Here is a 72,089-nt window from a genome sequence, read left to right as displayed (position 1 = left end):
GAACACAAGTGAGATGAATGGAGGGAAACTGGTGGATACACTGTCTTGTATGACTTCTTCACTGGAGTTTAACTGCACTTCTCATGACACCAAATATTAAGAAGGCAATATATTTAAATTTTGCAAAAACCAATATGTAAAAGAAGGAAAGATCTTATTCTTTCTGCCACTGGACCGGGGCCCGAGGAGGTCCCTCCACAGAGGAGAATGGGACCGTGACTCTGCCTGAGCACGTTTCTGACTTGCTAAAAAGGCTTCCAGGATGTGTCAAAAGCCATGATTTATTTAAGGACAGAAAAGGCGTCCACACCCAAAAGCAGGGCAGGTGCCCCTCAGCTCTTAGGAGAGAGGATTTCATCCAGGGTTGACATTTCTGATCCCCTATAGAATTTTCCTGGGGAGAAATGTGCGGGTTCCCAGACAAGTTTCTTTGAAAATCAAATCCCAAGACAACCATTTCATATTTGGGGTTCACAGTGTTTCTTCCTGGTTAAGCCATATAGCCATAAATCCTTCGTGGGCCCATTAGGTGGGTGTTTGAATATGGTGACATTTAAATTGATGATATTTTTGTTCTAGTTTGTCTGTTACAAGCAAACACTGGAGGTTTTGTTCATCTCACTAAAGGGACGAGCATGACTGGGTTCTGCTAGAGACCCAGGTCTCCATCTACTGGGGGTCTCCTTTCCGCTCTCTCTGAAAGCCAACCTATCTCATTTCTCCACAATCTACCCACTCATGTTGGGTTTTTAAAAAGAAAAAAAGAACAGTCAAATACACACTTAGCCATTTTCTTACCTCTTTAACTTCAGAAGCTCATTTAGGGAAATATTTGTGGAATGAGGTTTTTGATGTCTTAGTTTGACTCCCCTTCTATGTACGTGAAAAAGGCCTAAATAAATTTGTCCTGCTACCCAGCCCGTCAACCTTTTTTTGGGGGGTGGAAGGGTTACCAGGGTTTGAGTTCAGGGGCACTCAACCTCTGAGCCCCATCCCCAGCCCTCTTTTGTATTTTATTTAGAGACAGTCTCACCGAGTTGCTTAGCACCCCGCAGTTGCTGAGGCTGGCTTTGAACTCATGAACCTCCTGTCTCAGCCCCCCAAGCTGCTGGGATTACAGATGTCCACCACTATGCCTGGCCCACCTTCTTATTAGTGAAATCACAGATTTTTCAAAAAGTTAACCATTGAACTGTAGACTTAAAAATGTTTAAAATGACAATTTTATATTATGTAGACTTTACCACAATAAAAAATTAAAGGATGATAGGAGCAGAAATTTTAAAATGCTAAGTGACCAGAAGCTAAAAAATATTAATTTTTTTCCCTACATGGATATTATAATTACCAATATCTTAGTAATTTCCTTATTCACCTTGCATCTGGAAAAGATATTCTTTTTATTTATTGTTATTATTTTTTTGCACTACTAGGGATTGCACTCAAGGGTGCTCTACCACCGAGCCACACTCTTGGCCCTTTTTATTTTAATTTGAGACAGGTTTTCACAAAGTTCCCCAGGTCGACCTCAGATTTGCAATGCAGAGAATATTTTAGACATTGTGTTGGGCCGTAGAGATGACTGACAGCCTGCAGCTCACAAAGGAAACAAGACACACAAGCAGGTGTTGAGATGTAAAGTGCTCTAGATAAGGAAGTTCAAGGTTGACAAGGGCACAGAGAACTCAGGTGTCCCCATGTGATCTGGCGCTTGACGCCTCGTCTTTGTCAAATGGGTCAGATGTTTATTAAAAACCGGAACATGTGTGGTCCATGGCTCTTGTCTACAGCACCCAGACAGAAGTAGAGTGTTTCCGCATGACAAGCATCCTGCTTCCTGCTTCCTGTGATGACAGCATTCATCTGGGCCGTTGGCAGTTGACTTCCTTTAAAATCAAGGTGTAACACAGTGGTCATGCACCCTACGACAGGCATCATGACTGAGAACGGTTCTCTGACCTCTCCTCTCTGGCAGCACCAGGCTGGTTGGTGGGCCACCTCGTCCCTTCAAACAGAGACTTCAGCTTTCCTCCGACCGCTGCTCCCAAGCAGGCTTGTGCGTGACCAGCACATCACTCCTGCCAAACACAGGGGACCTGGGCACGGGTTCAGGCTCCCTGTGGGTCAGGTCACGATTGCTGCTGCTGTTGTTCCTTAATCATGTCCTTGAGATCCTACCCTCCCAGATCAGATGACTTCTTCAAATATTTCCTCCTGATAAATAGCAGGCTCTCCCAAGAGCAGTTTTGGTGAATAAAATTGCCTTTAACATCTTGCTAGCTGTTTCCAGTGATCGTGGTAAACTGTGAAGTCTTATTTGAGACAAGAATCTAACACACTGCTGTGGACCTTTGTCGTAAAACTTATGGGAATTTCTGATTTGGTTCTTTAGAAAGGTAGGAATTTTAATCCCCAGATTGTAGCATAAGAATCGGCACCGCATGCAAATAGGCATCAAAGTGAACAAACATGCTATTTTCTCCTGTTTCCCCAAACAATGCAGTGGTTTGTGAAGCTGGCCTGGTTTTTCTCACGGCTCTTTGTCAGTTTTTACCAAGTGGAGGTTGTGTTAGAGGGCAAGTTGCCGGGGGTCGGTCTGGCACAGGAGTGGAGGTGAGTCCTACGCTGGGAGGCTTCCTCCTGGTCATAGGGTTTATAGGCTACTTTTAAAAAGTATCCCTAAGTTAGAATTCAGCTGAAGAGTCCAGAAATTCAGCTCAATCCAGGTTTAGGGAACTGGCTGCCATGGCCGCAGATCTCATCTGAACGCCCATCCCGCTCTGACACTCCTCCGTCCCTCCTGTGGCTCACACTCAGTGAACATGGGACATTGCAGAAGAGATAAGGTTCTTCCCCTCCCACCTACGAGGACCGAAACCCACCTACCTTCCTCTGCCTCTGTGCTGCGGTGGAGGGTGTGGCCCTGAGGTTCCACCCCCTGCAGGACTTCTCCTTGCTCTGAGTAACACTCGCCACCTAGGTGTGGCCTCGCACCAGGTCAAAGAGCTCACGTGTCAACACTGACAGGTGGCCCACCCCACTGGCTTTAAGACTCTCGCCTCAGGGTGCCAACAGTCCACAGCTACTACCTTATAACCAGCCACTAAAACCTGCAAATACCCTCCCTCACTTCTCCCTTCCGAGACTCCACTAAGATCTTTTAAAATTTTTAATTTATTCTAATTTGTTGTGTATGACAGCAGAATGCATTTCAATTCCTATTACACAAATAGAGCACAATTTTTCATGTCTCTGGTTGAACACAAAGTAGAGTCACACCATCATGTTTTCCTACATGTACTTAGGTCAATGATGTCCGTCTCATTCCTTCCGCCTGTTCCTTCTCACCTCCCCACCCTCCCTTCCTCTCCCTCCTCTCCCTCCCCTCCCTCCCCTTTGCCCTATCGAAAGTTCCTCCATTCCTCCCACACTGCCCCCATCCCCATTATGGATCAGCCTCCTTATATCAGAGAAAACAATTGGCCTTTGGTTTTGGGGGATTGGCTAACTTCAGTTAGCATGATATTCTCCAACTGCATCCATTTACCTGCAAATGTCATGATTTTATTCACTTTTAATGCTGAGTAATATTCCATTGTGTATATATACCACATTTTTAAAATCCATTCATCTACTGAAGGGTATCTAGGTTGGTTCCACAGTTTAGCCATTGTGAATTGTGCTGCTATAAACATGGATGTGGCTGTGTCCCTGTGGTGTGCTGTTTTTAAGTCCTTTGGGTCCTAAGATCTTCAAAAGTACAGTCTCCCTTTCCTCAACTGGTCTGACACACTATGCAGCATCAACAGGTTCCCCCAGTGGTCTTTTGAGAAGCCAACAGTGAACATGTACTTCTTTTTTAAAAAGCAGGAGGAACAATCCAAAAGCATTAACTCCGCCAGGGTAGAAATAATGGGTGGTTTAAACCTGCAGGTGAAAGGGTAAGATGGAGGGACCACTAAGGAAAATCTGTGGTTCCGCCAAAAGCTAAACTTAGAAATATCACACAATCCAGCAATTGCACTCTTAGGGGTGTACTCAGAGGAACCGAAAACAGAGACTCAAACAAATATTTGTACACCTATGCTCACAATTGAGCAGCACTGGTCACCCTAGCCATAGGTGTGGCTACACAATAGAGTATTATTTAGCCAAGAAAAGGAATGATGTTCTGACACAAACTACAATGTGAATGATTTCACTAAATGAAATCAGCCAAACACAAAAAGACAAAGACTGCAGCATTCCCTTACACAGCATACCTAGTGTCGTCAGATTCGTCAAGACAGAAAGTAGATTAATGGTCAGCAAAGGCTGGGGGGGAGGGAGAAATGGGGAGTTACTGCTTAATTGTTGCCGAGTTTCTGTTTAGGGTAAAGAAAACGTTTTGGAAATGGTGCTGATGAATGCACAGGAAGGTGCATGTAACCAATGCCACCAAATTGTACTCTTAAAAATGGTCAATGTGGTTAAGTTTATGTTACGGGTGTCTTGCCACTTGTATAGTTTTTCTTTTCTTTTAGGGCTCTCTTTCCTCCCACCTTTTCTTTCCACCTCCTCCCTCAGAGCCCTGCAGGGCAGATTTTAGGAAAAGGAGGACACAGACCTCCCAGCGCCTTCGAGGCCCCGGCAGGAACATGAGTAGCTGAGGCCGCCAGGTGTCTTCTCGAGGGAGTGGAGGGGACGCTGGAGAACAGGTGCCCTTTCTAAGGCCCAGGAGCTCACAGCTCTTCACGGACAGCTGTTGCCTGCAGAGACGGGGACCCAGGGTTCCCCACACTTCTCATTCTTTCAAGGGACGCTAGAAATGGGTATTTACATGGGGAAATTTCTTTCTTCCACCCTGTGCCATTTAGAAATCGTCCACAGAGCAATTGAGTGGAGGCCATCTGTTTGCCCTTCTGGTCTTCTGCCTGCTGGCTGGACCCCAAACTGGTGTCACCGCCCACACAAGGTGACTGTTGGAGCCAGGACAGTGTGTATTTTTCTGGGAACTGGATGTATAGTCAGCATAAAGTTTCCCAAACAGGATGACGTGTGTGTGAGTGTGTGTGAGTGTGTGTGTGTGTGTGAGTGTGTGTGTGTGTGTGTGAGTGTGTGTGTGTGTGTGTGTGTGTTACCCATTTATGTAAAGTAGCCTCTATTCTCATTCCCACTTGGGTTCATTGACAAGCTGACGGGTCAGGTCTGTTTCCTTCCCATCCTTTCTGACCAGGGATCCACACCTCTTGTGTCACGAGGACGGCGGATGAAAGTAGGAAACACGACCCGTGAAGGAGCCAGTGGGAAGGAAACCAAGGAGGACTGAGGGGAGACGAGCAGAGGCAGAGAGAGAAGAGAGCGAGCCGAGGAGGGTGGAGAAGGACAGAGGAAGAAGCCAGGGCCAGGGGAGGTGACGCCCACTGAGCTTGGGCGGGCAGCTGGTCACTGCCAGAGAGAGCCCTCCCAGGAGTGTGGTCTCCTGCTTGTCACCCAGGTCTGAGGGGAGGGCCGGCTGTCCTCGGTGCAGCGGGAGGTGGAGAGGCTCCCAGAAGCTTCTTGGTTGCAACCAGGAGGGAGAGTCTGGGCCCAGGCGCTCTGCTCTCTCTCTGGCGCCCAAGGCGTGTGTTCCAGAGCTGGAGGGAGAGGACGTGGGAGGACAAGGAGGGAAAAGGAACTGGGAGAATGCCACCGACCATTGCTTTCAGAGACAGATTGGCAAAGGGGTCGTGACTGATGTCCCAGGTTTTGGTTCTCAGCCTCTAGGAATATCCTGCCGTCGGCTCAGCTCCCCTGACTGCGCGTCTGGACGTGTGTCTGTGTGTGTGTGTGTGTGTGTGTGTGTGTGGATCATTACAGCAGAACCTGGTCTCAGAGGCTTTCGAGGCCAGGATCACCCGGTGTACACTGCAGAGGAGGGCCACACTGGGTTTTGTGGGCTCCTCGGGATTTCCCAGCAGGATGTCACCAGGGCGTGGTGCTTGGCTGACTCCCCGCAGGCGACTGCTCCTAAGAACTGCTTTTCCTCTCTTCACCTCGAGGCATGCCAGGGACTCCTCATAAAATCGAAATGTGACTACGTCCAGCACAAACGGCGAAACCCCGGTCACTTGATGCTAATCACTTTGGAATGAAAGATGCAGGGAGAAGAAAGACCCATGGAAGGAGCTGACCACACCCACCAAGCGACTGTTCTGTGCCAAGCATCACTAGAGGCTACAGATATTTTTCTTCCACACTAAGTATTTCTTTTCTTTTCTTTTGTGGTCTGGGGATTGAACCCAGGGCTCTTTACTACTGAGCTACATTTTTAGCCTTTCTTCCTTTTTCATTTTGAGGCAGGTTCTTGCTAAATTGCCAAGGCTGGCCTCAGACTGACAATCCTCCTGCCTCGGCCTCCTAAGTAGCTGTGATCACAGGCATGCACCACCACCCCTGACCAGACTGAGCTATCCTTGAATAATATAGTAATAGAAAATAAAGTGCTTTTTTTTTTTTTTTTTACTATCTCCCTGTATGTTGATCCTCTTTTCTAAAATGCTGCAGGGATCCCATTTTCAGAGAAAAGTGTGTACCTTTAATGGCCCATCCCACCCTGGCACATTGCTTTGGTGTTGTGTTGTGCAGTCTGTGCCTCCGCCACACGTTCCCAGCTTCCCTGCTTGTCGGGAGGAACTCAGGTGCATGAGCAAAACTCGGCTTGTTACGGTGACTCCTCACAGAGCAGTCCTCGACCATGGCAGAAGCTGGTCCCTCCCTTCACCAGCCAGACAATGCTGAAGCCCTTCTGGAAGAGTCCCCCTGGGGTGCCTCCTGGGATGACCCAGTCGCCCAGAGCAGCAGCACGCTCAGCGGTTCACACTGGCACCAACTTTCCTCTTCCAACTTCATTCTCCCCGCTGTCACACTCCTGTTCGCTGAGGCCACATCCCAAATAAACTACCTCCATCATCTAACATGGCAGCCACCAGATTCATGTGTCCACTGCGCACTCCAAATGTGCCTAGTGCAACTCAGGCTCGAGCAATGGACAACACAGGATGAGGTCCTTACTATTCCTAAACTGAGCTCCTGGGACTCGTGTGGCCATCACTCACCAGCACAGCGCCAGGAATGTGTATCCCCAGGCCCCTCCACAGGCCAACTGAATTGGGAACTGCATTTTATATGGGTACGTATGTATTTATTGGGGAGTTGCTGGGGATTGAACTCAGGGACTCTCCACCACTGAGCCACATCCCCAGCCCTATTTCATATTTTATTTAGAGACACGGCCTCACTGAGTTGCTTAGCACCTCACCATGGCTGAGGCTGGCTTTGAACTCATGATCCTCCTGCCTCAGACTCCTGAGCTGCTGGGGTTACAGGCATGTGCCACTGCACCTGGCTGGGAACTGCATTTTAACAAGATGGACACTTTATACATTTATAAGTACACTAATATATATATTTATTTATATGCACACTTATACACAACATATACGGATGCAGCATGGTACAGTGGAGTGTGTTGATGGTAGGGAGGATCCGGTGGGGAGTGGAGATGAGGGGACCCGAGTGTCCACAGAACCCTCACAGGTGAATGGGGTGGCCTTTGCCTAATCACTCAACTGCTCTAGGTCACTTTTTCCTGAAAAAGGAAAGCATGAGGCTATCCTCATATTCCTTGATATTCTAAGCATTAAGGTCAGCCTTGGATGGTAAGTGAAATTAGCCAATCCAAAAAAAAAAAAAAAAAAACAAATGCCGAATGTTTTCTCTGAGATAAGGAGGTTTGACTCATAGTGGGGTAGGGAGGGGAAGCATGGGAGGATTAGATGAATTCTAGATAGGGCAGAGGGGAGGGAGGGGAAGGGAGGGGGCAGGGGGTTAGCAAGGATGGTGGAATGTGATGGACATCATTATACAAAGTACCTGTATGAAGACACGAATTGGTGTCAACATACTTTATATACAACCAGAGATATGAAAAATTGTGCTGTATACGTGTAGTAAGAATTGTAATGCATTCCACTGTCATTTTTTTTAAAAAAATCAATAAGAAAAAAAAGGTCAACCTTGCAAATCTAATGTGGTAAGCCTATAGACTCATACCGTCAGAAAAAATGCATATTGTGCTCCTGCAGTTTTTAATATCTGCAAGGAACAAAATTGGAAAATGTAGGAGGTCCCAGGCTCTCCCCTACCTTAGAATTTGAAGCTCAAAGAAGATATTGCATTTTCCCAGTTTCCTCAGGACCCTTGCTCTGGATATCAGGGTAACATGTAGAAAGGAGAATCGAAGGGAACAAGAGAGGCTAGAGCCGGTTACCTAAGAAAGGTCGGGCGCTAACATAGACGGTAAGTAAGAACCCATCTAGGGTAGGTAAAATGAACTTCCTCGAAATTAAAACTTGTGCATTTCTGAAGACGCCACAAGGAAAATGGAAAACCTGTTGCCTAGTATGTGCAAGGCTATGGTGCTCTATTCCAGCACCTTGGAAAGGAAGGAAGGAAGGAAGGAAGGAAGGAAGGAAGGAAGGAAGGAAGGGGAAAAGGAAAGGAAAGAAAGAAATAAAAGAAAAACAAGAATGGAAGAAAACATTTGCAAGTCATTTATTTGGCCAGGAACTTGTATCCAGAACATATGAAGACATCTTACCAGCTCAACAATAAGAAGGCAAAATTCACTCAACTAAAAAACAAAAGAAAAAGGATTTTAATAGATAAATCCCCCCCGCAAAATGGCCAAATGGCCAATAAGTTCATGAAGAGATACCAAATATCATTAGTCTCATTGATTATTAGGTCAACATGAATCAAAACCCACATGAGGTACCACTTTAAACCCACTAGAATGGTTACAGTTCAAAAGATGGACAATAGAGGGTGTTAACAGGAAAGTGGAGACTGAGCAGGGTTCAGCACGCCACATGCTATTAGTCCAGCTGCTCAGGAGGCAGAGGCAGGAGGATCACAAGTTCAAGGCCAGCCTCAGCAACTTAGCAAGAGCCTGTCTCCGGATGAAAAATAAAAAAGACTGGGGATGTGGCTCAGCAGTAGAGTACCCCTGAGTTTAATCCCCACTACCACAAAACAACAACAACAAGAGAAAACCACATTAGATAAGGATGTGGAGAAACTGGAGCCCTCATACATTGTTGATGGGGATGTAAATCTCTTTCAGCTGCTTGGAAAATGGTACAGCAGTTCCTCAGAAAGGTCAACATCCAGTTACCATATGACCCAGCAATTCCATTCCTAGGTGCCTACGAAAAAGAACTGAAAACACGTGTTCCCAGAAAAATCTGGACTTGAATATTCATAGCAGAATTGTTCATGATAGCTGAAAACTGGAAATACCCAAATGTCATCAATTAATGAACAGATAAACCAAACACAGTAAATCCACATGGTGGAATATTATATAGTCACAAAAAGGTATGAAGTACTTCTGTACGGTACAATGTAAAACATTATGCTAAGTGGAAGAGGCCAGACACAAAGGTCACAAATCATGTCACTCCATTTACATGAAATGTCCAGAATAGGCAAAGCCATAGCCATAGATAGTAAATAAGTGGTATCCAGGGATGGGAGAGGAATAATGGGGAGGGATTGCTAAGAGGTGTGGGTTTCTTCATGGAGTGATGTAAATGATCCATGCTTAGTGGTGACAGATGAACAATCTTGTGAATATACTAAAAATTACTGAATTGCACCCTCTAGAGAGATAAGTTTTATGTGCATGAATCATATATGTCAACTAAAAATACAGATGGGGAGGGGTGGTGAAGGGAAGAAATGGGGGTGATACTGGGGCCAGCGTGAAGGTTGGGGAAGAATGAGGGAGGGCAGCTCGAGGCGTCCGCCTTGTATGGGACGTGGAGACGTGAAAGGGTAAACATTCTAGGAAGTGTGATGTGTGTTTAGGATTCAACCCCATGCCCTTTGGTTTTTTATTCTAGGAACTTCGAAAATTACATATGCTTAAAGGATTCAGGCATCTGACTTGGGGATTCAGGGAATGTGAGATTGAACTGAGACTTATTTGGGTTCACACATTCATTCAGTCAACCAACATTTACTGAGCACCTACCGAGTGCCGGGCCCTGTTCTGTGACCCTGGGGTGCATGGGTGAACACAGTAGGATCAGGTGCTCTCCTCCTGGAATTTAGGGTCCTGCACGTACACATGCACACGCTCCAGCAGGGTAGGAAGCTCCGGCACAGAATCAAGAGCATATGGCAATGCATAGGTAACGCGTATGGCCATCTCAAGTGGCGACACAGCTTTCCATAAAAAGAAGGTAAGAGAGCAGTGAAGAGTGACGGATTCAGAGGGCCACACCGGTGGTTCCCGGAGCCCTTAAAGCTCACAGGGTTAGAGACCCCAGGTTTAGGATCCTGGATAAGATCATCTCTAAACCTCCCTTTCACCCCAGGAAAAACCTGCGTAACCCACAGAACAGGTATCAAAGAGGTGAAAGTGGAAAACACTCCCAATTAACAGGCAATACCTGCAACTTTGGAAACTGCGAACTTGGCACAGAACGTGTGCTCAAGAGGAGCTTGGCTGACATTTACGTGCATATTGAGCAATTTTTTAAAAAAAAGAGTGTAGGAAATAAGCCATGTCAAGTCAAATCACTTAATTGACCTCCTCAATCAGCTCACAGGCATTTCCCAAGGCCTTGCTGTGCCTGAGGCATTGAGGTCCACCGTGAGAGGTGGCATTTGGTGGGTGTTGAAACTAGAAGGCCCTGAGGTGTGATGTAGTAAGGACTTCTGTCCTTCCATTGTTCTGAGAAAGGAGAATCAGAGACTGAGGGCATGCGGCCAAGTCTCCACAGCAGGCCAGACAGGGACGCAAGGACAGTCCAGGTGCCCCATGACAGGTCCCATCAGAAGCATTCACTTAAAAATAATTGACACATGAATGGAAGATTGTCTATTTGCCAACCCCGATCTGCCCTGGGCCTCACTCTATTAGTTCTCCGCTCTGTTTCTACTGGTTAGAAAGAATAGAACAGCATTTGTTTGTTGGGTCATGATATTTTTTTCTCCAGGTTTTATTCAATTTCTCTGCAAAAAAAAAAAAAAAAAAAAAAGCACCACTTCTTCTGTCTTACCAGTTGCCAATAATGACTGATGGGTTTTTCGTCCATACTAGGAACCATTAGGAAATGCGGACATCATTCGGATCCAGCCCTTGACCTTGAAAGGACAAACATCTAGAGAAGGAAATAGCTGGGTTCACAGTAACGGTGAGGGAGGGTAGCTCCTGATGACACCATGAAAGTGTCCCCACTGTCACGAGGCCCCAGAGGGGGCAGGCAGCGTCTGCCCAAGAGAAAGGAAAGTGAATCCTCGACACCATGAAAGTGTCCCCACTGTCACGAGGCCCCAGAGGGGGCAGGCAGCGTCTGCCCAAGAGAAAGGAAAGTGAATCCTCACCACGCTTCTGAGAAATACACCGAGAGTTCGTGGAAACTGCCAAAGTCTTTGGCATCAGAAAGCACATAAGCTACAATGGAAGAGTAGCAATTCCCCTTAAAGCACCCAAACAAACTAGCTTTGCTGAACCACAGGCTGGTTTTTGTTTTCTGATTAGTTGCTGAGATCTTAGGACCCTTAACCAACACTCTGGGCACAGACCTATAATTGCGCTCATATTGGCCTCTGTATATCTACACTCAAAGTGCTTTTTAAAAACTCAATTTAGAAAACAAAAAATCCAGGGTTTTGAACTAATACCTTTGGCCTTCCTTTTTTTTTTTTTTTCTTGGTCTGGGAGGTGGGTACCACGTTGAACTCAAGGGCACTCTGCCACTGAGCCACATACCCAGCCCTATTTTTATATATATATATTTTATTTAGAGAAAGGATCTCACTGAGTTGCTTAGCACCTCGCCATTGCTGATGCTGACTTTGAACTCAAGATCTTCCTGCCTCAGCCTCCGGAGCCACTGGGATTATAGGCATGAGCCACCGTGCCCAGTTTGGCCTTCCTGTTTTAAGTTGATAGTTGTAATTTGTGTCAGGGTCGTGAGCACTGATGGTTTTCAGAGGACAAATGCTTCAAAAGAAAACAAAACTCAGGCTTATTAAATACTAACGGACAGTAAGTCCCCTCCTTTCTAGTGGCCAGTTCCATGAGTTCTGACAGATGGAGGGCTCTTGGTTGTGATTCACAGAGTTAGCTATTAGCACACTACAGAGGTGCAGACTCAATGGAGAAAACCAGACTAAGGTCAGTACCCAGCACAGAGCAATCGCTTCGCTGACCTGCGTGCCCAGGCAGTGGAGCCCTTTAGGTGCATAACCCAGTGGCTCCTCTGCTTTCTGCAGGACCAGCGCTCCCCTCTAGAGATGAGCAAGGTCCGGCTTGGAAAGGTGAAGCCTCTCAGCCAAGGTCACACACTCCAGCCGTGGCAGGCTCTGGGGCTGGCCTCATACCAGCTGGCTCCACTGGCCTGGAAACAATGTCATCCCTTGCCCGTGTCTGTCCCTAGCTAGTCCTGTGCTCTGGGGGAATTTATTCAACCCGTGCTTCATTTTTCATGTCTGTGACGGGAGAAAGATGGGCCCACCCTCTGTCCCTACAGTGCCTCTGAATCTCCCCCAGAGCCCCCGCATTCTGGTTCACCAACGGTTCACTCTGACGGGCGGGCGACAGCCCCAGAGCTCAGAGCCGCCACCAGCCCTAGAAGTGAAAACCCCAGCACACTCTCGCCCTTGCTCCCCACAGGAGCAGCTGGCCAGGGACGAGAGCCGTGCCACCCACTGGAGTTCAGGAGGCTAAGGAAACACGCCGAGGAAGTGCGTCCTGCCTCCATCCAGCAGAACAATGCGGCCACTGTCCTGGGTCTGGCTCGTCAGGTCTTGTCACATCTTCACAGACCACAGAAAAAGAGACTGGAGTTGGCCGAGCCACCCTCCTCCCAGCCTTCGGTTCTGGGGCCACCGAACCATCCTTACATCACATCACCCCATTTGCTGCCTCCTCCCACCTCGCTCGGCAGTGAAGTCCATCACTGTCACCAGGACTCGGAGGGAGGTGCCCAATGAGGGTGGAACGCTGGGGACAGTCAGTGTGCTGACTGTCCTTGCAGCAGGAAGGGAGTGAGCCTGGAGACCGAGTTCCAAGTTCTGACGCTGTCACCGTCCGGCTGTGCCAGTTGGGGGGCTCCATTTTCAAAGCCCCAGTTTCTACACTGGGATATGAAATAAAAAACCATCACTTCAGAATGCTCCTGTGAAATCAAGAAAGATGATGCACATCGACACCCTGAGAAACCCCAAAGCACGGCTCCTTGGTATGTTTTCCTGGCTGGCACTCACGGTGCATTGGGGGAGTTCTCTCTGCCCCAGAGACTGCAGCTACCCGCGTCCTCTCTGGGCAATCCCAGAGGATGAGGTGGTCAGAAATCCCTCACCTCTGCTGCAGCCCTGAGCAGCTCTGCACAGCTCTTGAGAAGACGCTACACTTTCATGCAACTATAACAATGTCACGAAATGATGGTGTCCACTTGAATGACACAATTTACTTCCCCTCACTCCACTGCTCTGGGGGACACTGTCTGTTTCATTCATAAAAATGTATCTGTGGAGGGCTGGGGATGCGGCTCAGTGGGCGAGGGCCCCTGAGTTCAATCCTGTTACCCTCCCCCACCCTCACCCCCCAAATTGTCCACCCCGTATTTGGACCCAGGGTGAAAGTAGAAATGATTGTGGTTGAGAAAATCAGAAAGCAGAAAACCAGATTGACCTGCGGTTTCTTGTTCTAGCACAACAGGGACACTCGAGGCAGGTATTGGCTGGGGTTTATCGACTTCCAGGGCCTCAGTCTTTGTCCCTTCCTTGACATCGCCCTCTTGGGTTGCCAGATGGCCACAGAGAGCTCCAAAGTCACATCATCGCCCTGTTCAAAGGCAGGAGGCAGAACCTCTCTCCCTGTGCCTTCAGCAGGGAGGAAATCACCTTCTAGAACCCCTGGGCAGGCTCCCCTATGTCTCATTGGCCAGGAAGGGGGAGCATGGGTGCTCTGAACTGAGAGGAAGACAGAAAAAAGTGTCGACCTGTTTAACGGGATTCCAGACAGGGAGGGGACACAGCCTGCAAAGCTTTACTGGTGACCTAGAATTAAAGGAAGCCTCCACTTCCAAAATCACCCAGATGACTTGACTTCTTCTTACCAAAATACAGACAGAATTAAAAGAAATAGAGTATCTGCATTTTCTGCAACACCTGCTCCTGTAGACCTTTGGCAGCTCGGTCTACAAGGATCTGCTCAGGTTTTTTGTTTGTTTGTTTTTAAGTACTAAGGATTGAACCCAGGGGCACTCTATGACTGAGTCACACAGCTGACCACCACTCCCCCCACCTTTTTTGTTTTTTTATGATAGGGCTTCTGAGGCTGGTCTCAAACTTGCAATCCTCCTGCCTCAGCCTCCCAAATTGCTGGGATTATAGGAATGTGCCATTGCACAGAATTCTTTCTTCCTTTTTGGGGGGAGTTGGGGGCAGTAACCAGGTATGGAACCCAGGGGCATTTATCTACTGAGCCATATCTTCAGTTCCATGTGCTTTTTCATTATTGCGTTTTATTTTGAGACAGGTCTTGCTAAGTTGCTTAGGACCTCACTAAGTTGCTGAGGCTGGCTTTGAACTTGCAGTCCTCCCGCCTCAGCCTCTAGAGTTTCTAGGATTACAGGCATGCACCACCTCCTCCAGACAGAGTATTTGAAATAGGAATTCCCCCTTCTCTCCTGAAAGTGCCAGAATTCTTTAAAATGCCTTCGTATTTTTATTCCACAAGTTTCCTTGTAAACTGAGTTCCCTACTGCATTAGTGCTACTCTTCTAATGACTTCACAAAGAGATTTTGCTCTATCTGTCCCCATCTCATAGGGAATTAGTCTTTGAGACATGGGATATGAATATTTCATTCAAGTTTAGGTATGTGTGTGTACACACGTATACACATATATATATTTAAAATAGTAAAACCAATAAAAATATTAAAATATGGGCTGAGGATATGGCTCAGTTGATAGAGTGCTTGCCTAGTATAAACAAGGCCCTGGGTTCAATGCATGGCACCACCACCAAAAAAAAAAAAATATTAAAATATATTTTAATATTGTTCATGCAGTAATAAGTTAAATAGTGTTGGTTTATCAGGAAAGCACCAGTCTTCTACCTCACCCTGAGTTCTCACTTCCAGAGTCAATAAATTCCAATGCATTTACCTTTTTATTTATGTATTTATATCTATGTTTGTAAGTAGCCCAATTGAAACTGCATCTTCTTGACTTTTTAAAATATTTTTTTTAGTTGTAGATGGACACAATATCTTTACTTATTTGTTTTTAAGTGGTGCTGAGGATCAAACTCGATGCCTCACAGGTTCAAGGCAGTGCTCTACCACAGAGCTACGGCCCAGCCCTCTTCTTGACTTTTCTATTTCAGACATCATCTGCTGGCCTTCTGCTCGTGCAGTATGAGGATCTGGCTCCCACAAGTATTCATGCGCCCGTTTTCCTTCTCTGCCCACTATCTTCCTATAGTATGTCACTTTGATTTCATTAAGTGCTCCTTTTTATATTGCATTCTGTTCTTGTTTGACTATTACAAATTTTTTCTCTTATCTCTCAAAAAATATAAATTGCTGAATTTTTTTTTAATGTTTTTCTCTGGCTGTTTCTATCCTTGTTTAAAGCCTCCTCTTCCTGTTGGAGGTTTTCTGAAATGTCTGGTGTTCTCGAATGTCCGTTACTGTCCCTAAAGGCAGAGTGGCACTTAGAGCCTGTCCATTGGTGGGCCTGGTTGTCGGGTGGCAGATGAGGACCCACAGGGATCATGCTGCAGCTCTTCTGCCTGGGGCTGGTTGGTTCCAGTCTTCGATCATGGGCGTGTAAGAGAACTGTCCAGGATTCCGGGAGCCTAGTATCACAAGGGAGCTTTGGGACTCACCCTTCAATGTCAAGATTTCCACTCAATCTGCATTAAAGTCACCTCACACCTCCCAGTTGGGTCTGGTGTCCCACAGCTCAGAGGTCCCCTAGACTTTCCCAGAGCAGGACTCTGGGGTTCTATTCAGACAGGAGACTGACCAGCTTCTGGAGCTAGGGTCTGATTGCCACTTAAAGAGACTTTCCACTCCTCGCAGTTTCGGGTCTCCCCACCCCTGGCCATCAGAGATAGGTGGTGCCTTCTAGGACTCAGTCCTTCTGACATTCTGCAAGGTCCAGCTCGCTTCTGGCTGGACCTTCCTCTCAGCTCATTAAGTGTCTGCTCTCTCTGCTCTGCCAAGGCAGCTTCTTCTTGTCTGTTTTCCCTTTTGCAAAATCGTGTGGACATCCCTTTCTCCTTTTACTCCTCTCCTATTCTCTTTGAATTTTTATTATTTTAATTCCTTTATTATCATTTTGGTGGGATTTCAAGAAAGCATAAACACTAATGCAAGCACTCAATTTATGGTGATTAACTGAAAGTCATGGAGGTTTAATATTATCTAGGTGTTTGTATGCAACCCCTTTGCTATTTGTGCATCTGTTTACAGGTGTGTGTTTGGAGACAAGAGAAAAAATATATCTTAGATGAGAGAAAGACTATACTTTCCAGCCTCCCTTACAGCTCACCACCGTGTGTGTTAGTCCAATTTCTGTTACTATAACAAAATACTTGAAGCTGAGAACATATAAAGAAAAGAGTTTATTTTGGCACAGAAGTGAAAGTTAAAAGAGCAAACTGCATGATACCAGCCCTGGTAAGGGACCCCATGGCTTCATAGTAGGAGTGCCTCAGTAGGAAGAGATCACATTGCCAGACAGGGAGCCAAAAAGACCAGGGCATGGCAGGTTTGTTCTTTTATAACAACCCTCTCATGAGAACTAACTAGGGATCCCAAAAGAAGCACACAAATCCCTTTCAAGGGCACACCCCCAGTGACCTAAAAACGACCCACTAGGTTCCTCCTCTTAAAGTCCCCTACCTCTTTACATAGCTACCCTGAAGGCCAAGCTCCCAGTACACAAATCCTTGAGGTATACACTCCAACTATGTGTCCAAACCACAGCACTTCACCATGTGACAAAGTTCAGAATAACTAAAGTGAATTGGTGCCTGCTACTTCTGAGCTTTAACCTGAGGCTCAGGGCCTCTCTGGCCCCCTCTGCTTCCCCTGGACTGGAAGGTGCCTGTGGTAGCAGTCCCTTCAACCACAAGGACCAGGGCAATGCCCTGTGGATGGAAACAAAACCCTTTTGTGGAAACAGAGCTTGGTGAGGCCTCTGGAGTTTGAGGTCTCTTTGCAGCTTAGCCTGTGCTTTAATGTAACCCCATCCGTGGTTCTTAAAGTGAGTCTTTGAACGTTGCCCAGGGTGACTTCAAACATTCAGTATCCCACACCCGCTCTCAGAGATCCAACTCAGTCTGGGGTACGGGTAGAAAAAAGTTTTTTTTTAACCTCTGGATTTTTCCGATACTTTGTCAAGATTATGAACCATTGACTTTTCCCACTTTAAAATGTTTTCTTTACATTTCCATTATTTTCATTCCTCATTCCATTTTTTTTTTAAATTTCCTATTCTTCATTCCTTTGTTAAAATAAAAGACAAATATAATCATGGAGGATGACTGTTTTTGTCTTTCCAGAATTGTGTACATCCAGAACAACTTCTCTGATCTCAGTACACGTGCTTCAGACAAACCAACAAGCTCCACATACCCCAGCTCTCGGGGTGCGCTCAACCACACTGCCCAGGCCAGGTCAGTCAGCGTATTCCAGTCTCTTGACCATACCGAGGTGTGGAGCAGATACATGATCCAGATCAGTGAGACACAATCTCAGGAAAAAATAGAAGTGACTCTTCCTCCAGGAATGGAGCTGCTGGGGACGCTCTTACCACGATGAAGGAGGCCAAGAGTGAAGTCCACACCGGGGAGAGAAGGGAGGAGGGCTGGAGCAATACTGCATTCCAACGGCTTCATCCAAGCATCTGGACCAGGCCTGCTTCCCTAGGCTTCTCAATTATGTATCTCAAAAAACTAATTTGTTAAGAAGGAGAGTCTCAGCCGGGCATGGTGGCACATGCCTGTAATCCAGTGGCTCGGGAGGCTAAGGTAGGAGGATCACAAATTCAAAACCAGCCTCAGTAACTTAGGGAGATGCTGTCTCAAAATAAAAAGTAAAAAGGGCTGGGGATGTGGCTCAGTGGTTAAGCACCCCTGGGTTCAATCCCTGGTACCAAAATAATAATAAGACTAATATTTCATGAAAATTATATGAAATTTAAAATTCACTGCCCAAGAATAAAATTATATTGAAATACAGCCATCTTCATTCACCTATCTTTTACGCATGGCTGTTCTTGCACTGTAATATCAGAGTTGAGTGGTTCTAAGAGACTGAATGGCCTGCGAAGCCTGGGATATCTACTATTTAGTCATTACAGAAAAAGCTGGCTGCCATAGCGGGAAGCCACATTCCTTCCCAGCCATATGGATAGCCTGGGACAACCCATGTGACCCAGTTCCAACCATTGAGATGTCAAGGACGGTCTGCCAGAGTGACGTGGGAAAGACAGGGCTTCCTGATCAAGTGCCAAGGGACAGTCAACTCCCTTCTCCTCCCTGCCCTAAACACAGAGGTGACATTTTTTTTGCAGTATCCTATCCCGTACATGCCTGGCCTTATTGGTCAAAGGCCCAGTGCTTCATGGTTTCTGAAGCTGAAGCTGGAATTGATGTGAAGCCGTAATCTATGGTTTTTCTAAACCTAGTCTCAACAGTGGTCACTGGAGAGAGAATAATGTGGACAGATGCTTCTCGTGGGACACTGTCTGTTTCTTTAGGAATTTGACTGTGAGGACATAACCTCAGATTGCAACTGAGGGGAATTCAACCTCAGCCCACACTGAAGCTGCCGAGGTACTTGGAGGGAGAGGGAGGTGAGAACAAGTTTGAGGAGCTTAACTACTCCAGGATTAGGCCTGCTGGCTTAGTGTGGCAAAGACTCGAAGCACCAGTGATGGCCAGCTCCTTCTGCTCAGAGGATCTTTGGTATAGGAGGGAGAATTTATTGAACATGATTGAGTGAATCCGCGATTGAAATTTGATATTCTTATGTTCGATTCTCATTGTCACTGAGTTTCATAAATGACAAGTATCTTTGGTCCTTTGGGAAAAAATATAAATAAGTTAAGATGTAAATACATTTTTATAACAAGGAAAAGTCAGAACAAAACAAAATATATCTTAGAGTCAATGCTATGTAACGACTAGGGCATCTCCTTACATTTCCTCTAAGCACATGTTAAGTTTCAAAGTCGCAAGGTCTGCGTACATTTCTAAAAAAAAAAAAAAAAAAAACATTAGAAATCCAGCAGAGGAGACATCAAAAGAGAGACTAGAGCCCAGAAAAGATGATCACAGCCACAGAAGAACGCTCTCTGACTCCTCATCACTGCAGTAGTTTGAGGGCCACTTGGACCATGTGTTCACACTCAGGGAAACACAACCAAACCTGCTCAAGTGTATGGGGCCCTTCCAGAGATGCGAGCCCCTCATTCACACTGAACTCCCAGTAACTGGGGAATTGGGGGGTCTCACAGGATAGAGAGCTAAGTTAGAATCACTCATTTAAAAAAATAATCATAAGAGCTACCCCACATCTTTGCCAGCCTTCCCAGTTACAGGGAGGGCTGCCAGCTGGCCGCTGGATACCAGGGCCGTGTCTTCGTGCGTAGAGTGACCAATCAATCCTCTCTGGACACGAGTTCTCCCTGCTAAACCCAGGTGGGGCCCTCCCTCCCGACTCCTTCGCCTGAGCTTCCCTCACTACTCACCTAAAGTCTTCCTCATCCTTGCAAGTCCAGGCCAGGACTCCTTTCCAGATGCCCAGCCAGGATGAATCTCTCCACATGCCCGGAGCACTGGGCTGGTCCTGCTCACAGGACCTTGCTTCCCTCTCCTGCAAGATGCCAGAAGGTAGCAATGCGCTCCTTGCCTTGGGTCTTTTCATGGAGTCAGCGCTTGATAACAAATGGCAAGGCCCCTGGGAACGCGATCAGAAGGGCCCTCAGCACCTTCTCCACGCCATGTCCAGACTTCTTGCTGCATTTACAGGCAGAAACCCACCTTCTCCCTCCAGGAGAAGCTCTGAATCGCCTGAAGATGCAGGAAATTCCAGTTGAATCCAGTAACCACAAACAAAGCTGAAAGTAATTCTTCGGTGGATTCCTGCCAAATAATTCTGGCAGAGAAGCATCCCTGATGGAACTCAGGGAATTATCCGAAAACACATTACATACCTCAGATAGGGGATCAGTCTGAAGTCACTGTGTCCCTGTGTTTCACAAAATTGAGAGCCCAGAGCGAAGAGAAATCTCAGGCTAGATAGAAGAAAAATTCTTCTTTGAAATAATGGCCGGGGAAGTTCCTAAGCCTATCAAGATGTGGAGAGGGAAACAACCCTAGAATAAAGTCAGGCCAAAAGGATGTGGTAAGAGCTCCAGAGCCATTCCAAAGCTCAGTATCAAGAGTTCTTTATGAGAAGTGTTCTCTCTGGCCACAAATGACAATTGGGACACATTGTTTCGAATAAGCTCTGTCATATAATTATCTCAACTGATGGTTGTTTCACAAACTCTCAATAATAACAGTGGCAATCAATGGTTCTCAAGGTCACCTTGCCTGCACAGGTTTGAACAAAGATAATTTTACTAATCTGCTTTCACTTGACTATTTAGCCCATGGACTGATTATTACAATGTCACCTGTCAACTTGGCATAATACTAGGTGAAAATGAACTTTAAGGATCTCCCATAATTTTCAGCTGTGCAGGTAAGAGAGACTTTCTGACTTCCTGTTTCCAGATGTGATCTTGTCTCACTTGTGTGAGGCTCCTGCCATCTTCCATGAGGTCCTCACTAGAGCCCAGCCGATGCTGCCATCATGCCCTTGAATCTCCAGAACTGTGAGTTAAATCAACCTCTTTTATTTAAAAAGTTGCCCTGCATCAGGTATTTCCTTATAGTTATGGAAAACAGACGAATACATCAGGTAAATAGCAGATGTTCATCACAGTGGCCTGGGATGGCTAGGGGAGTTTCAGTATCTATTGCAGAAGTTGCTCCCTCCGACTGCCAGGAAAGGGCAGTGAGAGGCTATGCCTCCCTTCAATGGGGAATTAGTTCTGAAATAACATTCCACTCAGGCAGCACCAAAGAAGTTCCTGTCACCTGAGTCAGGACACATAAACTGTGATGGGCTGCGAAAGATCTCTCGTGTACAATGTTTAACATAAAATATGCGATGATCAGATACCTCCTCTTCTTGTCTTCCGTCCTCCCCTCTCAGTGCATCCAATCTCCTCCTTTCTACTCTTTCCTGCTCTCATTGTCCTTCATCTTCCTCTGACAGAAAATAGGCGTTCCTAAGATGCTTCTGCAACTCAACTCTCCCCTTTTCCCTTTGCTTCCTTTTAATTTCTCTTTATCCAAGATTATGGACAGAACAGAAAGCCACGTAAAGAGAAAAAAATAAGCAATGGAGAAAGGAAAAAAAGAGGAGCAGTGTAGGTGGGGTCTCGCCCCAGTCCTCCCTGCTGGGAGGTGGATCCACCACCCCCCAGAGCTGGAGAGCTGCGAGGGCGCGTGTGTGCTGGTGGCCTGGTGGAAAGAGCAAGGTGCTGCTTGCTATGGCAACGCTGCCGAGCGTCACTGGGTCACATCGGCCATATGTGATCACAACATGAGTCAAATTCATCTCTGAAGGTACAGTCGGTTCCTAAATGAATCACATTTGTTTTTATTCCCAGTGATTTAAAATTTTCTTGGATTTGTTTTGTTTTTTTGTGGTACCAGGAATTAAACTCAGGGCCACTCGACCACTGAGCCACATCCCCAGCCCCATTTTGTATTTTATTTAGAGACAGAGTCTCACTGAGCTGCTTAGTGCCTTGCTTTTGATGAGGCTGGCTTTGAACTCACAATCTTCCTGCCTCAGCCTCCCGAGCTGCTGGGATTACAGGCGTGTGCCACTGTACCCTGCCGGCTCTTTGGTATTATCTTGAAAACAGTAACGAAAATGCATACAAAATGTATATATTTTTACATATATATTTCTTATCTACCTATATCCATACCTATCTCCATCTGTATCCTTATCATATTGTATACATTATAGTATATACTAGTACATAACAGTATGCATAATGTATAAATATGTAATATGTTTATATAATGTATAAACAAATATTTAATGTAAAAACTCTTTATGCAAATCCTGCTTAAATCCTGATTGACTTAAAACTTCTACATCTGTGGATTCGTTATTATTATTTCAAAGTTATAACAATTTCAAGTTATAGCAATTCTATAATCCTCATATCCACCCATCTACGATAAAGTACAGCATTCTTGATGTTCAGCATCACAAAAACGTGTCCATGCCAGGTCAACTGAATTTCCTTCCATTCAGAATTTTTACAGCAGCTGTTGGAAAGCTGAAGGTGGAAAGGAGATGTCAAACGGGGAGATTTTTTGTTTGTTTTGTTTTGTTTTTGTTTTTGTTGTTTAATTTAGAACATGTGGCATTTGACTTATGCAGAAAAAAATTTTCAAAGATACTTGGAAAGTGTTACTGTTCTGATATGAGGTATCCCTCCTGCCCGCTGATGCAGGAATGTGCAGAGGTGGGCTGACTGGGTTAGAGAGCTGCATCACTTCTGTGGGGGAATCCATGGATGGACTGAGGATTGAGTGGACTTCGGGTGGTGACCGCAGGCAGGAGGGGCATGGTCGAGGGAGGCGTGCCCGCTGCAGTTATATTTTCCCGGCTTTTTGCTCTGTGCCTCTCTCTGCTTCCCAGTGCCATGAGCTGGCAGCCTTCTCCCTCCACACCCTTCTGCCACTATGCTCTGCCGCACTTCAGGCTCAGAGCAGTGGAGTCCGCTGATCATGGACTGAACCTCTCAAACCGTGAGCAGAAATACATCTTTCCTCCTCTAAATTGTTCTTGTCAGGTATTTTGGTCACAGGGACAAAAGGTTGACTAACACGGAAATGCAAACATATAATACACACATGAGAAATAAAATGAATTTTAAAATACTGTTTTGGGGCTGGGAATGTGGCTCGGTGTAAGATGCTTGCCTGACATGCATGAGGCTCTGGGTTCGACTCTCAGCAAAGCAATAAAATTAAAAAAAAAAAAAAGACAATAATAATGTGTTGTTTTGAAGTTTTTTTTTTAAACCCAGCTGTTTATAGCTACAGAAAAATCAAGACTTTCACCTAACTGCTGCCCTTTTTAAATGCTTAATTTTGACAATGAACTAATTAGTCCAATTATGAAACATTTTTTGCTCTGTTCTTTAAACACTTTGCCACTGAATAAAGAGACAGCAAGTGTCCTGGTGCTGAAAATGGCCTCCGTGTCCCCTGGGTATGCGGTCAGGGAGCTTTTCAGAAACAGCTTTAAAAAAAAGAATGAAATTCTGTCATTTGCAATGGGCTGGATGGAACCAGAGATCAGGATGCTAAGTGAAGCAAGCCAGGCACAGAAAGACAAGGACCTGTGACCTCACTCCTAGGCAGAATATTAAAAAGTCGATCCCATAGACGCTGAGGGTCAAGTGGTGGTGAAAGGAGCGGGAGGGGAGATGAGGATCAACGGGTACTGAGTTCAGTGAAGAGCGAGAAGTACTGGTGTCCTATTATTGCACAGCAGGCTGACTGTAGGTACAATTATGTGCTGTATATCTCATGAAGCTGGAAGTAAGGAGCTTGAATATTCTTACCACACACACAAAAAAAGCTAAGTGTTTAAGGAGATAAATATATGATTAACTTGATTTAAACTTTACACAATGTATACATGTATCCAAACACCACAGAGCCAGAGGCAGAAGAGACCTTGAGATGATTCACTCTTATTTATATAGGAAGGACAGAGCCCAGGCTCCTAGCCAGGTAGTACCCCCCATTAATATGTACAATCTTTATGTTTTTATATAGAACTTAAAAATCAATTTAAATTTTTTAAAAATAGCCCTTCCTGAAAAAGGAGAAATTTTGCATATTTTTCCTCCATAGATCAAATTCTGCATTATAATGTATTCTACTAACACACTGGTAGTTATAAAGAAACAGGTACTACTTTTACAATATTTAAAATATTGGGATTGAATTCCTATGTTTCGGTAACTACTCAATAGCTAGCATTCTTGGCACTAGAAAAATAACCCGGCACCCATGTATAGCTCTGCCAACCATTATATTATTACATAACAATACTTTTTTCCCTAAATATTTGGAGTAGATAATTGGAAATTAAAATCAGGCATTGGGGAATAATATGCTTAATTTCAAAGGCAATATGCTTAATTTCCTGCTTTTGAAACAACCTCTGAATTCCACACACTTATAAATCTAAAACAACAGCATTTTCTTCTGGTTAAAATTATATTCTTGTTTCCTTGTTTTATGAGAGAAGTAAAAATCAAGAAGCCTGCTGATCTCCAAAGTTGAACTGTTTTTGAGAAATATTAATGACGTTTCTATCATTTAGAAACACGAAACAACAGGTATCATTGCTAATTTCTATTTCTTGTTCTGAAACTGGCTATGAAACTATCATGCAGAAATTTTTTAAAAATATAAAGAAAAGAAATGGCTTTAGGAAAGTGTCACAGCCAGATGAACCCATTAAGAACCTTGACATTCATGTCTCACCTTGTCATTGATAGGTGAAAGGTATGAGGTTTCCTACCCAGGACCACACAATTAGTGTGTGTGATTACCAAGTTAGTGTACAATTGCCAACTTAGGTTGCGACTGCCCAGTTACTGTGTGATTACCAAGTTAGTAAGACCCACCTGAGTCCTGCACCTGGAGTGCGGTACCTGGTTACAGGGGCAGGCTTTGTGTCTGAGCTCCACCAGCCACTATCAGGCTTGCCTCAAGCAAAGTTCTCAACCCCTCTGAGCCCCAGTTGCCTATAGGAAAAAAAATAGCAAGGGCCTCAAGGACTATCTTATGAGCTAAATACTATAACATATGTAAAGCACGTAGCCTTGTATCTGGCACATTATAGACAGTCAACATATTGAACAGCATTATGTAACCATGACCACAGGCTAATTTTAGAATATTTTTCATTGCTCATAAAGAAAGCCCACACTAGCCGGGTGCCATGGTGCATGCCTGTAATCCCAACAGCTTGGGAGGCTGAGGCAGGAGAATTAAGAGAGTTCAAAGCCAGCCTCAGCAACTTAGCAAGGCACTTAGCCACTCAGCAAGACTCTGTCTCTAAATAAAATATGTAAAAGAGGCTGGGGGTGTGGATCACTGGTTAAACACCCCTGAGTTCAATCCCCAGTACAAAAGAAAAGAAAAAGAAAGCAAGCCCATACCTATCAGCAGTGATTGACTTGATTTGTAACTGATCACTCGTTTACAAGCTTTTGAACATTCTGAATCAGAGAAGCTTTGTTCTTAGGGCCAACAGCCGAGACCCGGCATTTCCTGACTACGTTTCCTCTTGCCGTCTCTGTTCTTGTTTCATTCCTGTGCACCTGCTGTTTTCAGTTGCTCTGCACCCCCATTTCTGTTTTCTTTTATTCCATCCAAAGACATGAAAGCATTGACTCTTCAGTGTGAGAATTTGCATTGCTCATATTTTTTCTTGCAACCTGACACTCATACTCAAGCCTAAATTCATTCACCCTTACCAAGGTATGGGAAATGAAAACCATTCTATCCAGGCTAAAAACCATATCCATACATGTATAGCTTGGGTCAAAACTCTTAGAAACTGAGAGCTAATAAAGGCACAAAGAAACACACCATATAGAAAGTATTAAAGTTCACCATCTCCTATTAAAAAAATGTAGCAAGCGATAAACCGTTATTCTGTAGTCTTGAGTAATATAAATGAGGACGCCTCTTAGATAAATTTCTCTTATTTTTATTTAGAGGATTAAATTATTTCTTAGAAACACATGACTAAAGGTTACTGTGATCCTGGAGAAATTTCAATGGCAACACCAAGAACTGGCTTCCCTAGAACAGGAATGGTATGGAAAAGGCAGAGTGGTCAGATAAGCCTGCCTCCCCCACCAGATGTTATTCCCATGTCAGTAAAATGCCATGCACAGACCGCAGAGCCAGAGGCAGCTGAGACCTTGAGATCATTCACTCCTATTTACATAGGAAGGACAGAGCCCAGGTCCCTAGCCAGGTAGTAAGAGACCAGAGTTTAAAGGACCACCTGCAACTAATGCCTGGAGAGTAGAAAACAGTCTCTGGGCACCCCAACATCATCACCAACACCCACACAGCAAGATTTGGAATCCAAACAGAAAGGGAAACAGCTCCAAGTTGGTCTGGAACTGGAATAGGAGAGAATACCAGGAATGTCAGGTTTATCTCTATTCTCAAGAAAGCCCAAGATAATTCTCAACCAGGATCTAAGAGCTATACAAAGGCGGCTGTGATTATCCAGCTGAATAAGGGCTGGAGCCAGACTCACCCGTGGGCTTGGGGCTGTCAATGAGATGACAGAAGCTCTACTTCCTGTCTGAATAATGGGATGGCTGTGGCCCCCACTAACCATGACAGCGCCACACGGGAGGACCCTTTCCTGGGGTCCTTCAGTGGTCCCGGGCATGTGGCACCTTGCCTTACCCACTGCTCCAATACATCAGGCTCTAGTGGCCACAGACGTGACTGAAAACTTGGATTTTGCCCAGTTCACATCACCAAAATAGCTCTTGCAAAAGCGAAAAGTCAACAGTGTGGTATATTGGCCTCAAAAGTGAAAAATGTTTTCAGTACCAAGAAGACAGAGCTTTCTTTATAGTCATTTAATCCCTTGCTTTTAGATGACACTTGGGTTTAATAGGAGGATTCTTGGGTTTATTAAGCAGTGGCCACAACATAGCAGTTCCTCGTGTTTAATCCAGGATACTGTAATAGGAACCGGAGTCAGTGTGAATCTGCATTAAACCTCACAGGGGTTCAACTGCTGCATCTGCAGACAGAGTAATTAGACCAGGAAGTGCCTTCTAGCTCTAAAACTTGGCTGCACTGGCACAACCCACCCCAGTGTCTGGGTTGGTGCCACAAGTGTTCACCAAGAGACTGCTAAAGGCCTGCACTGCTGGGGACAGGATCAAAATGCAAACCAGACACAAATATGGCTACTGAGAAACTCATAGTCCTGTAACTTACCTATGGATTGAGATCGACTTTCTTCTTTGAGTGTAAGACATTAAGGCATTAAGCAGGAAGTGTTTGGGAAGGATTAACTTCAAGAATCGTAATGCAAGATACTAAAGAAACCTCTTTGTTTTAAATACACCTCTTTGTTTTAAATATACCTCTTTGTTTTAAATACCTGCTTCTGAATTTGCCATCCTAGGGAAGAAAGAGCAGCTGGTTGGTTATTTTAGAAGTTGCCCTGCTTTTTCCCTTAGAATGCTATTCCCACTGTACTTGAAACAACTCCTCCAGGCCCACAAGCACATGTTACGTGCCTTAGGTTAAAAATGCAAATATGAGAATACAGGCTATTCCAGTAGCCCAGTATGCCATTTGGGGCTAGTGGAAACAAACAAAAACAAACCACTTATTAACAAAACCTGTCAATAGCACATCTTGTCAGAGGGAAGGAATGTAAAGCAAATGCACCCTAAGCCATTTTCATAGTCATCACAACCTTTGGAAAACATGGAAAGTTCCAGAAGTGTGGATATTGCACCCAGATTCCACCTCCGTGGTTCAGTGACAGAGACATAACCTCCTGCTGAAAGGAGGGATGTTGTGGTTAACCCTATACGTGACCAAGGCTCACCCTCGTCCCTGATGTGTAAACACTTGGTTTTCACAGCGGTGGCAAAAGGTACAATGAAATATCTAGCACCCCTGCAGGGGTGCCCCTTTGTCATGAGCAAAACGGGCTGCCCTTCAGAAGCCCTGAAGCAGCAACTTTCCTCGTGAGCATAACAGACATAGCTGGCCAGGGACACTTTCAGAAACTCCTAGCTGCAAGACAGAGGAAATGACTCAGCCTGCCCCCAGTGTGCAAGGACAACAGAGGAGAAAGAAAAGTCCAAATCAAACAGTGCACATGCATATTTTCCCAAGGCAGTAGGCCCAGATTCTCTGACGGTACTCTGGGGCTATTTTCGTTGTTGTGTTTGTTTTGCTTTGCTGTTTAAAATTTATGTGCCAATACACAGTGGATGGGAACCTTTTTAGCAGAAGTGATCTCTACCAAAGCAGACCAGCAAATATAAAACACGGCCCACCTATTAAAAATTCCTATTAAAAATTCACTTGTAATCTGTGGGACTTTCTGGAATTTACTCCTACCCCCTGAGTATATGAAATGACTCCTGGCACTGGCACTGGCTGGACTAGGACTTCTGGACACCCTAAGAAGTGAAGCGATAACCCCACCCCCTGCTATATGCACTTACCGAAAAATAACATTTTATGCAAGCCAAAATTAAAGTTGCCCATATCTAGATAAATTCACGAGAGAGAACTTTTAGTGCCTCTTCTTGACTGACTAAGCCTGGGCTTCAACTGCTTGCTAGATAAGCCATCTATGAAGGGTGGTCAGTGCGTCCCCGATGTTCAGTGTGAGATTAAAATCATACCTCTGTGATCACGCGTCATGGGTTTTTAATAAACTTCTTCAAAGGGACGAAATTCATGGGTTTGAATTAACTTAAAGGTCCTGCTTTGACAAAACAAAACAAAAAATCTGAACTGGTTTCAAGGCCACGGGTCAATGGATTCCTGGCTTGCTCAGTTTGTGTAAAGTCAAAGGAATTCAGGACAAAATACCGTTGTTGTCCCAACAGAACAATTGAAAACGTTTGCTTTCTTGTGTGTGAAATGCTTTTCTGCTTAAGGCAGCCCCATTCAGGTTCCAGCTCAGAGCTTAATGTCTTAACAATCAGGAACCTGAAGATGCATTCCCAATCCGACAGAAGGCAATTCAAGCTTGCTTACGAAACCCAGGACAGAGAAGGTACAGAAGCAAAGTCTAGGAAGGAAGATCATGTGGAAATAAAGCATTCTCCTTGCTGCCCAGTTCCTTAACACTTTAATAGCTAATTATCAAAATCCTCCTCTGACCTGCTCCCTTCTAAGCAGCCCACAGCACCGTCGATTACTGGTGCAGGAAAATCAGAGGGCAAATGATCTTTTTGTAGCAGGTTTCATTCTATGGAATAGCTTTAGAGCTTCTTCACATCATAGCAAAGAATTTGTTTGCATGTTCCACTTATAAATACCTTCATTAAACAAGTATTTATTTTGTGTCTACTAAGTGTCACTAGGAAGACACCAGGAGGCAGGAAGGACAAGGTCCTTGCTCAATCTGATTCAGAGAAGATAAAGCCCCCATCTGCTAAGAACTGGATACCTCTCACCAGAGAGGGAGCCTTCTTCCAGAGCTTGTTGTACAATGAAGAGTCCATTTGGGAAGAAAACTAAAAGCATTTCTATTACCATGAAAAAGTCTTAGAATCTCCAATGTCCTCAAACATATATAAAATCATGTCTCCCAAACAAATGTCCCTGTTTATAGCAAGTAAACATGTTTCTAAGCATGAATAGAAACGAGAAAATAAGGCTCATGTCCACATAGGTTTCCTTGGGGCAAACTCATCCTATTTCTAAAATGGCAAAAAAGTGTTGGACTATTATATAAAAATGATCTAAAGGATCAAATTATCTAAGCATTTAAAGTGACATTATTCACTAACAAATGGTCTGTTCAAACAGAAAAAAAAAATTTCTCTAACTCTTTATATGGCAAATTTTTTATGCACTGTATCCTAAATGCTCCAGCTGTGCTAAACCACAGCTGTTAGACTTAGTAAAAACACCACCTTAGATAATTGTAATCATTAGTGAAAGGAGCTAATGACATTTTGAAGCTGTCACTTTTTTCTTTTGAATACATGAATAATTCCAAACCTTTTCATAACCTGTAAAATGATTTATTCTGCCTAAATGAGGAAGATTATTAAATCTTTTAGTCCTCTCTAACCTTTTCCTACAGTCATCTACCACATTTTTATTTACCCCAGATAAAACATCAACATGGGTCACCATAAATGATATTTTCCAGTTGCAAATTTGATTCCATTGTCCAAAGGTAAAAACAAAAAACAAACAAAAAAAAATAAACTTATTTAAAGTGTTTATTCTCTCAAGGGATGTTCTCTTGTGCTCCTTAATGCCTTACAAGAGTAAAATCATTTAAAAATGAGAGTTTCATGCTCTGGAATTCCGTACTTCCCCTTGTGCTCCTCAAATAATTTTCTTAGTTCCTCCATATAGGTCTGATGCAGCTCTTCAATCTGCTCCGGCGTTGGGTGCAGAGTCTGCTGAACTGGAATGGGGCGGCCAACTGCAAAAATAGACAATACATCATGCATGAGGAACCAGAAGCACTCCACACAGCCTCCTGCCTCTAATGGACAGCTGTGGGAAGACCTGCCAATCAGAAACCCCACAACAGCTCACTCCAATCCTTCCTTCATTTTACTGGCTGCCTACAGCGGTCACACCATCCCACTCATTAACAAATGCAGGACTTTCCTTCCCAGCAGACACTGGGTTGTCAGTCTCCTTGTGGTTTTGACTTTGAGTCAAAGGAGCTACTGTGCTGACTGCAGCTGTGAGGTAAGTGTGCATAGCTGTGTGTCCACGTCAACAGCATTGTCCCTCTGGCACAGCTGTCAGCCAGACCACAGTGCTGTCATTATTACTGAGCAAGAAATCCTCAAGTCATGTGGCATCCCTCTATTCTGCCTCCTGTTAATGTCTTCCTAAATAATGAAAATGTACCTAACTTCCCAGTTGAGACCTGCGCTAAAGAAATGCAGAGTCATAAGGACTCCGCTGTTTGTAATAGTGGAAATCTACAAAGCAACTAAAAGTTCCAACAGAAAAAAAAATTCTTAAGTAAACCATGCAACATTCATTCAGTGAAACCCTAGGCATCAACTTCTTAAAAGAGAAAATAATATAAATATGAAATATGTGTACAAACACAAAAGCATAAAATGTGTTAAGTGGAAAAAATAAGTTGTAAGATAAAGTATGATCCTATTTATGAAAAACAATTCATATTTCTAAGTGCATTAATGACTTTACTGCATAGGGGGAAAAGTATGGAAAAATGCTAACAGTTTCTTGTAGGTGAGGAGGTAGGGATGGGGGAACTTCCATTTTACCTGTATTGTATGAATTTATTACAAGTAACAAAATATTTGTGTTTTGCCTGTTTAGTTAAAAACATAGTAATTAATTCGAAATAAATCTTGTAGCTTCTATACATATTTTAAAAGATGTTTATATAATAAGTGACTTACACCTCATTTGTAAAGAATATAAAAATGCACAAGACTTTGGTGCTCGAAGTTACTCCACCCCCTACTGGTCTGATGCTGCTACTGATGTCAAGGGTTGAAGATGGCAAGATAGTCAACCCCAGGGCCAGCTGCAAACTGCTATTTCTGACCTTTGGTTAACTCGGGCATGAAGTCAATACAAGAGGCTGTAAGCAATGAAGTTAACACACACTGGAGAGGGTTCTTTTGTGTTACCCTGAGTCATGCCTTGCTACATACAGGGCTCAGGTCTATGCCAGTAATAGAAGGTGGATAGTTAATAAAAACTGAGCAAAAGTAACGGAACAGGAAGAAAGTGATTAATGACATTAGTATAGGCATGATACACACACCCTAATGGCAACATTAATAATCTCAAACTGCTAAGGATTTCACCAGAGACAGCTGCCAGAAGCTTATAAACAGTTTTTTTTTTCATAGTTTGTAAGTCAAACTTACAATAGTAGTCATCAGTCCTTTAGAATTCATCATCCCAGAGGTGGAACACCTACAAAAACTTAGAGTAAACAATATAATTCTAGGGGGCTGGAGTCGTGGCTCAGTGGTAGAGCGCTTGCCTAGCATGCACGAGGCACCGGGTTCAATTCTCAGCACCACATATAAATAAATAAATAAAGGTCCATCGACAACTAAAAACATACATATTTTAAAAGATAATATAATTCTATAATGATGATTTTACAATTATGTTATAATGATATATAATATAATAATAATATGTAAAGTCTAGATTATGATTTCCAAACTATGTAAATGCAACTGTCAATTTCATTGAAATAGTTGAGAATTGAAATCTTGGAACTCAATGGGTTAACTCAGCATAAGGAGCCGGAAACAACCATCAGTGCTGTTGGTGGTGACTGGAGATATGGCAGCAGCAACTAACTTTCTCACTGTTCTTAAATCTTCACATGTCTGGGATAAAAGAGTAGAGCTTGATCTGGAAGCATCCTTCCAGCTCTGAACTTTGAGGAAAAAATTTTGGGAAAAGATTTTGAGAAATATCCATGTAAATCTACTAACAAATTTGTCATTTTATAGAAATAGCTGGTTTGGAAACTATCCCAGTGAGAGGTCTTTGCAAGGCTTCAGGGTGGGTGGGGATTAACAGAGAGACAGGTGGTCTAAGAGGATGAAATGTGTTGCTCCCAGATTACTTTAATTAGGAGCTGTGCATTCTGAATTAGTGAGTCATCTTTCCTAGGAGCTTTCCTGCAGTTAATTCCAGTTCTGTTCTTTTCTTATTAATTCTTTTATTGTATCTCAGATGATATTTTCAAAAAGCTCAAGTGTGCCATATATAGTGACTTTAACATAAGGCTTTTCCCGTTAAACTGTAAGCTGGACAGAGTCTACTTGCCTTTCTCTTATTTACTTGTAGAGAAACCAAGGTGCTAAAAGTTACTAACTACATACAAAAAAAATAATATTAAAACTAGAGGAGGAGCAGATGACCGCGACCCCAGTCCACCACATGGTAGGAGGAGAGCGACTCCGGCCCGCTGTGGGGTAGGAGGATGGGAACTGCTCTGCAGCTTCATCTATCAACACGTGGGGTGGCTTCACCCACTGGCTTCCACCTAGTGGCAACAGCCAGGACCATCTTCCAGGTTCCTGCAGGCAAGGTATTGGTAACCTGCAAGGACACTACAAGATTATGAGATAGAAACTATAATACCTCAAATCCACACTGCTAGAGAGGAAGGCACAGGGACAACATGAAGAAACAAGGGAGGAGAGTGCCCAGAACTGATACAAAAATAGATTCCACTGACAGCACAGTAGATGCAGTGTCAGAGCAGGAGTTCAGCATGTACATAGCTAAAATGATCTGCAAAGCAAAGAATGAAGTAAGAGAACAAATACAGGCAACAATTGACCACTCCAACAAAGAGATACAAGAGGGAATACAGGTAGCAAAATATTACTTCAAGAAAGAGATAGACAGAAGTCCTTGAAATGTAGGAAACAAACAAACAAACAAAAACAAATAAAAATTCAATAGAAAGCATCAACCACAGACTAGATCATTGGAAGACAGAACTTCAGGCAATGAAGACAAAATATGTAATCATGAAAATAAAGTTGACCACACAGTGAAGATGGTGAGAAACCTTGGAAAAGAACCTCCAAGAATTATGGGATGATAAGAAAAGACCAAATCTAAGAATTATTGCATAGAATAAGGCACAGAGATACAAACAAAAGGAATGAACAATCTAGTCAATAAAATAATATCAGAAAATTTCCCAAACATGAAGAATGAATTGGAAAATAAAATAAAAGAGGCTTACAGGACACCAAATGTACAAAAATTACAACAGATCCACACCAACGAATATTATAATAAAAATGTCTCGCATACAGAATAAGGATAGAATTTTAAAAGCCATAAGAGAAAAGTTTCAGATTACATACAGAGGGAAACTAATTCAGATCTCAGTAGATTTCTCAACCCAGATCATCAAACCTAGGAGATCCTGGAACAACATATACCAAGCTCTGAAAGAAAATGGATGCCAACCAAAAATCTTATATCCAGCAAAATTAAGTTTCAGATTTGATTGAAAAATAAAAACCTTATATGATAAACAAATTTTAAAAGAATTAACCATGAGAAAGCCTGTACTACAGAATGTTCTCAGCAAAATATTTGATGAGGAGGAAATAAAAAACAACAATGAAAATCAACAAAGGGAAGAACTACACTAAAGGAAATCCAATCAAAGGAGAAACCAAGTCAAGTTAAAAACCAAAAATAAACCAAAATGACTGGGAATACAAACCATGTCTCAATAATAACTCTGAATGTTAATGGCCTAAATCTATACATTTAAAGACATAGACTGGCAGATTGGATTTAAAAAAAGCCAACGATATGCTGCCTTTAAGAGACTCATCTCATAGGAAAAGACACCTATAGACTGAAGGTTAAAGGATGGGAAAAAACATATCACTCACATGTGCCACATAAACAAGCAGGGGTTCCCATCCTAATATCAGATAAACCAAAGTTAGTCATAAGAGATTAAAAAAAAGAACATTTCATACTGCTTAAGGAAACTATACATAAATAAGACATAACAATCATAAATATCTATGCCCCAAACAATGGAGGTTCTACATATACCAAACAAATCCTTCTCAATTTCAAGAAGCAAATAGATCACAAAACAATAATACTGAGTGACTTTAACACACTTCTCTCACCACTGGATACATAGTCCAAACAAAAACTAAACAAATTACAGAACTCAACAATACAATTAATGACTTAGACTTAACAGACATATACAGAGTATATCTTCCATCATGGAGTGAATACACCTTCTTCTTAGCAGTACATGGATCCTTCTCTAAAATACACCATATATTATGCCACAAAGAAACTCTCAGCAAATACAAAATAAATAAATAAATAAATAAATAGAGATACTATCCTGTATTCTCAGATTATCAGATCATAATGGAATAAAACTAGAAATCAATGATATAATAAAAAATAGTAGCTACCCCAACACCTAGAGACTAAGTAATATGATGTTGAATGAGCAGTGGGTAGCAGAAGACATCAAACAGGAGATGAAAGAATTCTTAGAGGTCAATGAGAACACCAATACAACATATCAAAATCTCTGGGACAGTATAAAGGCAGTGCTAAAAGGAATGTTCATTTCATTGAGCTCATTCATTAAAAGAATAAAAAGTCAACAAATAAATGACCTAACATTACATCTCCAAGCCCTAAAGAAAGAAGAACAAATCAACATCAAAAGTAGTAGAAGACAGGAAGTAATTAAAATCAGAGCTGAAATCAATGAAATTGAAACAAAAGAAATAATTTTTAAAAATTGACAAAATAAAAAGTTAGTTCTTTGAAAAAATAAATAAAATTGATAAACCCTTAGTCACACTAACAAAGAGAAGGAGAAAGAAAATTCAAATTACTGAATTCAAAATTCAAATTAGTGATGAAATCATGACAAACACTATTGAAATGCAGAAGATAATTAGAAACTATTTTGAAAATTTATACTTCAATAAAATATAAAATCTCGATGACATTGACAAATTTCTAGAAACATATGATCTATCCAAACTGAATCAGGAGGACATACACAATCTAAATGGATCAATTTCAAGCAAGGAAATAGAAGATGCCATCAAAAGCCTACCAACCAAGAAAAGCCCAGGACCAGATGGATTCTCAGCCGAGTTCTATAAGACCTTCAAAGAAGAACTAATCCCAATACTCCTCAAAATTTTCCATAAAATAAAAAAAGGAGGGAACTCTTCCAAACTCATTCTATGAGGCTAGCATCACCTGATACCAAAACTAGACAAAGTCACATCAAGGAAAGAAAACTTCAGAACAATATCCCTAATGAACATAGATGCAAAAATTCTCAATAAAATCCTGTCCAATTGCATACAAAAACATATTAAAAGACAGTGCACCACGATTAACTGGTGTTCAGGGATGCAAAGTTGGTTCAACATACAGAAATCAATAAATGTAATACAGCACATCAATAGACTTAAAAGACAAGAATCATATGATTATCTCAATAGATACTGAAAAAGCATTCAATAAAATACATCATCTCTTCATGTCCAAAACACTGGAAAAACTAGGAATAGTAGGATCATACCTCAATATTGTAAAAACTAACTATGCTAACCCCAAGGCCAACATCACTCTAAACAGAGAATAATTGGAAGCATTCCCTGTAAAAACTGGAACAAGACAGAGATGCCCTCTTTCACCACTTCTATTCAACATAGTCCTTGAAATTCTAGCCAGTGCAATCAGACAAACAAAAGAAATTAAAGGGATACACATAGGAAAAGGAGAATTCAAACTATCACTATTTACTGATGATATGATTCTATATTTGAAGATCAAAAAAATCCCACCAGAAAACTTCTAGAATTAATAAATGAATTCAGCAAGGTAGAGGATATAAAATAAACACCCATAAATCAAATGCATTTCTATGCATAAGGGGTTGAATCCAGTGAAAGAGAAATTAGGAAAACTATCCCATTCAAAATAGCCTCAAAAAATATAAAATACTAGGGAATCAATCTAACAAAAGAGGTGAAAGACTTCTACAATGAAAACTATGGAACACTAAAGAAGGAAATTGAAGAAGACCTTAGAAGATGGAAAGGTCTCCCATGCTCTTGGATAGGAAGAGTTAATATTGTCAAAATGCCCATACTACCAAAACTGTTATACAGATTTAATGCAATTCCTATTAAAATCCCAATGACATTTATACCCAAATGACTTAAAATCAGTATACTATAGTGACATAGCCACACCAATGTTTATAGCAGCTGAATTCACAATAGCTAAATTGTGGAACCAACTTAGATGTCCATCAATAGAAGAATGGATAAAGAAACTGTGGTATACATACACAATGAAATATTATTCAGCATTAAAAGAGAATAAAATTGTGGCATTTGCAGGTAAATGGATGAAGTTGGAGGATATTATGCTAAGCGAAGTAAGCCAATCCCAAAAAACTAAAGGCTGAATGTTTTCTCTGATTAATAGATGCTGATCTATGATGGGGGAGGGGGTCATGGGAAGAATGGAGGGTTGTTCGATTGGGCAAAAGGGAGTGTAAGGAGGGGTTATGAGGGTAGGAAAGATGGTGAAATGAGATGGACATCATTACCCTAGGTATATGTATGATTGCACAAATGGTACATCTCCATGTTTTGTATAACCAGAGAATTGAAATGTTGCACTCCATTTTCGTACAATGACTTGAAGTGCATTCCACTATCATGTACAACTAAGTAGAACAAATTTAAAAAATCAATATAATAAAAAATATTACAACTAGCACTCCTGCCTCTTATTACTAAACTAACCCCAAACTGGATTATAGAGTAAGAACTCTTTTTCAATTGCTTTTTTTTTTCATTATGATGTCTTTATTTTTTTTTAACTTTCTTATTTCTTACATACATGACAATAGTGAAATACATTACAATCATAATTATCCATTCACAACACCATTTTTCATAACTCTGTATATAAAGTATGTTCACTCCAAATTATGCCATTAAACATGAGCTCTATTATTATTATTATTATTATTATTATTATTGTTTGCATTCCAATTGCTTTTTAAGGATAAAACCAGAGGTAACAAAACAAAAATTTGCTCATCATGATCACATGTTAACTGACGAACTCAAGGCAGCCTATCATGCAGAAAAGAGGTTGGGAACCACCAAACTTTGAGCAGTGGGAATAACTTCCTTTCTAAGTTCAGTACCATTCTTGCTGCTCTGAAGCTAAATTGCACTTGTACTGGACATAGAGCTATTATTTATGGTGGGTCTACTAGATGTCATTAAACTGAATCCATGAACAACTGAGTGAGCTGCCTCTTCTGTCCCTGTTTCACAAAAGAGAACAATGAAGTTGTTAGCGAGTCCAAAGAAAAATATCATGAACCCAAATAGCAGTGTCGGAAACGTAAAACTTGAGGGATTGGCCCTGGCCAAAAGGCAATGAGCTGGGACACTCGTGTCCCCTCCTGCCATAGGCCTCAGCGGAGTCACTCTGCCTTCTGCAGAAGGGAGGGCAGGTGGAGGGAGTAGCTGATCAAAGCTTTGGCTCTGAGGCCCCTATGGTGCTTCAAATCCAACTCTCCTGTGACTCAGCCCTGAGCTTTTAGGACCAACAATGAATGTCTTGGGGCCTCAGCGTCTTGAGAAGCTGCAGTGTTCTAGGTTTCATCGGAGTTCCGTTCTTACTAACTCTAGTGCTGAAGGTCAAATGAAAAGATTAATCTGAAACTGTTCTGAACTGAATTATCACATATTGGGATATTCCAAGAAAGGTTCCTGAAGCCCTTGAAAGACCAAAATCCTGGGCTGGAGTCGTGGCTCTGTGGTAGAGTGCTTGCCTATCACGTGTGAGGCATGGGGTGTGATCCAGTGTGCCACATAAAAAAGTAAATAAAATAAAATTATTATATCCAACTATAATTAAAAATATTTTTTAAAAAAGACCAGAATTCTCTCTCTTTGCAAAAAGTAGACTGTTTACTACTATGGAGAAGGGCGGGGGCCGGGGGGAAGCTTTCAACACAGACTTAAGTTATTTGCAAACTGCTGCAAAATCTCTCCTTGCAACACAAAGGGAAAAACAGCTGCACCAGGCTGCTCCTGGAAGTGGGACCTCCTTCTCTTGGAAAAACCAGCCAATGCCTACTGTGGGAGAGCCAGGAAGCAGAGCTGTTGATGTTTCACTGCTCTGTACAGCTCGCATGCTCACCTCCTCCATTTCCAACTCCATCCAACACCTCAAGACTAATCTGAGTTTGCAGCCTTGCTGCAACAGTCTTGCTCCTGGGTCCACGGTGCTGCTCTGTATTTACCTAAGATGGAGAATGAGAAACTTGGTGGGCCTCAGTGTCCACAGCAGGCCAAGAGCTTGGCAATGGGGATGAGTTTGTTCCCATGGAGGCAAAGAGTAAGTCTTCCACAATTAAAAAAAAAAAAAAAAATCCTGACTTTTCTGTAGTTAAAAGATTCTGTAGAGTTTCTGACTCTGTCTTATGTAGGGACTGCTCTTTCTTAAGATGCTGTGTGGCTGCAGACAGAATGGGCAGGGGGCTCGTGCACAAGTTTGGGAGCCAGATGAGACCTGAGTTCAAATCCAACCTCTGGCTCATGGTGGAGGCTAAAAAGATGCCTGAAGTAGGCCCAATGTGTGCCCAATGTGTGTCAGTACGGTACACATCCACAGTACGTTCCCTGAACACTTCTGTATTGTACTGGGCACCCTGAACATGTCACTTTGGCATATGGATTATCTTGAGCTAGAAACACTTAAAAACACTTCAGAAGGTGTTTTTGCGGTATAAAAAGGGCATTCCGACTTCTCCTTTCCTTCCCAAAAGCAGGAAATAAAACTGCTATGTAAAGGATGCGCTCCTTATATCAAGAAGAAATATTCTTATCACCAGAGTGGGAGTTGGGCCAGGAGAAATCGGTTCAGGCCTTATGAACATAACTCTTACCTTCCTCTAGTCTCTGCATCTGTTTTAGCTAGTTCCCACAATCGCCTGTCTTTGTTCAAGCTGCACACAGGCATGCGGGCCTAGCAACTCGGTGGGCCTCCACAGGGGCTCCCAGGTACATGTGAAAATCTGAATGTTTTTCTGTTATCTGACTCATCTCAAGGGAATTCTCAGGCCCAGCTGGAGATCCTAAGAAGGTGGAGGTAAAGTCTTGCCTCCTCTAATAAGTCCTTTTCACATATATTATCTCCTTTTATCTCTTTCATTTTATAATTAAGGCTTAAATTAAGTTCCCCTTCTTTTCCTTCCGGTTCAGAAAATCCCTTACCCTACTTTTCAGAAAATCCCTTACCCTACTTTTTCCCATCAGAATATGATGACTTGAGCCATAATGAACTTGGGCGATAATTGTCCTCACGTGGTTCCAAGTCAGTTTTATATAAACGAAGTACATTCCCATCCTGTTTTAATCAGCTTTGGCATCACAGTGACCAAAACACCTGACAAGAACTTAGGGGAGGAAAAGTTAATGGAGGTCTCATAGTTTCAGAGGTCTCAGTCCATAGATGGCAGACCCCAAAAGTGGGGCCCCAGGTAAGGCAGCATTTCATTCGGGAAGGGCTCATGGCAGGGCCAGGACACAGAGGGGAAGAGGCCACAGGACAGATGCACACTCCCAGTGACCCACCTCCTCCAGCCATGCCACCTGCCTGCAATGACCACCCAGTTAGTCCATCACATGAGGACAGACTGATGAGGTTACAGCTCTCACAGTCCAACCATTTCACCTCTGAACATTCCTGCATCTATAGGAGCTCTGTAGGGGACACCTCATATCCAAACCATAACACATCCCTGTCATTTTTATTTTTTAAAAAATTCAAACTTGTGGAAAGAACACTATAATAAGCACTTGCATACTCCATCTAGACCCAACAATTTCTAGCATTTTCTGCATATGAGCACATATACATGTTAAATATATATATGTGCATATATATATATATGTGTGTGTGTGTGTGTGTGTGTGTGTGTGTGTGTGTGTGTGTGATTATTTTTATTTTTGTCCAAGTGTTGAAAAGTAAGTTGTGGGCATCAATGATTCAATCATGTGAATCATCCCTAGATATTTCAGGCTACCTTACCTAAAAGAACAGTGTCCTAGATAACAGCATCATTATTATGCCCAAGAATCTGATCCTCCATGCAAATTATTATGCACTTAGTCCACATGCAAACTTTCTCAACAGTCTCAACATCTTTTATGGTTGTTCCCCCCCCCCATCCACGACAGCTGTTGTGTGTCTGGAGCATCCCCTCCTCTTTGTCTTTCATTACATTGATATTTTTAAAGAGTTCAGGCCAGATGTTTTATACGATGTCCCACAATCTGGATTAGTCTGATTATTTCCTCATGATTTGATTCGGATTAACATTTTGGCAAGAACACTTCCACAGGGAAAGCCAAACACATCTGAAAGCTCTCAACAAGCTGGTCAGGAAGCTTCCTGCTCTGGGCTCCAACCTACACCTGCGAGCATGGAGTTAGGCAGCACTTTCCCACGCATCATGACATATAATCCCCAGAAGAGCCCTGAAAGAAGGCAGGGCAATTATACTTATCTCCTCTTTTGTATCTGAAAAATCCGAGGCTCAGAGAAGATAAAGGAAACATTCAAAGTCACTTGGAGTTAGGCCTCAAGCCCACACCACTTCCTTCTGTATGTCTCGGTGGTGCATAATAAATGCCTTCCTAAAGTCACTGTCAATCTGTGAGTAGCAGGGGTCTGTGTTCAATGCAAACAGTCAGGGCATGCCCTCCAAAGGAAAGAACCAATTTCTTAATGGCACTGTTTATATTTTTCCAATGTTGCGATCAGAATAAAAATAAAATAAACACTTCTATCACATCCATACTCAGAAGATAGGCCCGGAGCTCTTAGAAGCCAGGACGTGGAGGCTGGGGAAGGGTCCGGAGCCCTTTCTGTGGCACACGCTAACACAGCAGAGAAGCCTGGCTGTAGGGGAGGGGGGCCCTGCGAGGAGGGCAAGCCCTTCTCTGTGGTAAAATGCCAACAAATAAATACAGAAGGAATACTCTAGCTTGGAAATCATCAGTTTGTAGCCGTGGCTATAATGACTGACCCAAGCACGAATTATCAATGGATATTAAAGCCACCAAGTTACACTGGGCGAGGGGCAGGATAACTACGTATCTCTGAGGAACACCACTCTTGGGGTCTTTGTTAATATAAAGTAAAAAAGAATATTCTCTTTCCATTAAAGAAATCAGAGAAACACTTTGCCTAGTGATCAAAACAAATTCAGCTGAAGCCAGGCATGGTGGCACATGCCTGTAATCTCAGTAATGTGGGAGGCTGAGGCAGGAGGATCGTGAGTTCAAGCCCAGCCTCAGCAACTTAGCAAGACCCTAGACAACTCAACAAGACTCTGTCTCTAATAATAATATATATATATATAAAGGGGGTGGGGTGGGGATGTGGCTCTGGGTTTGAAACTTGATTCAAAAAAAAAAAAATACAATCAAGAATGAGACAAAATGACAGCACGTTCCCCAGTGGAGGATTCTACGGCACAAATGGGTGGAATTGTCCAAACTGTTCATGCGATAAGGATAAAAAAAAATTAAGTCTAGTTTAAAAGGTTAAAGAGATGAAAATTAAGTGGCATGCTTAATCCTCTCAGGGAAAAAAAATATTGTACCTCACCAACCAAAAAAAAAAAAAAAAAGCCATTGTTAGCAAGAAAATTATTGGGCCATTTGGTGGAATCTGAACATGGACTGTTAGTAGCACTTCAGCAATGCTAGGTTTCCTGAGCTGTCCTGGTGTCATGGAAGAACATACTCTTGTTCTTAAGAGATACACATGAAAGTAATTAGGAGCAAATGGGCGTGAGGTCTGCATTTGCTCAAATAGTGGTAACAGTAGAAAGCCTATTTATTACACCATGAGAGAGAAATCAAAACATAGTAAAATGTTAACAACTGGTGAAGTTCAGGAGAAAGGAACACAGGCAGGGATTTCACTACTCATGAAACCTTTCTAGTTTTAGCATAAAATTTAAAAGCAATTAACATCAGCACACTCCTGGAAACATGAAATCCAAATAATATTTCTTACGATGTGTGGCAGAGATTACTTAAGTTAATGAACTCTTAACTCACTAGAAGGAGAAGGGACTAGAAAATAACTTGGCATTCTGGCTGCTGCCTGAATCCCCAAGGGGTGGGACAGAGAGAGCTCTTTCATGGAGTCAGCACAAAAAGACCTCTGAGTTAAGTGCATTGATATAAAACAGAAATGCACACAATTCAAAACATTGTTTTCATATTGTGTTTTATTCTCAGTGGCATTTGGTATATAGCTTGTGATTCTAAATAGCCTATCCTCAACTTCTGCTATTTTTTGAGTAAACAAAATCCTTTAGGTGCACATGGTAGGGAGGGTTGGCTTCTTATCAGCTGGCTGCTGTCAATCATCTCACTCTCAGACTCTAAGACCATGGCAGCTGAGTTTTCATGAAATGTTCATATTCTTTTTTTTTTTTTTAGAGAGAGAGAATCTTTTTTTTAATATTTACTTTTTTCAGTTTCGCATGCATGCCAGGCGAGTGCACTACTGCTTGAGCCACATTCCCAGCCCCCATATTCTTAACTTGATTTTCAAAGGGCTCCAAATTATAATAGGATACTGGGGATGCTACAGCCTAGTAATTGTTTTAGGGTAAGTAGAGAGACATATCAAAGGAATTGTTCCTTATTCTGAAGCTTTAAAAGATGTACACTGGAAAAACATGAATGAATGCAAGAGCTATAGCTTTCCAGTCTTGACAATTAGCTCTGATTCAGCAATTCCGTTTGACCAATTGACCAATCCTTTATTTGTCAATAAAGGCGTAATCTGCTTAAATCAAACAATAAACCACTTTACTTAAAAAAAAAAAAAGCTTAACCCAATCATGATCACTTAATTCAACAGAATACCCTTTGCTTCCAGCAATTACAACTTCATGTGAACATATGGGCATGCCTTAAAATTTCCTTTATAGTCCCCAACCCCAAAACCAGTAATAGGACTTTGTACATAGGGATAAAAAATGATCAATTAATATTATACCAAAGAAATGTAGCCAGCTGATCTTGAAGGATACAGTTGTAACCTTAAACTTATTTCAGTGCCCTTAAAACACTAACTATCCAACAGGCTGTAAATGTTACATCTGAGTTAAAGATGGCATCATGTGACAACATGGAAACTCCAAAGCTATGTAAACAGTTACTGGAAAATCTTATTCTAGTGGAATAGATCTTTAAAAAAAAAAAAGTCACTATATTTCAATTTCATTTAATTCATGGTGCAAATATTATTCCAGTTTCATATAAAATATCTAGTTTTGGTTAATTCTGCTATGGCTCATTTTCCCTTTTACTCACCAGTCTCCCCCCAACTCGAGGAGCTCATTCATTATGCTCTTATTTATTTACTTATTTAAGGCAGGGTCATGCTATGTTGCCCAGGCTGATCTCAAATCCCTATGCTTAAGCCATCCTCCTGCCTCAGCCTTCCAGATACAAGGACCTGGCTCTGCTTCTGTCCTTTTGGATCTTTACCCTCCTCTTAACAACTCAATTCTCCAAAATGTGTAACTTTTAAAAATAAAATCAGTCAATACCAGAATACATATAAATTTAGCCAATTGCACATACACAAAAAAAATGCTTTTGCTATAGAAATGGATGCTTAAGTGAAATGTGATGAAAATATCTTCTACATAGAAATTTTCTTCTGTTTAACAGATGCTGATGGAACTTGTTCAAGAACTGTCATGCCATCAGCTGGTACAGAGAAAATGATTCATTACAGAGTATTAGCAACTTTTATTTCTGTGTGACTCAGTGGCATAAAACTGGGTTCTACCTGTAGTTCAATAATGGTGTTCTTGAAAGCAATCCCCATTCAACTGGAAAACAGCCATTTCATAAATAAAATGCATATGATAATTAAAGCTCAAATAACACCTACAAATTTTTATGTTAGGAAATTTTATCCAAATCCACTTGTCTTACATGGACACCTTAATAACATTAATATTGCTTAAAAGCGAGATAACAATTTGTTTCATTTTCTGTACATACCAACAGTGTGGATAGGTTTCCGATAGGGAATGAAGCCAAAACTGTACTGAAAAATTCCTCTGGCATGAATCAGTGGCAAAGCAAACCCCATGACCTTCTGCAGCTTTTCTTGAACAGTCCGAAGCCATGAGCCCTCAGGGTTGTTAATTTGTTTAAACAGATCATTTTCACCAAAAGAAAACACTGGGACCAAATGGGCACTGCAAATAACAAAGGGAAAGGATAAGAATTTGAGATGAAAGATTTAGATGATTTCTTTGGTCCAGCTGACATTTGCAATGAAAAAACCTAGAAATTCTTGAATGTGCCCAGGCCTCCTTGTACTATATAGGTAACTTCCTAAGGACTGAAACTGCATTACACTTGAAGGAGAGTGATTCTCGGCAAGCTACTCAGGGTTTCGGGAAGCTTCTTTTTCATTGGATTTTGTTCCTTTGGTGGGAAATTTATGCTGTGTGCACATTTTGTTTTTTTGTTAGTTCCTGGACGCCATGGCACCAAGCAACCTCCATAGAAAGGTTGTGTTATGGTCCCCAAGAACACCCACACCTGCTTTTATTCTAAGATCAACTTGGAGGAAGTCCTTAAGGGCTAGAAAAATGACTTTCCTTCTTGGTGTTCATAAAGTCTTAACCTTCTTGACCCAGTTACCTTCAACAAAAAGCCACTTACCCATGAGTCAAAGCGATTTTAATAAATCCTTTCCTTGGGCGGATGACCAGAGTCAATTTTCCTGGATGGGCATCCAGTGATTCTTTGGCACCCCCAAGGACAATGACTGAAATGTTTCCACCTCCCTCCTGACTCAACACATAAGACAGACTTTCCTTCGACACCGAAACAGCCCCTTAATGAATAAAAGGAAATATGTAATTAGTTGTCTCTTCTTAAAAATTAAAAAATTTCTATGATATTGTAGGGTAACAGTGAACATTTAACAACATTTCCTATGCTGTTTATTTTGGGGGCACTTTGAAAGTTTGTAAGTTTTTTCATAGCCAAATCCTTGGTAATGTATTCATTCCATTAATGAGATCTACCTTTAGGCAGGTGATGGATTTGTTCTTCAAAATGTCACCGATCATTAGGAAGGCTACCACTTGTTTGAATTGATTGTGCACTAACTTCTAAACTCTACAGTTCTCCTTGCCGGGGGTGTTGTTCAATGTACAAGCTGCAGAGCTAAATGTGGTGGCCTTGATCATTGCCCTAGCAGGTCCTTGCAGAGAACTCTTCCAAGAGGTTGCACTGGACCTTCAGAACACACAATGGGCTGTTTTCAGATATTCTGTATGGATTCTTATTTTCCAAACCTGAATTCATAGCAAATCACTTTAAATTCAGACATTAGATTAGTAACCTAGATTACTTGCCAAATCTCGAAATAATTTTAAAATATGTAGATTTGACTCTAAATGTAAAGTCAGTCTTTAATATACATAGTTCATTTAAGACAGATAGTTGTTCAGTCTGCATATCAAGTAATTTTTAAAAACTAAAGATTTCTTTTCAGATTTTAAATGTCCTATGGGCTCTTGGAGGAAAACACAGAAAGGAATAGAGATGAAAACACAAACCAGTCATGACTCACATTGCAGAGATAATTGCTTTAAGATTCCTCTCCTTGCATGTTTTACCCATTTAGACAAAACAAAATGTGTCAGACAAGCTTTATTAAGACATAGTATACTTCATCTCTTAAAGAAAACGATATGCTAATTTTACTAGGGTTCCTTTTGGTCGATGTAAAATGATGTCAGAGGCAGAGGATGTAGAGTTGGAGGAAACAAGCCAACCTGCCTTGATGGGGTGAATTCTCAGTGAGTTCAAGGTGTCCCCATCTGCTCGGGGTGGCCTGAGTGACAACAGAGGTTTCTCTTCCAGTGCAAAGAGGGCCTCTAGAGTCCCAGACATGTGGCTCCTACCTTGCATCCTTCAAGATTGCTTTATGACAGCTCTCTCATTGTCTCTCTTGTCTTCTAACCTCATCTGCACCCATGGACTCAACTATTACTGTGTGCTGAGTTCTCCCAAATCTATCTTCTGGGAGATCTTCCTGCTTAGCCTCTAGGCCCATATCTCCAATGGATATCTCTACCTTATCAGCTGCAAGACTCCTCCAACTTCAAGTCTTCACCCCAAAGCCATTAAATTAAACCTCCCATGTGGTTCCAATTCCAACATCATCAATCAAGGTGAATGGGACTTGTCTATCCAGAGCCCAGGCCAGAAATGCAGCTCCTCCCAGATGTGTTCCCCTCTGTTTGCCACCACTTTAAGTGGTGGCTCATTCATTCTTTCAAAAGCATTTATCAAACAGGTGCTTCAGGCCAGGTGCTGTGCCAGATGCTGATAATAACAGCAAAATAGAGTTGCCTTCATCAGGGTAAGTTGATCATCTATCCTTGTCAACTATCAACTATTTTTCACATTGACTTCCTCTCCTGCATTTCCTCTGTCACAGTCCCTGCTTAGCCCTTATCAGTTCCGTTCTGTCACTGCAGTAGGCCTCTCTCCTCATTACAGTCTGCAGCCTCATACCCTCCAACCTATCTCCCAGCTACCACCTGAATGATCAGGTGAATTTTGTAACACAAAATTCAATCAGGTCCCTCTTTTGCTCAAAATCCCTGACAAGTTCCTGGTGGCTTACCTACAAGGTAAAATCTAAAGTCCTCTCCATGACATATGAGGCCGTTGTGATCAGATCCCAGATACCTGCCCAGACTTAATGGTTAGCCCAAAAGGACATGAGCTTTGAAATGCAGAAGTGAGTATAGACACACCAAGATGGGCCAAGAGGAAAGGGATGGAGGTGGAACTGGAAAGGACTTGTAGCCACAGAGACCTCTTGAGTAAGACACCTGTAGCAAAGGACCTTTGAAGCCCCACTGGTTCCTTATAACACGAGATCTGGGGTACATGTCTGGTTGTCTTTCACAACCTTACAGGGCAGTCACCAAGCAGGTTGAGAGAAGGGAACTAGCCCTGTGCTGACCTAAGAAGCAGGTTCTTGGAGGATGTACTGGGGACTATCTACTCAGAGACAAGCCTAAACCTCCACTGGCTTAAGAGATTGAAGGTTATAGCAAAAATGAAGATGTCATGATATAAACCAGTACAGCAGAAAGATTTCCTTTCATCCATCAACTATAGAAACAGCCAGGCTGTGGGTCACTTCATGGAGAGACTCTGAGATTGATTATTTGTGTCTGACACTGCCATAATGGGGTGGGGTGAGGGTGCGCCTGCCTCTCCAGTGCCAGGAATTTGCCAAACCTGCTCTTAACTACACTACTCAAATTCACCTGTGGTTATACTTTTAATCAGCTAACAGTGTACTGTAAATACGTTTCTGTGCTTTTTTTTTTTTAGTTTAAAAATTCCTTTTAAATTTTCTTCCTGTTATAAAACTCTAGGGAAATGTTTGCCAAACAAGCAGAGAAGGCACCCCACTCCTTTGGTGTTTGGAAGGGGTTAGTGCGCCCCCTAGAGACCAAAGGTCAGATCACCTGGTAATTTGGGAGTTTAGTGCGCCCTCTAGTGTGCTTAGTAGCCCACACTGGACACCTTTCTTCTTAGGGACTCATAAAGAGAAACAACTTGAACTAATTTGCTACAAGATATATAATGACAACAGTAACCTCAAAAAATAATAGAAAGTAGTAAAATTCTGAAAAGTCATGGAAAATTATATCTTAATTATGTCCCTTCTTGATCCTGAAATAATTTCTCAAAAAAATTATCCATTTTTCTTTGGATCCAGAAACTACCAAGACAAGAATAATTATTCTATACCATGTCCACAAATATAAAACATTTTGTTAGTTACTGTAGTTCATGGTTGTAGTTCAAGATTTATAAAGTTGGAAAAACAAAGAAGTTGAACCTCTTAAGTTGAAATAAGATTTAGCGACACAAGCTTTGACTTTTACATAGTATATAGTATCTTTATGATATTTCAGATTAATTTTATTCTCAGAATTGAACCTTCTACTGGTTCAAAGTAGCAGAGTAGAATGGACTTGTTTCCTTTATCTTTCACCTCCTTCCTTCCTTTCTTTCTTTTCCCACAGTGCTGGAGATATAACCCTGGACCCTGAGTATGCTGGGCAAATGCTCTACCACTGAGCTGTACCCCCAGCCCAAGAGCTGCTATTTCTGAACCAAGTAACAGTTAATCTGGGAAGACAAAGAAGCAAGTTGAGTATGTTGATCTGTATCACTGCCATTACTTCAAGACACGGTGGAGGATGATTTCCATTTCTAATATTCATTAAAGTATGCCAAGTACCTCTCCAAGGGTATGATTTACCACTTATCTGCCCTATGGTTCCCCCGCCACACACATCTGGATATACAAAATGCATTCTTTAATTTATTCTTTCCTTGGATTAAAATATATCAAACATTCCTATGTCTCTGCCACCATGATAGACACTTGCGACAGAACAGATAATAGGCTTTGTGTCCCTGCAGTCCAGCAGAGGTGAGGGATGTGCAGGCAGCCTGTGAGGTGCCAGATGGGGACAAGGACACAGGATTTCACTCTAAGAACAAGTAAAACCCAAGTGAACGTCCTGTGTGTTCCTGCCATCCTAGTGTGCTGGAGAAACGGTGACCTGGCACCACTTACCATGACCCATAAGATATTCTCGGAAGAGGGGACAGCGGAACCAACACGAGGTCGCATGAACATACACAGTGAAGCCGGGAAACAGCTCCTTGAAGTTCGAGTAGGCGGAACAAAAATTTCCAAAGGCTCCAGCCACAAGTATTCCATGGGGGTGAAATCCAAAGAGGTAGTTGTGACTGGGATCCAAATCCCAAGTTTTCATGAGCTATAGCACATTCACACAGAGATGAAGCAATAAAACAATAAAGCAATAATTGAGAAATTAAAAGACCACATGATTAGTTTTTGTGTCAAGAGAAAAATGGAGAACATGGTTCATTTTTGTTCCCTGGCTTGGAATTGTTTCGAATTTTCTAAAATAGCCTCTGAGCCTAGGTCCCTTCATATACAGCCTTCAAGTTTGTGTCAATTCATCTTAAAGGTCATTTAACAACTTGAGCCCAACAGCAGACTTTCTCCCTGCTTAGATTTGAATGTGTCCTCCACAAAAGCACGTGTGTGGGAAACTTGGTCCTCAGGGCAACAGCACTGGGAGGCAGGGCCAGGGGGTCAGGTGATGAGGTTCACACCATCATGGCTGCAGTGGGCTCCTTCTGAAAGAATAAGTGTGACCCCCTCTTGCTCTTTCTTTCCCTCTTGACCTTCGGCATCTGCCACAGAATGATGTAGGAGGAAGGCCCTCACCAGATACTGACCCCTTGATATGGATATCCCAGCACCCAGAGCTATGAGAAATACATTTCTTCTATAAAATTCCCAGTCTCTGGTATTCCGTGATAGGAACACAAAGTGAATTAAGGCACTCCCGCTGAAAAGGAAAGAGCTTGATACAGGAGATGAAAACAAATGTCCACCTTCCAAACTCAATATAATAGTTCATAAAAAACAATTCTACTCACATGAATTGGAAAATAGTCCTTAAAGTACTTCCAAACAGGCCAGTTTCTGATCCAGCTGGATCTCCTGCCTCCTTGCTCTGGGGTCCGCCAGTCAAAATAAAGCCATGTCAAATAAGGGATGTAAAGGAACCAATAGTTGTATATGATCAGTATCACAAAGATGCCAACACACACCTGAGCTGTAAGAAAGAGAAAAGGTTCATAGAATCAGGATCAGTTAGCACCTGTTCCCTGTACTGCAATCAGGTACCTCACACTGAGCCTTAGTTCAGGTGAGCTAATACAACAAGACAGAAATAATACAGTGTTGTTTAATGTTTACTATACACCAAACAGGAACTCTGCCTGGGTATTGTCATTTAATCCTTATGAAGTCACGACACCAACACGGTGATCATAGTACTTTTTTAATATTTTTGGTCCTGGGGATCAAACCCAAGGATGCTTTACCACTGAGCTACACCCCATTTCTTTTTTATTGAGACAGGGTCTTCCTATGTTACTGAGGCTGGCCTCGAACTTGCAATCCTCCTGCCACAGCTTCCAAGTTGTTGGGATTATAGGTGTGCATCACTGACCCTGGTCATTATACACTTACTGGTCTTTCTACAGAAAGGGAAATAAAGGCTAATAGAGGTGAAGGTTTCCCAGGTCACACAGTGTACACCAGGTTGATCTGTTTGAATTCAAGGTCCATACCCCCAGCCATGGCCCTGTGTCACCACCTCTCCAACATGAAAACTGGAGGGGTGCAGAGATTTCCTACACCCAACATGAAAACTGGAGGGGTGCAGAGATTTCCTACACAAGAAGTCCTGTTGTTAAGCTCGGCATGGTGATACACACTTGTAATCCCAGTGGCTTAGGAGGCTGAGGCAGGAGAATCTCAAGTTCAAAGCCAGCTTCAGAAGCTTAGCAAGGCCCTGAGCAACTTAGCAAGAACCTGTCTCAAAATAGAATATGAATAGGGCTGGGTTGGGCTGTGGTTGTGGCTCAGTGGTACAGCACTTGCCTAGCACATGTGAGGCACTGGGTTCAATATTCAGCACCACATGAAAATAAATAAAAGGTATATTGTGTTCATCTACAACTAAAAAATTTTTAGAAAAAGAGGGCTGGGGATTGGCTCAGTGGTTGAGCACCTCTGGGTTCAATCCCTGGTATCAAAAAAAAAAAAAAAAATCCTGTCATACTACTTTCATTGAGCCACCTTCATTCAAATGTCCTCAAAGAGGGCACATTTTAGTAACAAACTTCATTTTCAGGAATTTTATTCTCATAGACAAAAATAGCATATGAGGAACTCTGTATATATCAGTGCGTGTGATTTCTTGCCACTTTTATAATGAAAGAGCAATTCAAATTTTATTTCCCACTTAATATTATAGCTTCGAAATACATGGGCACTCAGCATCATGGCGCAGACCTGTAATCCCAGCAACTCACAATGCTGAGGATCACAAGTTCCAGGGTAGCCTTAGCCTCTTAGCAAGGCTCTAAGCAACTTAGGGAGACACTGTCTCAAAAAAAAAAAAGAAAAGAAAGAAAAAGGGGCTGGTGACGCAGCCCAGTGGTAAAGTGCCCCTGGGTATGATCTCCAGCACAACAGCAAGGACAATAAAGATAAATGGGGCAAAAACTGACAAAACTTGACCTGGGTAGTAGTGACAAGAATGTTCACTTAAAGTAATCCACGAGGCTTAAGTTACACCTTCTTAAAATGTCTGTGTTATGTATTACAATTGAAAATATTTATAAAAGGAAATACATCAGTGGGAGAGAGAATACATGGAGACACAAAGCTAGGTATACTGCAAGTGCTCGTTAAACAACTACGACTTTAAAGAGTGCCATTTTGATTGTTTCTTCTATGAGGAGCTACAGTCTCCAATCCAATGCTGTTTCTGTCTCCAACTCCTACCCACTCCCTGTTCCTTCTGTCGTCAAATGACCCATCGAGTAGCTGAGTAACAGCATCTCGAAACCGCAGCTAATACTGACCCTAGATATAAATGCTTTTTCCTATATATACACACCCACCATAAGGTTTAATATATACATTAGGCACAGTAAGAGATTATCAAAGATTATAATAAAATAGAACAATTAGATCAAATATTGTAATAGTTCTTTAAAACATATTGTTTCATTCTGGAATTTTCCATTTAATATTTTTGAACTGCAGTTGACCAGAAGTAACTGAAACCAAGGAAAGCAAAAACTGTGGATAAGAAGGAACTACTGGATATAAACACATACCGAGATTCTATATATAAGTAATTTTTATAATAAGTTATATATATATATGTGTGTGTGTGTGTATGTATATACATATGGGTATATATATATATATATATATATATATATATATATATATATAGGTCCAAAGCAGGACATGTATTTATATGTCTCAATACATAGAAGTCGGTACATTTTCCAGTATGGATTTAACAACATATGTAAGTGAACCTCAGGAGACTGACTTGCTACTCTCTGCTACTCTTTCCACCATGTCTTAAAGGTAAGAGAGTGAGTAGAAGATCGAGGAAGTATGTGTCCTCCATACCTCTGTGGGGTGTTTTATTGCATTTTGGGACTTCCAAGAAACTTTCCATGAGTCCAGAATCAAGGCCAAAAGAGTGCCCTTGGCCCCATTCCTAGGAGGATCATTCCCTTGGCTTCTCTCTGCCCAGGTCTGAGTGCAGGTGATTCACCAGTGTTGGTTCATCTTCTGTTTACTTTAGGAAGGTGTGCCAAGAATTTACAAGAAACATATACAGTCTTCTGTACTTAAAGCTAGATCAGGTGAGCCAAGGTGGAGCCGAGGAGGGAAAGGTCAGCCATTGAGTGAGGACCATCTCCTGCCATTTTACCTGGGGAATCTTACCTCAGTGACCACATCCTACCGACCCACAGTTACCACCCAGTTAACCCCTATCCGTGAATTAATAACACTAATTAGATTAAAGTCCTTATAACCCAATCCTTTCACCCATAAGCTTTCCTGCATTGTCCACATATGGGCTCTGGGGGAACACCTCACACAGAAACCATAATAACCGCCTTTGATAGAATTTGGCTGGAGCAACTTTTCTTAGCTCTCCACTTTCACTCCTTTATCTAATGACAGCATCTATCTCCAAAGCTGCTGAGAGAATAAATGACAAGGCACAGCTAGTACTCTGCAGCCTGGAGCCATTGTTACAAAAATCTAGTTTACTATTGCACATTTGAAAAATGCACAAAATTAGAAGCAGACAGATTAACAGCTATATTCCTGTTAAATTTTTCCCTTTTTGTCTTTTCCCCCCATATGAATGAATTATGTTTTTTTAACACAGCAGATCAAACATTATCTTTCATTCTGCATTTTATCAATTATTGTGATCTCGTCGCATTAGCTGTTTGGTATTATAAATTTGGTATTATAATCTCTTCTTAAATTTTTAAACAAATTTTTAGTTGTTGATAGACCTTGATTTTATTTATTTATTTATTTATATTGGTGCTAAGAATAGAACCCAGTGTCTCACACATGCTAAGCAAGTGCTCTAGTACTACTGAGCCCAAGCCCAGCCCTTAAATGTTATTTTAATGACTAATCAACATTCTCTTAGTTTTGATTATCTGAGCTTCTAACAAATTATCTCTATAAATGTCATCCGAAATAAAGTTTCCTCACAGTTTAATATACTTTATGAGATAAAAGGTAAATACTGGGTCGGTAAGCAGAAAATTCGTTGTCACTTGATATGCTTTGACACTCTGGTATCTAGAATTGTCCTAATAAATTCCTGTTCCACATATTGCTTCATTCCTTTATAGTTCATATCAGAAACAGAACCAACATAGGTTTTGAAATTCCTTGATTCTAAATTGGATTGAAAGAAGAAAATGCTATAAAAACTAGATGATTTGGTAACCTCTATTTAATCCTATTTTTATCTCATTAAGCAATCCAAGGTAAAAAGATTCTTCTAAATTGGAAGTCAAAGAGAAGGTGAAGAGGTCAACGCCAATACATTGTAGAAGTCAGTATGAAGGTTCCTCAAAAGACTAGGCATGGAAACACCATCTGACCCAGCTATCGACTCCTCTGTATTTATCCTAAAGAGTTACAGTTGGGCTGGGCCTGCGGCTCAGTGGTAGAGCACTTGCCTAGAATGTGTGAGGCACAGGGTTCGATTCTCAGCACCACATATAAATAAATAAAGATCCATTAACAACTTAAAAATTTTAAAAAAAGAGTTACAGTCATCATACTACGGAGACACGTGCATGCCTTTGTCTATAGCAGCACAATTTATAATAGCCAAGTTATGGAACCAGCTGAGGTGTCCATTAATGGATGAATGGATTTTTAAACGTGGTATACATCTATAATGTAGACAAATTTATAATGTATAATGGAATTTTATTCATCCATAAAGAACAAAATTGTCATTTGAAGGAATATGAATTGGACTTGAGAGCAATATGTTAAGTAAGACGAAAACCAGACTTAGAAAATCAAGAGTCATATATTTTATCTCATATATGGAAGCTATAAAGAAAAAAAGAAAAAGAAAAAAATGAGGAGTGGACTCATGAAACCAGAAGAGAGAGCGATAGGGTAGAGAAGGAGATCTGGTAAGGGAAGCAGGTGGGAAAAGGGAGGCACTGGAGAATAAAATAGACCAAATTAGGTTATGTGCATGTATAAATATGTAACAAGGAATCCCACTATTAGTATAATACATCAATAACAAAATTTAAAAATGCAAGTTGATACCATTTTTTAATTAGTGTATCGTAGTTATATGTAATAGTTGGGTTCATTTCGACCCAATCATACATGCATGGAATTTGATCGTCTCCATTTCAGCCCCAGGTGCCCCCACTTTCCCTTCCCTCTTCCCTTCCTCTCTACCTCCTTCTTTTACTCCACTGATCTTCCCTGATCTTTATGTTTAGCTTCCACAGAGCAAAACAATCAACCCTTGATTTTCTGAGTCTGGTTTATTTCACTTATGAATCCTCCGGTTGATACCCTTCTAAATCATCCAGATTCACAAACCAAGTAGAAATGAACCCTTGTATTTTAGCTGGATTGACGTGATATACTGGATGAAAAAATCATAAAGCAGCCTCTTAATCACTTACATGCTACTTAACTCCCATAGATTCTGCTTCACTTAATTTCTGTTGAGGTATAACTCACATAGCACCACTTTAAAGAAAAACAATCCAATGGATTCACCTATTTCAGATATTTCATATAAATGGAACAGTATTATAAGGTGAGCTTTTAAAATTTTCACTTTACATCAAGTTTTTGAAGCTCATCCAGGTGGTAGTGTGTATCAGCACCTTTTTTCCCTTACATGGCTGACCGATGTTCCTGTGTGTGAATGTTAACAGTTTGTTTATTCATTCATCTGTTGTTGATGGACATTTGAGTTGTTCCTACCTTTGGGCTATTGTAAATAGTGCTACAATGTCCCAATCACTTTAACAGTGCAAAAAGTCTCAAACAAATAAGGCTCAGCCAAAGTCTATGTGTCATCATTAGATTTAGTATCACCAACGAAAAAACAAAATTATATGCCTGTTGATATGCTGTAATGGGAAATATACCCAATCATCTAAACAAGAATGGGCTTATCTTTCTCTCTATCTCTCTCTCTCTCTTTTTTTTTTTTTTTTTTGGTCATACTAGGGATCATATCTGGGGCTTTCCACATGCTAGGCAACACTCTGCCACTGAGCTACTTCCCCCTTTTTATTTTTTATTTTGAGACAGGATCTTGCCAAGTTGCCTAGTCTGGCTTTGAATCTTCCATTCTCCTTCTTCAGCCTCCTGAGAGCTGGGTTTACTGCCTGACTCAGATTATGGGTCTTTCTACAAGATAATTGGCTGAGGCTGTTTAAAGAAAGCAACCTTGCCAAGCACGGCGGTATAGGCCTGTAATCCTAGTGGCTCCAGAGTCTGAGGCAGGAGGATCAGAAGTTTAACACCAACCTCTGCAAATTAGTGAGGCCCTCAGCAACTTAGCAAGAGCTTGTCTCAAAATAGAAAATAAAAAGGGCTGGGATGTAGCTCAGTGATTAAGTGTCCCTGGGTTCAATTCCCACTACCAAAAAAAAAAAAAAAAAAGAAAAAAAAAAAAAAGGAAAGCAGCTTTGTAAAAAATTAAAAATAAAAAAATATAATGTTTGGGGCCTGATCTAGTTATGAAGTAAAGGTTGAATGAGACAATTGTATCACTGATATATTTCTTGGGCATGATAATAGGGGTGTGTGTTGTGTTGCTAGGGATCAAACTGAGGGCTTTGCACATACTAAGTACATGCTCTACCACCAAGCTACATCCCCAGCCCAAATGATTTTGATTTATGTAGAAAAATTCTTGTGTTCAAGGACATATTACAGAATTTAGAGATGAAATGCCATGATGATTACAACTTAATTTCTATTTATTTATTTGGTACCAGGGATTGAACCCAGGGGCACTTAACTACAGAGCGCTGAGCCACATCCACAGCCCTTTTTCTATTTTTATTTAGTGATCGGGCCTCGCCGAGTTGCTTAGGGCCTCTCTAAATTGCTGAGGCTGGCTTTGAACCACCATCCTCCTGCCTCAGTCTTCCAAGCCTCTGGGATTACAGGTGTGCGCCACTGTGTCCGGCAATTAACAATTTAATTTCTTACTTTCAAATGTTTTGTCAGCATTGCGTGTCTGGTCTGGATGTCTTGTATGTGTGGAGAGAAAGAGAAAGGAGAGGAGAGAGGGAGAAGGAGAGAGGAGAGAGAGAGACAAGGAAAGCAAATGATGAAGTGCTAAAATGTTCAACAAGAATGTTTTCTTGTTTGTTTGTTTTTAGTTTTTTGTTTTTTGTTTTTTTTTTTTTTTTTTTGGTACTGGGGATTGAACCCAAGGGCACTTAACCACTGAGCTATATCCCCAGCCCTTTTAATTTTTATTTAGAGACAGGGTCTTGCTAAATTGCTTAGGGCCTTGCTAAATTGCTGAGGTTGGCTTTGAATTCGCAATCCTCCTTCTCAGCTTGCCAAGCAAACCTCTGGGATTACAAGTGTGAGCCACCTCGCCCGGCAACAAGAATGTTTTTTAATTTTTTATTTTATTGTTGTAAGAGGGCTCAACATAAGATCTACCTTTTGACAAATTTCTAAGTGTACAATTCTCTACTGGTAACAATAGGTACGATGTTTGTGACATAATAAAATATATATATACATATTTGGTCTTGTGTCCAGCTCCTACCATAGAGCTCCTTAAACTATTGCAATTTCCTGATTAAGAGGGGTGCGAAGTGCATCTTTTCTTCTAATATTTGGACTTTGACCTGGGTTCCTGACACAGAGCTCCTAATGCCCTGGAATTTCTGGGTGACTGCAATGTCTTTATTCTAAGGAGGCAACAGTTGGTGGATTGCTGGTTCGGGTTGGTCAGCCATGATTAAAAGTTTAGGACCTTCAGCGCTACTCCTACCCTCAAGTAAGGGGAGAGGGACTGAAAATGGAGTTAATAACCAATCATGCCTACATGACAAAGTCTCTAGAAAATCCCCCAAATACTGGGTTTAGAGAGCCTCCAGGTTGGTGAACACATCCAACATACAGGCTGAGATGATGGCACAGCCCAGCTCCACATCCACTGTAATAAACTGGCAAGAGCTGAATGTTTCCCTTCCTTCTGCACACCAGATGCTGAGTTCAGGGAGAGGGTTGTGGGAAGCCCCAATCTGTAGCCAGTCAGAAACAGAGGTCACAACCTGAACTTGAGACTGACAAAGGAAGCAAGTGCAACCTAGTGGACTGAGCTCTCAGCTTGTAGGATCTATCACTAACTCCAGGGAGAAAGTGCCTGAGTTGAACTGTAGATGTCCAGTCGGCATTCGGAGAACTGAAGAAAGGTGGGGTGGGGAGAGGCAGCCTTGCACCGCTTTCAAAATTAACTCAAAATGGAAGACAAATCTAATATAAAATGCAATACTATCAAACTCCTAGAAGATAACATAGGACAAAAATCTAGGTGACCTTGAGTTTGGCAATGAGTATTTAGATATGACACCAAAGGCATAATCCATGAATAAAAGAACTAATAAGAAGCTGGATTTGATCAAAAATTGAAAATAATTGCTCTGCAAAAGTAGGTGAGTAGATAAATAAATTGGTAGATCAGACATTGGAATATTTTTCACCATGAAAACAAATGAGCTGTCAAACCATGAAAGGACCTAAAGGAAACTTAAGGGCATATTAAAAAGTAAAAGAAGCCAAGCTGAAGAGCGTACATACTGTAGGACTCCAATTCCATGACATTCTGGAAAGGTGAAACTATGGAGGCATTAAAAAGGTAAGTGGTTGCCAGAGGTTAGGGAAGAGGGAGGGATAAATAGGTGAAGCACAGAGGATTTTTAGAGCAATGGAACTACGGTGAATTGTGCTACAGGGAGGGTACTTGTCATTCTAAGTTATTCAGACTCATAGAATGTAAAAAACCAAGAGTGATCCTGAGATAGAAACCTAGGGGAACAGAAAAAGACAGACAGACTGGATCTCAAGAGAAAAGCACCCATAAATCATGGCATTTGCAGATAAATGGATGTAGTTGGAGAATGTAACACTAAGTGAAGTAAGCCAATCCCCCAAACCAAAGGCCAAATGTTTTCTTTGATATGAGGATACTGACTCATAATGGCGATGGGGGAAGCATGGGAGGAATGGAGGAATTTAAAAAAAAAAAAGGAGGTAGGGGAAGGAAGGGGGAAAAAGGTAGAAAAGATGGTGGAATGAGTTAGACATAATTACCCTAAGTACATATATGAAGACACAAATGGTGTGAAAATACTTTGTGTACAATCAGTGACTTTAAAAATTGTGGTCTGTATGTGTAATATGAAACGAATTGCATCCTGCCATCGTGTGTAACAAATTAGAATAAATAAATAATTTAATTTTAAGAGAGAGAGAGAGAGAGAGAGAGAGAAGCACCCATGAGCCGTGGAATGCAGGAGATGGCCCTGAATTTTTGAAATGCAAGACAAGCATCAGTGAGCAACCCAGCCCAACCCTTAGCCCCTGCTCTTGACCCAAGCCCTTGACCCCTGTTCTTCCTGCAAAAGGTAACAAGAGCAAACAAGTACAAGGAAAACTGGCAGGACATTGTGTAACTCAGCCTTATTACACCTCTATCCAGCCTCTGGCAATGGTCCTTCCTTAAATACACGTGCCCACACCAAGATGTTATCAGCTGTCCCTCTGCAGATGGCTAGCAATCTCCCTTGAATGTGTATTTCTTGCTTTAATGCCAAAGGCTTCTTAATCTGCAGGTGGCCAACATGCTCCTTCACATTCTCAAAATGGTAGGCATTCTCCACTGCCCCCCCCCCAAGCCATGTGTAATTTCCTACTTTATCCCAAAAAACATCCCTCCCTTGAAAGAGTCCACATTGTCCCTTGGATGTGCATCTGCTTTCCTAAGTAAATCTGTGCCTATAACTGATCCCTGCTGAAACTCATTTTCATCAAATGTACCATTGGTTCTGACTCAGGTCCCCCTCTCCAGAAGCTCCGCTGGTGACAAACTCTAATGTAAAGTATGGAGCTGGGGTGATAGTGGCGGGTCATCGTGGGTTTAGCACCTGTAACAAATGTACCTCTCTAACTGAAGATGGTGACAATGAGGGAAGCCAGCCATGTGGGGGATGGGTGGGAATCTCCATATCGTTTTTTTTTTTTTTCTGAGAACTTCAAACTGCTCTAAAAAGGTTAAGTCTTAAAAGCATTTTTAGCCAATGGTATTTATAACGTGGAAAAATAGTTGGTTAGTGGAGCACAAAAGAAATACCCAGAAAGCCTTTAGAATAATTATGACTTGTTGAAAGGACTCAATAAGTGTTAGTTATTAGTTAGCTGCCAGTGACTACTTGAGACTTTTTAAAACACCAGTTTCTTAGAGTTCAACCCAATGTGTTACCTGATTTCTTCTCAGGTACATACATTATATGGATAAAAATAAAATTTTTAAAATAGGCAAACAGGAGAAAAGGATTATACCACAATTTTAACAATGGTTATCTCTAGACAGCAGTATGGAACTTTTCTCGTCTTGATAGGAGACAGACAGATGTGAGTGGTGGGAACAAGAGGTCCAGGGAATAATTCTATAAACTAGGCCCACAGTTCTGACCCCCACATGCTTTCTTTCCCAAGAAGCAATTTACCTGCAGCCCTGACTGGCGAAAGTGACAGGATATGTCACATTCCTCAGCAAAATACCTGTTATCCGCAAGAGAAAATCAGGCCCAAATAATGCTAATAAGAGAACCCAAGCTAGCCTGAAGGGAGAACTTTTGTGACCTTTTCCACAAACCAGATCCTGGAACTCATGGAGATAAGGATAATTCCTCCTAATCATAAAATCTGTAAGAATTTGTGGCTAAGAATCCAATCAGAACCACTCAGCATGGACCAAAGTGACCTAGAGTGGTCATGACGGTAGGGACTTGAAAGTCTGATGTCATCCTGCTGTCAGTCGGAAGTCAAGAGGAGGACCTGGGTACAACTCTCTGGAAACTTCTCTGGAATCCCTAATAAAACTGGAGTGCAGGAGAGGCACACGTCCCTCTACTCTCTGAGAGGACCCACTCTCTCCCTTGAGAGTGTCCCCTTTCCCTAGCCCTTCAATAAACTCATGCCTGTTACTTTGAGCGTCATGTCTGAAATCTTTCTGACTTGATCTCAGGGCCTTCCCGCTGCCTCAGTTTCCTGGAAGGCCCCAGCCCTGTAATAGTTTCTTTTAAAAACTCACACATTTTCCAATTTTTTAATAGATAGCGTGAATTATCATATAAAATTATTTTTAAAGAAATAAAATGATTCTACTGAAGAGAGTAAAAGATAAAACCAAGCTTACAGAACAAGACTACTTATGTAAGAATATTCACATCTTTAAAATGATTCCATTAAATTCCCTTGAGCAGCCTATTAGTGGGGCAATTGCTGGAATACGAATAAGGTCATTGGATTAGGTCACAATGCTGCATCAGAAAAACATTACAAAGAACGTTGAAAGTTAATTTACTTTCATTAAATAATGGCCAACATTAAGAAATAATTTAAAATATTTATTTGGTGCTGGGCATAGTGGCTCGCACCTTTCATCCCAGAGACTCAAAAAGCTAAGGTAGGAGAATCTCAAGTCTGTTTTTTTAACCTCAGCAATTTAGCAAGACCTTGTCTCAATAAAAAATTAAAAGAACTAGGGATATAGCTCAGTAGCAAAGCAACCCTGGATTCAAGCCCCAGTACCAACAACAACAATAATAATAATAAAATATTTAATTCATATATGTACCTTTCCCATTTTCATGCAAGAAGTTTTTGGTTTTTTCCCCATTATGATTGTTTCTACAGTTACTTTAACCATTTAATATAAAACATAGAAAGTAAATGGAATGCAGAAGCAAGTAATTCTTATTCCTAGAGGCATTATACTTCTAAACACTAATTAATGCCATCTGTTGAATATAAAAATGTAACATCCTTCTGATTTTAAAAATTCTTATTTTTAAGAGAATTTATCTTCTGGAGTTGTTTTTTTGTTTTTTCCTTCCTTCTTTCTTTTTTCTTTTCTTTCTTTCTTTCTTTTTTTTTTTTTTTTTTTTGTTTGTATGTGTGTATGAGGAAGTGGTATTGGGGATTGAACCCAGGGGCTCTTCACCACTGAACTATATCCAGCACCATCACAAACCCTTTTTGAGATAGTTCTCACTAAATTGCCCAGACTGGACTCAAATTTATAAGCCTCCTGCTTCAGCCTCCTGCATAGCCAGGATTACAGTTGTGCGCACTGCACCTGGCCCTGTGTTTGTCCAGATGGTGCTAAAAGTTTTCAGATCCCTTTGCAGAATTCTGCAGCATCATTTTCCTCATAGGTGGATCTAATCCACACAAAATTTTAAAAGCATTACTTAAAGGGAACAGCATTTTTCTTGTTTTACAGCAAATCCAGCATTTGACCTACTTCTTTGCCTTAAAAAAGACACATAAACTGGCTGTGGTGGCTCACGCTTGTAATCACAGCGGTTTAGGAGGCTGAGGCAGGAGGATTGCTAGGTCAAAGCCAGCCTCAGCAAAAGCAAGATGAAGAGCAACTAATGAGACCCTGTCTCTAAATAAAATACGAAAAATAAGGCTGGGGATGTGGCTCAATGGTTGAGTGACCCTGAGTTTGATCTCTGGTTCCACCAAAAAAAAAGGCACACAAATCCTAACAAGGATACGTTAACACTGTCCCACGATCTGAATATTTCAGAAAGTTTCCAAGCTTAAAGGCAGAATAAGTATAGCCACCACTTGAAAGCCATGGAGATAGTCCATAATACAGGGGGCGCATGAGTGTGCATCAAAGTCTAGGCCTCTCGAATAAATCAAGGGAATGTTAACATGCCCCCCCAATTTTCCAGATTAAAGGAGATTAAAAAAAACAATGACAACAGAGCAAAACAGGTGGATTCCTTTGCTGTAAGAGGACATCAGTGGGGCAATTGCTGGAATACGAATAAGGCCGTTGGATTAGGTCACAATGCTGCTGCATCTGGGTCATCTTCCTGATCTGGCTATTTGTATTGTGGCCATGTAAGGGAAGTCCTTGGTTTTAGGAAATACATTCTGAAGTATTTAGGGACAAAGGGAAACCAGGTCTGCAACTTATTCCAAAAGCATTCAGAATATAAGAATATGGGGAGTGGAAGAAAGAAGAAGTAAGAGACAGGAACAGAGGACAAGAGCAGAGGAGGGGGAACACGGCAACCTGTGAACGTTTAGGGAATCTGGATTAAGGAATATGGGAATTTTTGTAACTTATATAATTTTTATTTTCTGTAGTTATTGTTTCCGAAATTATTTCAAACTAAAGGGTAGAAAAAAAATTAATGGCTCTCCTGGAGATCCACGGAATCAAAACCTCTGGGAATGTGCACTTTGACAAAAATCCCTAGGTGATAATGAAATGGGCTCTGAAATTTGAAAACATGATAAACCCATACAGTAGAAAAGTCACATTGTTAGATGTCAGTTCTTTCCAAATTAATCTATAGACTGATCTCAAACAAAAATGTAATCTCAATCAAAGTCCCAGCAGGCTTTGTGTCTGTGTGTATGTATGTGAAAATTGAGATGATATTAAAATGCATATGAAAATTGTAAGGATCTAGACTAATCAAATCAACTCTGGAAAAAAGCATAGAAGTTTGAAAGTTTGAGGACTAACACTACCTGACTTCAGAAATCACAAAGCTATAATAAACAAAATAGCATGCTACTGGCATCCAGATAAATAAATCTTTGGTGCAGACTAAAGATCCAGGGGCTGGGCAATGGTAGTTAATTCACAGCAGTATCATTTGTGAAAGCTACAATTTAAATATTCAGTAGATGAAGAGACAATTCCCAATATATCCCTTCAACATAATACTATTTAGAAACAAAAAGCAATAAGCTATTGAAATACACAGCAATAAAAATGAGTGTCAAAATCATCATGCTGAGTTGAAAGAAGTCCAATAAAAAAGGAACACATGAGATTCCATTTACATAAAACTCCATAAATGCAAACTAACCCATAGTGAAAGAAAGCAAATCAGTGGTTGCCTGGGATGGGGGCCCAGGAAGGAAGGGTATGAAAAATCTTTGGGGGAATGATGGTGATATTGACATTTTAATTGTGGTAATGATTACCTACCAAATTATATGCTTTAAATATGTGCAATGTGTATTTTAATGATATCTCAAGAAAGCTGCTTAAATAAGCAAGCAAACCCATTCAGTAAAAGATGTTGGTTTCACCACTTACTTATATGTGGGCTTATACTTCTTGAGCTTTAGTTTTTCCTAAAAAAAAAATAAAATAAAATAAAAAATATAATAATACTTGCCATGGGGTTGTGGGTAGAAAATGGTCAATAAATATTTCAGTTTTCCACTTTGTAATTTACAGTTTAGTGGTATACCAGCTAATAAGCATGTTTCAATTTCTTGGATATTAAGATTGGATCACAGGTATTTAACATTTAACTCAATGCAACAGTATCTGATTTCATAATTAAATGAAACATTTTGCTCTTTTAAAATATATCCCAAGTTTAAACTATTTTTTTTTTGGGGGGGGCTGGGGATGTGGCTCAAGCGGTAGCGCGCTCGCCTGGCATGCGTGCGGCCCGGGTTCGATCCTCAGCACCACATACCAACAAAGATGTTGTGTCCGCCGAGAACTAAGAAATAAATATTAAAAATTCTCTCTCTCTCTCTCTCCTCTCTCACTCTCTCTTTAAAAAAAATAAAAATAAAAATAAACTATTTTTTTTTTTCTGGTGGTGGCAAGAAAAGCACATTCCAGGATTTGAATTAGAGATCTTAAAATATATAGTTAATAAAAGACTTCTTCTTGTGACTGGAAGTAACTACATGTCAACTCCTTATTTGGAAATTCACAATTAAATGGAAAGAAGTTACATTTATCTTTCCTGTAAGAACTGAAATGTAGAGTAGTTAAACGGTCCCATAAGATGAGGAAAAAAAAATTGCAGAAATTCTAGCTAATATATGAAGAAAGAATAATAGAATAAGCAAACTGCCATTTTGTAGTATCAAAACAATTCAGGCAAGGATCATGGCTTAAGCCACTAAGGGAAAGGCCAACCAACAGCCAGGGGGAGTGTTCCTTCACAGCACTGTCACCCCTCAAATTAATTCCTTCTTGGGCCCATTGATCAATCTCAGACACTAACATGGGTCACCCAGACGCCACGTGCATCCTGATGAGATGGAATGTGAAACACACAGCAGCATGTTGGAAGAAGTCCTGCCAAAAAGGTTTCATCTAAATCTAATCAAACCTTTAGCTCTGTCTTCCATTTTAAAAGAAATACAGGGCATAGGAGAACAAGTTAACACTACATAGAAGTGAAAGACCCCCGTATCCCTGTCCAAGGAGAATCACACGAAACACTGGCTGCAAAAGCAAGAGGTGGTTTATTGAGACACAGGCGCCTGCGGGTGCCCAGCGGAACCTCAGCCAGAGCTTTGGTGAACTGGCACACCGGGCTTGGGGATACAGAGATTTTTATAGGGTTCAGGACAGGTTTCGAGTGCGCAGCAAGCAACAGGTTTCTTATTGGTCATTTTGAACCCAGCATATAGGTTACCTAAAAGGTAAAGTTGTTTTTCACTTTATGTTTCTGGAAAGACCACGTAAAAACCACATAATTGCACTCTGCTCTTTCTGTTCCTGCTTGTTCAGGCATGTCCTGGGGCCTGGCTTTCTGTTCTTTCCCAACCATCCTGTTCTCAACTGGCTACCCTTAACTGATCATCAGATAAACATCTCCCTTAACTGATCATCAGATAAACATCTCCGGTGCTTTCGTAGGTTTGCAACATACCCTGATAGTTTTGTAACTGGGCCTGGGGTTACTGGGCTAGGGTTTTTCAGAAGCAATCAGATAAGTCCACAAAGTGATCCTTCAATGCATTCCTGACAAGAAAGCAAATTTGTTAGTGTGGTTCTACATGAAAGATATAAAACCAAATGCAACACGTGGGTCTTGTTTGGATCCGGGTTCAAATTGCCAGTAAAGATGAATTTCTGACACAACACAGGATATCTGAATATGAACTTGTCTTAGATGATTTTAAGCAGGATTTGTTAACTACACAATATGTGACAACAGTACCAATGGCTATATATAAAACACTTTTAAAAAATACATACTAAAGTATTTATGACTTTAAGAACATCATAATTTAATACATTCTTAAATATTTTTGTGAAACAATAGATAAAATAATAGAGCAAATTATTAAATCACTATAAACAAAGGTAACAGGTCTATGAGAATTCATGCCCTGTCTCTCTGTTTCTGATGAATTCCATAATACAATTGCCAAAATAACATGTTTCTAGTACCACAAATGTCAAATGTATGATAGAAAAATGTTTAAACTAATTGTCTGCAGAGTCACTGTTGTTTGATTCAACTTTGGCCTGGCTTCCTGAGCTCCTGTCACATTCCAGTCACTAAGCCAGTAACATGCGGCACATGTGGCTGAACCACCTACTACTGAGCCATGTGACTTTGTGCAATCTACTTCACCTACCAGATTCTTCCTTGTAACATGAGGAAAATATAGTCCCTACCTCAGAAGATCACAACGAGGATTATGTGAGTTAATACTCCCAGGGTGGGTAGCTGCTATTCTGGGCCATAGAGTGGAAACAGTCATAACAAGAACATCTTGCATATCTTCTGCTCTGGGTACTCCTTCACTGAGCTTGTCAAATAGCCAGAAAGGCCTTTCTCAAATAGCCACAAGCATAGACAAATACAATCAATGGCATACAAATACAATCAATAACATAAAAACACAATCAATGATAAGCACTATGAAAGAAAAGGACAGTGAGTTGTGAGAGATTTGCTGCATGATCAGTTAGGAAGTCAGGCTCCAGTGTCAATACAATGAAGCAGGCACACAGTGTTGAAATAGAGACTTTGGGAAGAATACTTGGACTTACATCCAGCTCTTCCATCTATGTAACCTAGAACAATTTACTTAACCTCTTAATTCCCTCATCAGTACAATAGTGCAGGAATAGTCCTTACCTCATAGGGTTGTTGATGAGGATGACAGGAATAATAGTGGAAGGTGCTTAGAACAGCAACTAGCATACACTATGCACTAAATAAGGTTGTGTTAAATGAGGTTGTCTTTTTATCTCTTATTATCTTATTATTGGTCCTTTGATTCAGAGCTAAATGGAGTATAATGCTACCAGCCCGGCCTCATAGTTTGGCCTTTAAGAGCCTAATGAGTTAATATTTTAAACTACCTTTTTCCTAGGCCCACACTACAACCACTTAGAGAATTCCTTTATAAAGCCCTGATGCAAAAGCTCTGTTCTGAAGTGAATGAATTAGAAATGCTAGGAATGGAGCTTGAGTGTCCCTATTTTTCAGAAGCTCCTTCGGTGATTCTCACATGCAGCCAGGGTTGAAAAACACTGATCCAGACATTCAACATGTAAATACCATTTCAAAAGTGTAAAACTCTTTATAATGAAATGAGCTTATTATTCAGTCCCAACAGTGTACAAGTCATGATCTTAGACCACACAGATGATTTTTTGCTTTCAGAAGAGTTTAAGTTCCCATAGAAGGGCTTCCCACTAATTCCTTTGGCTTTTGTATTGCTGCTTGCAAATATGCACTTCCAAACTTGAAATATACATGTGAACAGTGTGTACCAGTTTAAAAAAAATAATAATTCCTTTTGCCTTTCCCCACCTCCTTTTATTCCAAGAGCACAATAAACATTAAGGAGTCTCAGGTAAGCCTTCCTGGGCCACCTGGGGGTTTGGCTTGTGCCCTTTAACAACATTTGTGGGCTTAACTTGGACACACCTTGAACACACTCCTGGGTCAGATGATTTTCAGATATAACACTCAACTCAACCCAATGTCTGGTGAGTTCTTTGTAGAAAGGCGCCTTTCTACCCCCAGAAGATAATAAACACGGAAAAGTTAAGGAGGCTATTTGCCCTAAAGGTGTGGAGAACAGTTTCAAAAGTCTAGGCATTTGAATCAACAGCTCCAGAAACATTACCAACTTTTGAGGGACTGAAGTGTAAAGTTGTATTGCTTGATTGGTCATGGTTACCTTCAGCAAAAATTCACCAATATGTATATTTATAGCCTATGACTATATATTTATATTTATAGTCTATGACTTTTAATGTGGGTAAGATATACCTTACTTTAAAAAAAAAACAGCATAAAAGAAAATACAGTTGGTAAATAAGTTATTTGCTATGAGGTTCTCCTGGGAGAAAGAAGCCAAAGGAGAGTCCCACAATAGCTCCCAACGCCCTCCTTTGACCCGCCTGCTCTGAGAGGACAGGCCTGCAGAGTTGGAGGTTCGAAGCCAGTGGTCGGACAGGGACTGTCCGGGGCGAGGTGGCGCGCCCGGGCACCGCGGCGTTTGCCAGGTCTTCCGTGTGCAGAGCGCGGGGTCGTTCTTACCCAGCAGTAAGAAGGTCACCACCCACTGCAGCGCCGCCGCCGTCTGCAGCCGCCGCGCCAGCGGGATGTTGAGCGGCGCAAACTCGATCTTCATGATCGCTCTCGGCGAGAACCGCGCCTACCGCAGCCACTTGCACCTTCCTCGGCGCCGGCGGGAAGTGTGGGGCGGGATCCCGCCTCAAGCCAGGCACCCACTGGGCGGAGAGGAGCAGGCGGGGACAGAATTTCGCCTAGGGTTGGGGGACGCACCAGGGCGGAGGCTGGGGGCTGCCAATCACTGGCGCCCGGCTCTGGCGCGGGCCCAGAGCAGCAGCCGCCCAACCCACGCACCCGCTGGCGCGCAGGGGTCTCGGGAGGAGCGCGAGAAGGCACAAGGGACAGATGCTGGCGGGCTCTCGCCGACTGGTCTGGGACCTAGCGGCTCCACCCGGATCTGACCATTGTTAAGCTGATGGACCACCAGCAATTGCTTCAGCAGCCGCCCTTAAATTCACCCCTCTCCTTTCTCTGGAATGAATGAATGGTATAGTTCAAGGAATCTCAGTTCAGCTGGGGAAAGTCGGGGGTCTTAAGTCTGTTGATGTGTGCCCCCATAGTATTCCCAAACTCTGTGGGGAAGCATAGGAGCTGCTTTCTCAGTTTTGTGTCCTCAGATCCCTGAAAAAATCGTAGACTCCTTTCATTTGTTCATTCACTCAATACGCATTTAGTGTGAATCTACCACTTGCCAGGAGCCACTTCGGGTTTTCGGGATACACTGGATAACCAAGTGTCCGTGTAAAATAACAACTCTGCTTTAGGGAAATAAAATGTTTTTTTTTTTTTTTTTTTCCCCTGGGCCAAATATGAATGATCATGGTCTTGGAACACAAGGATTCAAGTTACCCGAAGAAAGTCTTAAGTCAATACATTGACCGTGATCAAAGAGACAGCAGGCTTCGGCAAAGTAGAGAAGGCTTTCCTGTAGGTTCCAAATGTTACCTTCTAAAATTCTTGGCTTTAGGGTTGGTGGGCTAGAGGTCTGCTAAACTTCCTGATATGTTCTGAGAAGTTTATCTGGAAGTTGATCAATTAGTTACAGGAATGTTAGGTCAGATACAGAGGTTAAGGTAAATGGGTACTAAAGGGTCTAAAATAGCGCAAGATAATTTTGGCTTTGGACCTACAACCTTCCATCTCTCTACAATTCCCATGTACATGGTCAGCCAGGTCAAACTGTCTGCAGGATTTTTAACAAAGAACTTCAGTTCTCACATGTCATTCATTGTCTTTTTCTCAGAGTATGTCTCATGAAGCAAAGACAGGTATAAGTAAAGTAACTGTACAACTGGATGTATAATTGTAAGCATGACCCTACTGTGGATAACTAGAAGATTGTAGGAGCCTAGATTGGAGGGTTAGAGATGTATCTGAAGAAGCTCCCTTAACTTGAGGTTTAACAACAGATTGTGTTAATTTGTCATAGGAGAGTGGAGAACTGAAGCTCTAAATCTCAGTTCTTGTGTTCCAAAAAAAGAAAATTTAAAGTCAGACCCGAAAAACCAAGCAAGAGAACTCTACTGTAAGTGAAAGTAAGGTCAGTTTCAAGCAAAAGCACTCTCAAGCAGAGAACGAAAAAGGAAACAATGCTGCTTCCAAAGTTAATGTTGTTTGATGTTCACCAAGAAAACTGGGGTCCACCTTCTGCCATATTCACCAATCAGATGTCTATCTCCTCCTTCACATTTGGCGAGGGGAATTTTTAACTCCAAAAATTGTTCCTCTCCAGAACTGTCATGGCAACCTCCTATTGGGGAGAGGGGGCTTCACCTACAAATCCATTCCATATGGATGTGGGTACTGAGATCAATGACCATGGGGATTTCATCAGAGTGTGCCTACACTGTTGATGAAATTTCCCTTCTGGAATACATTGAGAAATCTTTGGCCATGAGTCCTAATTTTTTTTTTTTAATTCTTTGGAAATTTTTAGTTTTTAATTTTTTTCCTTTACTTTTTATTGTGGGTTGTTCAAAACATTACATAGTTCTTGACATATCATATTTCACCTTTTGATTCAAGTGGGTTATAAACTCCCATATTTACCCCGTATACAGATTGCAGCGTCACATCAGTTACACATCCACTGTTTTACATATTGCTATACTAGTGTCTGTTGTATTCTGCTGCCTTTCCTATCCTCTACTATCCCCCATCCCCTCCCCTCTCATCTTCTCTCTCTACCCCATCTACTATAATTCATTTCTCCCCTTTGTTTTCTTTCCCCTTTCCCCCTCACTTCCTCTTGTATGTAATTTTGTATAACCATGAGGGTCTCCTTCCATTTCCATGCAATTTCCCTTCTCTTTCCTTTTCCCTCCCACCTCTCACCCCTGTTTAATATTAATCTTCTTCTCATGCTCTTCCTCCCAACTCTGTTCTTAGTTACTCTCCTTATATCAAAGAAAACATTTGGCATTTGTTTTTTAGGGATTGGCTAACTTCACTTAGCATAATCTGTTCTAATGCCATCCATTTCCCTGCAAATTCTATGATTTTGTCATTTTTTAGTGCTGCGTAATACTCCATTGTTTATAAATGCCACACTTTTTTTTATCCATTCATCTATTGAAGGGCATCTAGGTTGCTTCCACAGTCTTGCTATTGTGAATTGTGCTGCTATGAACATCGATGTAGCAGTGTCCCTGTAGCATGCTCTTTTTAGGTCTTTAGGGAATAGACCGAGAAGGGGAATAGCTGGGTCAAATGGTGGTTCCATTCTCAGCTTTCCAAGAAATCTCCATTATGCTTTCCAAATTGGCTGCACCAATTTGCAGTCCCACCAGCAATGTTCAAGTGTACCCTTTTCCCCACATCCTCACCAGCACTTGTTGTTGTTTGACTTCCTAATGGCTGCCAATCTTACTGGAGTGAGATGGTATCTTAGGGTGGTTTTGATTTGCATTTCTCTGACTGCTAGAGATGGTGAGCATTTTTTAATGTACTTACTGACTGATTGTATGTCCTCCTCTGAGAAGTGTCTGTTCAGGTCCTTGGCCGATTTGTTGATTGGGTTATTCGTTTTCTTATTGTTTAATTTTTTGAGTTCTTTGTATACACTGGATATTAGGGCTATATCTGAAGTGTGAGGAGTAAAGATTTGTTTCCAGGATGTAGGCTCCCTATTTACCTCTCTCATTGTTTCTTTTGCTGAGAAAAAAACTTTTTAGTTTGAGTAAGTCCCATTTGTTGATTCTATTTGTTAACTCTTGTGCTATGGGTGTCCTATTGAGGAATTTGGAGCCCGACCCCACAGTATGTAGATCGTAGCCAACTTTTTCTTGTATCAGACGCCGTGTCTCTGATTTGATATCAAGCTCCTTGATCCATTTTGAGTTAACTTTTGTGCATGGTGAAAGAAAGGGATTCAGTTCCATTTTGCTGCATATGGATTTCCAGTTTTCGCAGCACCATTTGTTGAAAATGCTATCCTTCCTCCATTTCATGCTTTTAGCCCCTTTATCAAATATAAGATAATTGTAGTTTTGTGGATTGGTCTCTGTGTCCTCTATTCTGTACCATTGGTCCACCCGCCTGTTTTGGTACCAGTACCATGCTGTTTTTGTTACTATTGCTCTGTAGTATAGTTTGAGGTCTGGTATCACTATACTGCCTGATTCACACTTCCTGCTTAGAGTTGTTTTTGCTATTCTGGGTCTTTTATTTTTCCATATGAATTTCATAATTGCCTTATCTATTTCTACAAGAAATGCCATTGGGGGCTGGGGATGTGACTCAAGCGGTAGTGCGCTCGCCTGGCATGCGTGCGGCCCAGGTTCGATCCTCAGCACCACATACCAACAAAGATGTT

General features: G+C 41.6%; 1 protein-coding gene across 1 annotated transcript; it reads right to left on the bottom strand.

Moving 5' to 3' along the window:
• Positions 1-30,213: 30,213 nt before the first annotated feature.
• On the bottom strand, positions 30,214-68,375 carry Mogat1 (monoacylglycerol O-acyltransferase 1). Its single transcript, XM_026390445.2, has 6 exons — positions 68,240-68,375; positions 50,153-50,331; positions 49,254-49,458; positions 45,290-45,464; positions 44,618-44,817; positions 30,214-30,399 (listed from the first exon to the last, which is right to left on the bottom strand). Exons 1-6 carry the CDS (start codon positions 68,331-68,333, stop codon positions 30,245-30,247), a joined length of 1,008 nt encoding a protein of 335 aa, XP_026246230.2. The 5' UTR covers positions 68,334-68,375; the 3' UTR covers positions 30,214-30,244.
• Positions 68,376-72,089: the final 3,714 nt, after the last annotated feature.

Source organism: Urocitellus parryii, chromosome 1, assembly GCF_045843805.1.
Source record: "Urocitellus parryii isolate mUroPar1 chromosome 1, mUroPar1.hap1, whole genome shotgun sequence".
Lineage (NCBI taxonomy): Eukaryota > Metazoa > Chordata > Mammalia > Rodentia > Sciuridae > Urocitellus > Urocitellus parryii.
This window is presented reverse-complemented; position numbering and strand designations above follow the sequence as displayed.

What these genes read in the sequence shown, in the direction of transcription:
- Mogat1 (XM_026390445.2), bottom strand. Translation starts at nt 68,333, where the DNA reads ATGAAGATCGAGTTTGCGCCGCTCAACATCCCGCTGGCGCGGCGGCTG. An exon ending in GGTGACCTTCTTACTGCTGG is followed by an intron (nt 50,332 to 68,239) that starts GTAAGAACGACC and finishes TCTTTCTTACAG; the next exon opens with CTCAGGTGTGTGTTGGCATC. An exon ending in AAAATCGCTTTGACTCATGG is followed by an intron (nt 44,818 to 45,289) that starts GTAAGTGGCTTT and finishes TGTTATTTGCAG; the next exon opens with TGCCCATTTGGTCCCAGTGT.